The sequence below is a fragment of the Euprymna scolopes genome, chromosome 18 (assembly GCF_053919585.1).
Source record: "Euprymna scolopes isolate OS-2025 chromosome 18, ASM5391958v1, whole genome shotgun sequence".
Taxonomy (NCBI): Eukaryota; Metazoa; Mollusca; class Cephalopoda; order Sepiida; family Sepiolidae; genus Euprymna; species Euprymna scolopes.
The window spans coordinates 100,074,844-100,146,932 of NC_136499.1; the positions used below are offsets into that span (position 1 = coordinate 100,074,844).

General features: G+C 32.9%; 7 non-coding genes across 7 annotated transcripts; 1 reads left to right on the forward strand and 6 right to left on the reverse strand.

Moving 5' to 3' along the window:
• Positions 1–16,135: 16,135 nt before the first annotated feature.
• Positions 16,136–16,208, reverse strand: Trnaf-gaa (transfer RNA phenylalanine (anticodon GAA)). Its single transcript has one exon. It is a non-coding gene; the product is annotated as a tRNA-Phe (tRNA).
• An 8,330-nt stretch (positions 16,209–24,538) lies between these two features.
• On the reverse strand, positions 24,539–24,611 carry Trnaf-gaa (transfer RNA phenylalanine (anticodon GAA)). The gene has a single exon. It is a non-coding gene; the product is annotated as a tRNA-Phe (tRNA).
• Positions 24,612–28,651: 4,040 nt separating this feature from the next.
• Trnaf-gaa (transfer RNA phenylalanine (anticodon GAA)) lies at positions 28,652–28,724 on the reverse strand. Its single transcript has one exon. It is a non-coding gene; the product is annotated as a tRNA-Phe (tRNA).
• Positions 28,725–33,082: 4,358 nt separating this feature from the next.
• Positions 33,083–33,155, reverse strand: Trnaf-gaa (transfer RNA phenylalanine (anticodon GAA)). Its single transcript has one exon. It is a non-coding gene; the product is annotated as a tRNA-Phe (tRNA).
• Positions 33,156–52,313: 19,158 nt separating this feature from the next.
• Positions 52,314–52,386, reverse strand: Trnaf-gaa (transfer RNA phenylalanine (anticodon GAA)). The gene has a single exon. It is a non-coding gene; the product is annotated as a tRNA-Phe (tRNA).
• An 8,753-nt stretch (positions 52,387–61,139) lies between these two features.
• On the reverse strand, positions 61,140–61,212 carry Trnaf-gaa (transfer RNA phenylalanine (anticodon GAA)). Its single transcript has one exon. It is a non-coding gene; the product is annotated as a tRNA-Phe (tRNA).
• A 7,877-nt stretch (positions 61,213–69,089) lies between these two features.
• Trnaf-gaa (transfer RNA phenylalanine (anticodon GAA)) lies at positions 69,090–69,162 on the forward strand. Its single transcript has one exon. It is a non-coding gene; the product is annotated as a tRNA-Phe (tRNA).
• Positions 69,163–72,089: the final 2,927 nt, after the last annotated feature.

The following is a 72,089-nucleotide window of genomic DNA, read 5'->3' on the forward strand; positions in this document are numbered from 1 at the left end:
GAGATGCAGACGTTAAAGGTTTCAATTGGTTAAAAAAAATTTAGTTAATAATTGTACTACTTTAATCAATTTAAGGTTGCAGTTTTTTTGTTGTTTTTGTTTTTTTTGAGTTGCAATATATAATTGATGAGTTTGGTATGTCAAACTGTACTCAACTTTCTTAATAGCAAACGAATTTATTTATTTATTTTTTTTGAGTTGCAATATATAATTGATGAGTTTGGTATGTCAAACTGTGCTCAACTTTCTTAATAGCAAACGAATCTATTTTTTATTTTTTGAGTTGCAATATATAATTGATGAGTTTGGTATGTCAAACTGTGCTCAACTTTCTTAATAGCAAACGAATCTATTTTTTATTTTTTGAGTTGCAATATATAATTGATGAGTTTGGTATGTCAAACTGTGCTCAACTTAATAGCAAACGAATCTATTTTTTATTTTTATTTTTTGAGTTGCAATATATAATTGATGAGTTAGGTATATCAACTTTATATATAATTGATGAGTTTGGTATGTCAACTTTCTTAATAGCAAACGAATCTATTTTTTATTTTTTGAGTTGCAATATATAATTGATGAGTTTGGTATGTCAAACTGTGCTCAACTTAATAGCAAACGAATCTATTTTTTATTTTTGTTTTTTGAGTTGCAATATATAATTGATGAGTTTGGTATATCAACTTTATATATAATTGATGAGTTTGGTATGTCAACTTTCTTAATAGCAAACGAATCTATTTTTTATTTTTTGAGTTGCAATATATAATTGATGAGTTAGGTATGTAAAACTGTACTCAACTTTCTTAATAGCAAACGAATCTATTTTTTATTTTTATTTTTTGAGTTGCAATATATAATTGATGAGTTTGGTATGTCAAACTGTGCTCAACTTAATAGCAAACGAATCTATTTTTTATTTTTGTTTTTTGAGTTGCAATATATAATTGATGAGTTTGGTATATCAACTTTATATATAATTGATGAGTTTGGTATGTCAACTTTCTTAATAGCAAACGAATCTATTTTTTATTTTTTGAGTTGCAATATATAATTGATGAGTTTGGTATGTCAAACTGTGCTCAACTTAATAGCAAACGAATCTATTTTTTATTTTTGTTTTTTGAGTTGCAATATATAATTGATGAGTTTGGTATATCAACTTTATATATAATTGATGAGTTTGGTATGTCAACTTTCTTAATAGCAAACGAATCTATTTTTTATTTTTTGAGTTGCAATATATAATTGATGAGTTTGGTATGTCAAACTGTACTCAACTTAATAGCAAACGAATCTATTTTTTATTTTTGTTTTTTGAGTTGCAATATATAATTGATGAGTTTGGTATGTCAAACTGTACTCAGCTTTCTTAATAGCAAACGAATTTATTTATTTTTTTTTTTGAGTTGCAATATATAATTGATGAGTTTGGTATGTCAAACTGTGCTCAACTTTCTTAATAGCAAACGAATCTATTTTTTATTTTTTGAGTTGCAATATATAATTGATGAGTTTGGTATGTCAAACTGTGCTCAACTTTCTTAATAGCAAACGAATCTATTTTTTATTTTTTGAGTTGCAATATATAATTGATGAGTTTGGTATGTCAAACTGTGCTCAACTTAATAGCAAACGAATCTATTTTTTATTTTTATTTTTTGAGTTGCAATATATAATTGATGAGTTAGGTATGTCAAACTGTACTCAACTTTCTTAATAGCAAACGAATCTATTTTTTATTTTTTGAGTTGCAATATATAATTGATGAGTTTGGTATGTCAAACTGTGCTCAACTTAATAGAAAACGAATCTATTTTTTATTTTTGTTTTTTGAGTTGCAATATATAATTGATGAGTTTGGTATATCAACTTTATATATAATTGATGAGTTTGGTATGTCAACTTTCTTAATAGCAAACGAATCTATTTTTTATTTTTTGAGTTGCAATATATAATTGATGAGTTTGGTATGTCAAACTGTGCTCAACTTAATAGCAAACGAATCTATTTTTTATTTTTATTTTTTGAGTTGCAATATATAATTGATGAGTTAGGTATGTAAAACTGTACTCAACTTTCTTAATAGCAAACGAATCTATTTTTTATTTTTATTTTTTGAGTTGCAATATATAATTGATGAGTTTGGTATGTCAAACTGTGCTCAACTTAATAGCAAACGAATCTATTTTTTATTTTTGTTTTTTGAGTTGCAATATATAATTGATGAGTTTGGTATATCAACTTTATATATAATTGATGAGTTTGGTATGTCAACTTTCTTAATAGCAAACGAATCTATTTTTTATTTTTTGAGTTGCAATATATAATTGATGAGTTTGGTATGTCAAACTGTGCTCAACTTAATAGCAAACGAATCTATTTTTCATTTTTGTTTTTTGAGTTGCAATATATAATTGATGAGTTTGGTATATCAACTTTATATATAATTGATGAGTTTGGTATGTCAACTTTCTTAATAGCAAACGAATCTATTTTTTATTTATTGAGTTGCAATATATAATTGATGAGTTTGGTATGTCAAACTGTGCTCAACTTAATAGCAAACGAATCTATTTTTTATTTTTGTTTTTTGAGTTGCAATATATAATTGATGAGTTTGGTATGTCAAACTGTACTCAGCTTTCTTAATAGCAAACGAATTTATTATTTTTTTTTTTTGAGTTGCAATATATAATTGATGAGTTTGGTATGTCAAACTGTGCTCAACTTTCTTAATAGCAAACGAATCTATTTTTTATTTTTTGAGTTGCAATATATAATTGATGAGTTTGGTATGTCAAACTGTGCTCAACTTAATAGCAAACGAATCTATTTTTTATTTTTATTTTTTGAGTTGCAATATATAATTGATGAGTTAGGTATGTCAAACTGTACTCAACTTTCTTAATAGCAAACGAATCTATTTTTTATTTTTTGAGTTGCAATATATAATTGATGAGTTTGGTATGTCAAACTGTGCTCAACTTAATAGCAAACGAATCTATTTTTTATTTTTGTTTTTTGAGTTGCAATATATAATTGATGAGTTTGGTATATCAACTTTATATATAATTGATGAGTTTGGTATGTCAACTTTCTTAATAGCAAACGAATCTATTTTTTATTTTTTGAGTTGCAATATATAATTGATGAGTTTGGTATGTAAAACTGTGCTCAACTTAATAGCAAACGAATCTATTTTTTATTTTTGTTTTTTGAGTTGCAATATATAATTGATGAGTTTGGTATATCAACTTTATATATAATTGATGAGTTTGGTATGTCAACTTTCTTAATAGCAAACGAATCTATTTTTTATTTTTTGAGTTGCAATATATAATTGATGAGTTTGGTATGTAAAACTGTACTCAACTTAATAGCAAACGAATCTATTTTTTATTTTTGTTTTTTGAGTTGCAATATATAATTGATGAGTTTGGTATGTCAAACTGTACTCAGCTTTCTTAATAGCAAACGAATTTATTTATTTTTTTTTTTTGAGTTGCAATATATAATTGATGAGTTTGGTATGTCAAACTGTGCTCAACTTTCTTAATAGCAAACGAATCTATTTTTTATTTTTTGAGTTGCAATATATAATTGATGAGTTTGGTATGTCAAACTGTGCTCAACTTTCTTAATAGCAAACGAATCTATTTTTTATTTTTTGAGTTGCAATATATAATTGATGAGTTTGGTATGTCAAACTGTGCTCAACTTAATAGCAAACGAATCTATTTTTTATTTTTATTTTTTGAGTTGCAATATATAATTGATGAGTTAGGTATGTCAAACTGTACTCAACTTTCTTAATAGCAAACGAATCTATTTTTTATTTTTTGAGTTGCAATATATAATTGATGAGTTTGGTATGTCAAACTGTGCTCAACTTAATAGCAAACGAATCTATTTTTTATTTTTGTTTTTTGAGTTGCAATATATAATTGATGAGTTTGGTATATCAACTTTATATATAATTGATGAGTTTGGTATGTCAACTTTCTTAATAGCAAACGAATCTATTTTTTATTTTTTGAGTTGCAATATATAATTGATGAGTTTGGTATGTCAAACTGTGCTCAACTTAATAGCAAACGAATCTATTTTTTATTTTTATTTTTTGAGTTGCAATATATAATTGATGAGTTAGGTATGTAAAACTGTACTCAACTTTCTTAATAGCAAACGAATCTATTTTTTATTTTTATTTTTTGAGTTGCAATATATAATTGATGAGTTTGGTATGTCAAACTGTGCTCAACTTAATAGCAAACGAATCTATTTTTTATTTTTGTTTTTTGAGTATCAATATATAATTGATGAGTTTGGTATATCAACTTTATATATAATTGATGAGTTTGGTATGTCAACTTTCTTAATAGCAAACGAATCTATTTTTTATTTTTTGAGTTGCAATATATAATTGATGAGTTTGGTATGTCAAACTGTGCTCAACTTAATAGCAAACGAATCTATTTTTCATTTTTGTTTTTTGAGTTGCAATATATAATTGATGAGTTTGGTATATCAACTTTATATATAATTGATGAGTTTGGTATGTCAACTTTCTTAATAGCAAACGAATCTATTTTTTATTTTTTGAGTTGCAATATATAATTGATGAGTTTGGTATGTCAAACTGTACTCAACTTAATAGCAAACGAATCTATTTTTTATTTTTGTTTTTTGAGTTGCAATATATAATTGATGAGTTTGGTATGTCAAACTGTACTCAGCTTTCTTAATAGCAAACGAATTTATTTTTTTTTTTTTTTTGAGTTGCAATATATAATTGATGAGTTTGGTATGTCAAACTGTGCTCAACTTTCTTAATAGCAAACGAATCTATTTTTTATTTTTTGAGTTGCAATATATAATTGATGAGTTTGGTATGTCAAACTGTGCTCAACTTTCTTAATAGCAAACGAATCTATTTTTTATTTTTTGAGTTGCAATATATAATTGATGAGTTTGGTATGTCAAACTGTGCTCAACTTAATAGCAAACGAATCTATTTTTTATTTTTGTTTTTTGAGTTGCAATATATAATTGATGAGTTTGGTATATCAACTTTATATATAATTGATGAGTTTGGTATGTCAACTTTCTTAATAGCAAACGAATCTATTTTTTATTTTTTGAGTTGCAATATATAATTGATGAGTTTGGTATGTCAAACTGTGCTCAACTTAATAGCAAACGAATCTATTTTTTATTTTTGTTTTTTGAGTTGCAATATATAATTGATGAGTTTGGTATATCAACTTTATATATAATTGATGAGTTTGGTATGTCAACTTTCTTAATAGCAAACGAATCTATTTTTTATTTTTTGAGTTGCAATATATAATTGATGAGTTTGGTATGTCAAACTGTGCTCAACTTAATAGCAAACGAATCTATTTTTTATTTTTATTTTTTGAGTTGCAATATATAATTGATGAGTTAGGTATGTCAAACTGTACTCAACTTTCTTAATAGCAAACGAATCTATTTTTTATTTTTTGTAGTTGCAATATATAATTGATGAGTTTGGTATGTCAAACTGTGCTCAACTTAATAGCAAACGAATCTATTTTTTATTTTTGTTTTTTGAGTTGCAATATATAATTGATGAGTTTGGTATATCAACTTTATATATAATTGATGAGTTTGGTATGTCAACTTTCTTAATAGCAAACGAATCTATTTTTTATTTTTGTTTTTTGAGTTGCAATATATAATTGATGAGTTTGGTATATCAACTTTATATATAATTGATGAGTTTGGTATGTCAACTTTCTTAATAGCAAACGAATCTATTTTTTATTTTTTGAGTTGCAATATATAATTGATGAGTTTGGTATGTCAAACTGTGCTCAACTTAATAGCAAACGAATCTATTTTTCATTTTTGTTTTTTGAGTTGCAATATATAATTGATGAGTTTGGTATATCAACTTTATATATAATTGATGAGTTTGGTATGTCAACTTTCTTAATAGCAAACGAATCTATTTTTTATTTTTTGAGTTGCAATATATAATTGATGAGTTTGGTATGTCAAACCGTACTCAACTTAATAGCAAACGAATCTATTTTTTATTTTTGTTTTTTGAGTTGCAATATATAATTGATGAGTTTGGTATGTCAAACTGTACTCAGCTTTCTTAATAGCAAACGAATTTATTTTTTTTTTTTTTTTGAGTTGCAATATATAATTGATGAGTTTGGTATGTCAAACTGTGCTCAACTTTCTTAATAGCAAACGAATCTATTTTTTATTTTTTGAGTTGCAATATATAATTGATGAGTTTGGTATGTCAAACTGTGCTCAACTTTCTTAATAGCAAACGAATCTATTTTTTATTTTTTGAGTTGCAATATATAATTGATGAGTTTGGTATGTCAAACTGTGCTCAACTTAATAGCAAACGAATCTATTTTTTATTTTTGTTTTTTGAGTTGCAATATATAATTGATGAGTTTGGTATATCAACTTTATATATAATTGATGAGTTTGGTATGTCAACTTTCTTAATAGCAAACGAATCTATTTTTTATTTTTTGAGTTGCAATATATAATTGATGAGTTTGGTATGTCAAACTGTGCTCAACTTAATAGCAAACGAATCTATTTTTTATTTTTGTTTTTTGAGTTGCAATATATAATTGATGAGTTTGGTATATCAACTTTATATATAATTGATGAGTTTGGTATGTCAACTTTCTTAATAGCAAACGAATCTATTTTTTATTTTTTGAGTTGCAATATATAATTGATGAGTTTGGTATGTCAAACTGTGCTCAACTTAATAGCAAACGAATCTATTTTTTATTTTTATTTTTTGAGTTGCAATATATAATTGATGAGTTAGGTATGTCAAACTGTACTCAACTTTCTTAATAGCAAACGAATCTATTTTTTATTTTTTGTAGTTGCAATATATAATTGATGAGTTTGGTATGTCAAACTGTGCTCAACTTAATAGCAAACGAATCTATTTTTTATTTTTGTTTTTTGAGTTGCAATATATAATTGATGAGTTTGGTATATCAACTTTATATATAATTGATGAGTTTGGTATGTCAACTTTCTTAATAGCAAACGAATCTATTTTTTATTTTTGTTTTTTGAGTTGCAATATATAATTGATGAGTTTGGTATATCAACTTTATATATAATTGATGAGTTTGGTATGTCAACTTTCTTAATAGCAAACGAATCTATTTTTTATTTTTTGAGTTGCAATATATAATTGATGAGTTTGGTATGTCAAACTGTGCTCAACTTAATAGCAAACGAATCTATTTTTTATTTTTGTTTTTTGAGTTGCAATATATAATTGATGAGTTTGGTATATCAACTTTATATATAATTGATGAGTTTGGTATGTCAACTTTCTTAATAGCAAACGAATCTATTTTTTATTTTTTGAGTTGCAATATATAATTGATGAGTTTGGTATGTCAAACTGTACTCAACTTAATAGCAAACGAATCTATTTTTTATTTTTGTTTTTTGAGTTGCAATATATAATTGATGAGTTTGGTATGTCAAACTGTACTCAGCTTTCTTAATAGCAAACGAATTTATTTATTTTTTTTTTTGAGTTGCAATATATAATTGATGAGTTTGGTATGTCAAACTGTGCTCAACTTTCTTAATAGCAAACGAATCTATTTTTTATTTTTTGAGTTGCAATATATAATTGATGAGTTTGGTATGTCAAACTGTGCTCAACTTTCTTAATAGCAAACGAATCTATTTTTTATTTTTTGAGTTGCAATATATAATTGATGAGTTTGGTATGTCAAACTGTGCTCAACTTAATAGCAAACGAATCTATTTTTTATTTTTATTTTTTGAGTTGCAATATATAATTGATGAGTTAGGTATGTCAAACTGTACTCAACTTTCTTAATAGCAAACGAATCTATTTTTTATTTTTTGAGTTGCAATATATAATTGATGAGTTTGGTATGTCAAACTGTGCTCAACTTAATAGCAAACGAATCTATTTTTTATTTTTGTTTTTTGAGTTGCAATATATAATTGATGAGTTTGGTATATCAACTTTATATATAATTGATGAGTTTGGTATGTCAACTTTCTTAATAGCAAACGAATCTATTTTTTATTTTTTGAGTTGCAATATATAATTGATGAGTTTGGTATGTCAAACTGTGCTCAACTTAATAGCAAACGAATCTATTTTTTATTTTTGTTTTTTGAGTTGCAATATATAATTGATGAGTTTGGTATATCAACTTTATATATAATTGATGAGTTTGGTATGTCAACTTTCTTAATAGCAAACGAATCTATTTTTTATTTTTTGAGTTGCAATATATAATTGATGAGTTTGGTATGTCAAACTGTGCTCAACTTAATAGCAAACGAATCTATTTTTTATTTTTATTTTTTGAGTTGCAATATATAATTGATGAGTTAGGTATGTCAAACTGTACTCAACTTTCTTAATAGCAAACGAATCTATTTTTTATTTTTTGTAGTTGCAATATATAATTGATGAGTTTGGTATGTCAAACTGTGCTCAACTTAATAGCAAACGAATCTATTTTTTATTTTTGTTTTTTGAGTTGCAATATATAATTGATGAGTTTGGTATATCAACTTTATATATAATTGATGAGTTTGGTATGTCAACTTTCTTAATAGCAAACGAATCTATTTTTTATTTTTGTTTTTTGAGTTGCAATATATAATTGATGAGTTTGGTATATCAACTTTATATATAATTGATGAGTTTGGTATGTCAACTTTCTTAATAGCAAACGAATCTATTTTTTATTTATTGAGTTGCAATATGTAATTGATGAGTTTGGTATGTCAAACTGTGCTCAACTTAATAGCAAACGAATCTATTTTTTATTTTTGTTTTTTGAGTTGCAATATATAATTGATGAGTTTGGTATGTCAAACTGTACTCAGCTTTCTTAATAGCAAACGAATTTATTATTTTTTTTTTTTTGAGTTGCAATATATAATTGATGAGTTTGGTATGTCAAACTGTGCTCAACTTTCTTAATAGCAAACGAATCTATTTTTTATTTTTTGAGTTGCAATATATAATTGATGAGTTTGGTATGTCAAACTGTGCTCAACTTAATAGCAAACGAATCTATTTTTTATTTTTATTTTTTGAGTTGCAATATATAATTGATGAGTTAGGTATGTCAAACTGTACTCAACTTTCTTAATAGCAAACGAATCTATTTTTTATTTTTTGAGTTGCAATATATAATTGATGAGTTTGGTATGTCAAACTGTGCTCAACTTAATAGCAAACGAATCTATTTTTTATTTTTGTTTTTTGAGTTGCAATATATAATTGATGAGTTTGGTATATCAACTTTATATATAATTGATGAGTTTGGTATGTCAACTTTCTTAATAGCAAACGAATCTATTTTTTATTTTTTGAGTTGCAATATATAATTGATGAGTTTGGTATGTCAAACTGTGCTCAACTTAATAGCAAACGAATCTATTTTTTATTTTTGTTTTTTGAGTTGCAATATATAATTGATGAGTTTGGTATATCAACTTTATATATAATTGATGAGTTTGGTATGTCAACTTTCTTAATAGCAAACGAATCTATTTTTTATTTTTTGAGTTGCAATATATAATTGATGAGTTTGGTATGTCAAACTGTGCTCAACTTAATAGCAAACGAATCTATTTTTTATTTTTATTTTTTGAGTTGCAATATATAATTGATGAGTTAGGTATGTCAAACTGTACTCAACTTTCTTAATAGCAAACGAATCTATTTTTTATTTTTTGTAGTTGCAATATATAATTGATGAGTTTGGTATGTCAAACTGTGCTCAACTTAATAGCAAACGAATCTATTTTTTATTTTTGTTTTTTGAGTTGCAATATATAATTGATGAGTTTGGTATATCAACTTTATATATAATTGATGAGTTTGGTATGTCAACTTTCTTAATAGCAAACGAATCTATTTTTTATTTTTATTTTTTGAGTTGCAATATATAATTGATGAGTTTGGTATATCAACTTTATATATAATTGATGAGTTTGGTATGTCAACTTTCTTAATAGCAAACGAATCTATTTTTTATTTTTTGAGTTGCAATATATAATTGATGAGTTTGGTATGTCAAACTGTGCTTAACTTAATAGCAAACGAATCTATTTTTTATTTTTGTTTTTTGAGTTGCAATATATAATTGATGAGTTTGGTATGTCAAACTGTACTCAGCTTTCTTAATAGCAAACGAATTTTTTTTTTTTTTTTTTGAGTTGCAATATATAATTGATGAGTTTGGTATGTCAAACTGTGCTCAACTTTCTTAATAGCAAACGAATCTATTTTTTATTTTTTGAGTTGCAATATATAATTGATGAGTTTGGTATGTCAAACTGTGCTCAACTTTCTTAATAGCAAACGAATCTATTTTTTATTTTTTGAGTTGCAATATATAATTGATGAGTTTGGTATGTCAAACTGTGCTCAACTTAATAGCAAACGAATCTATTTTTTATTTTTATTTTTTGAGTTGCAATATATAATTGATGAGTTAGGTATGTCAAACTGTACTCAACTTTCTTAATAGCAAACGAATCTATTTTTTATTTTTTGAGTTGCAATATATAATTGATGAGTTTGGTATGTCAAACTGTGCTCAACTTAATAGCAAACGAATCTATTTTTTATTTTTGTTTTTTGAGTTGCAATATATAATTGATGAGTTTGGTATATCAACTTTATATATAATTGATGAGTTTGGTATGTCAACTTTCTTAATAGCAAACGAATCTATTTTTTATTTTTTGAGTTGCAATATATAATTGATGAGTTTGGTATGTCAAACTGTGCTCAACTTAATAGCAAACGAATCTATTTTTTATTTTTGTTTTTTTGAGTTGCAATATATAATTGATGAGTTTGGTATATCAACTTTATATATAATTGATGAGTTTGGTATGTCAACTTTCTTAATAGCAAACGAATCTATTTTTTATTTTTTGAGTTGCAATATATAATTGATGAGTTTGGTATGTCAAACTGTGCTCAACTTAATAGCAAACGAATCTATTTTTTATTTTTATTTTTTGAGTTGCAATATATAATTGATGAGTTAGGTATGTCAAACTGTACTCAACTTTCTTAATAGCAAACGAATCTATTTTTTATTTTTTGAGTTGCAATATATAATTGATGAGTTTGGTATGTCAAACTGTGCTCAACTTAATAGCAAACGAATCTATTTTTTATTTTTGTTTTTTGAGTTTCAATATATAATTGATGAGTTTGGTATATCAACTTTATATATAATTGATGAGTTTGGTATGTCAACTTTCTTAATAGCAAACGAATCTATTTTTTATTTTTTGAGTTGCAATATATAATTGATGAGTTTGGTATGTCAAACTGTACTCAACTTAATAGCAAACGAATCTATTTTTTATTTTTGTTTTTTGAGTTGCAATATATAATTGATGAGTTTGGTATGTCAAACTGTACTCAGCTTTCTTAATAGCAAACGAATTTATTTATTTATTTTTTTTGAGTTGCAATATATAATTGATGAGTTTGGTATGTCAAACTGTGCTCAACTTTCTTAATAGCAAACGAATCTATTTTTTATTTTTTGAGTTGCAATATATAAATGATGAGTTTGGTATGTCAAACTGTGCTCAACTTTCTTAATAGCAAACGAATCTATTTTTTATTTTTTGAGTTGCAATATATAATTGATGAGTTTGGTATGTCAAACTGTGCTCAACTTAATAGCAAACGAATCTATTTTTTATTTTTATTTTTTGAGTTGCAATATATAATTGATGAGTTAGGTATGTCAAACTGTACTCAACTTTCTTAATAGCAAACGAATCTATTTTTTATTTTTTGAGTTGCAATATATAATTGATGAGTTTGGTATGTCAAACTGTGCTCAACTTAATAGCAAACGAATCTATTTTTTATTTTTGTTTTTTGAGTTGCAATATATAATTGATGAGTTTGGTATATCAACTTTATATATAATTGATGAGTTTGGTATGTCAACTTTCTTAATAGCAAACGAATCTATTTTTTATTTTTTGAGTTGCAATATATAATTGATGAGTTTGGTATGTCAAACTGTGCTCAACTTAATAGCAAACGAATCTATTTTTTATTTTTGTTTTTTGAGTTGCAATATATAATTGATGAGTTTGGTATATCAACTTTATATATAATTGATGAGTTTGGTATGTCAACTTTCTTAATAGCAAACGAATCTATTTTTTATTTTTTGAGTTGCAATATATAATTGATGAGTTTGGTATGTCAAACTGTGCTCAACTTAATAGCAAACGAATCTATTTTTTATTTTTGTTTTTTGAGTTGCAATATATAATTGATGAGTTTGGTATATCAACTTTATATATAATTGATGAGTTTGGTATGTCAACTTTCTTAATAGCAAACGAATCTATTTTTTATTTTTTGAGTTGCAATATATAATTGATGAGTTTGGTATGTCAAACTGTACTCAACTTAATAGCAAACGAATCTATTTTTTATTTTTGTTTTTTGAGTTGCAATATATAATTGATGAGTTTGGTATGTCAAACTGTACTCAGCTTTCTTAATAGCAAACGAATTTATTTATTTTTTTTTTTTGAGTTGCAATATATAATTGATGAGTTTGGTATGTCAAACTGTGCTCAACTTTCTTAATAGCAAACGAATCTATTTTTTATTTTTTGAGTTGCAATATATAATTGATGAGTTTGGTATGTCAAACTGTGCTCAACTTTCTTAATAGCAAACGAATCTATTTTTTATTTTTTGAGTTGCAATATATAATTGATGAGTTTGGTATGTCAAACTGTGCTCAACTTAATAGCAAACGAATCTATTTTTTATTTTTATTTTTTGAGTTGCAATATATAATTGATGAGTTAGGTATGTCAAACTGTACTCAACTTTCTTAATAGCAAACGAATCTATTTTTTATTTTTTGAGTTGCAATATATAATTGATGAGTTTGGTATGTCAAACTGTGCTCAACTTAATAGCAAACGAATCTATTTTTTATTTTTGTTTTTTGAGTTGCAATATATAATTGATGAGTTTGGTATATCAACTTTATATATAATTGATGAGTTTGGTATGTCAACTTTCTTAATAGCAAACGAATCTATTTTTTATTTTTTGAGTTGCAATATATAATTGATGAGTTTGGTATGTCAAACTGTGCTCAACTTAATAGCAAACGAATCTATTTTTTATTTTTGTTTTTTGAGTTGCAATATATAATTGATGAGTTTGGTATATCAACTTTATATATAATTGATGAGTTTGGTATGTCAACTTTCTTAATAGCAAACGAATCTATTTTTTATTTTTTGAGTTGCAATATATAATTGATGAGTTTGGTATGTCAAACTGTACTCAACTTAATAGCAAACGAATCTATTTTTTATTTTTGTTTTTTGAGTTGCAATATATAATTGATGAGTTTGGTATGTCAAACTGTACTCAACTTAATAGCAAACGAATCTATTTTTTATTTTTGTTTTTTGAGTTGCAATATATAATTGATGAGTTTGGTATATCAACTTTATATATAATTGATGAGTTTGGTATGTCAACTTTCTTAATAGCAAACGAATCTATTTTTTATTTTTTGAGTTGCAATATATAATTGATGTGTTTGGTATGTCAAACTGTACTCAACTTTCTTAATAGCAAACGGATCTTTCTTTTTCTTAATCGGTTCAATTCGCTCAGTCTGAATTACAACAATCTTTATATTGTTCAAAATACGAAGCAAACGTTATTTCGTTTTAAGGATCGTAAGTAAAATTATCGATAGCGTTCCAAATAAGATTTTGTGAAACTGTACTCTCATTTTCAACATTTTAACCCCTATTAAATAATTCATAAAATAAATATTTCAGTGGTCAATTAAATATTTCAGTGGTCAATTAGGGAAATGAAAATTAATATTAATAGTTTACATGTTTGAGGAGAAGAAAAAAATAAAGCTTTCTGGACTCTAAGTGAATCTCATAAAGAAATTAAGAGTTAACTCCCTTGATTTCTCTATGCGATAACTGAACTAAAGTGAAATGGGTCTTGTTGGTTTGATGACACGTCGCGGCAGTTCGTTAAAATTAATCTTGTTCACCGTCTTAATGCTTGAGAAGCAAATAAAGAAATCTAGTCGCAGAAAGAGGCGCATTGATTTCTGAGAGTTAACTGGACTAAAATGAAATGTGTCTTGTTGATTTGATGACACGTCGCAATAGTTCGTTAAAATTAATATTGTTCACTGTCTCAATGCTTAAAGAGTAGATGTCTTGGATATCTATGTATTTCGTGAAGAGATCAAGTGTTAACTCTAGTGTAACATAGTTTGTATGAATGTGTTCATATATTTACGAGTATATATGAATGTGTTCATATATTTACGAGTATATATGAATGTGTTCATATATTTACGAGTATATATGAATGTGTTCATATATTTACGAGTATATATGAATGTGTTCATATATTTACGAGTATATATGAATGTGTCTGTCATTTTCTGTTCGACGTTTGATATATTTGATTGCCACTAATATGCTGCGTGTATTTATATTTGAAGTGTCTATGTGATCATCTAGTGCGAGTGTATAAACAGGGCATACAACGTTTATGATAGACGGACTTTACAATAATAGGGGATACAATTCTCTTTGGCGGGAGGGGGGGAGGTAACATCGGCCAATAGAGAAACCTACCCTATCCGTCTGGGTTGATATTGATTTGACGAATCCTTGAAAAAGCTGCAAATGAAGATTCATACGACCCGACGTCTTGCTGGTATTTACAGCAGCTTTATTTGCCGATACTTCCTCATTGTAAAGCTGCATGATGGTCTTAGATTTTTACTACCGACATTTTTCGACAGTCTTCTCTGCTCGGGGCCATTTCGATCAATGAACCGTCTCTCTCTCTCTCTCTCTCTCTCTCTCTCTCTCTCTCTCTCTCTCTCTCTCTCTCTCTGTGTTAATGCCTTTCCTTTTTTTCTTGGTATCCATCAGCACTGCTTAAATCTTGACAACCTAAACATGTTTAATTCGATGTAGCATGCTTACATCTATCCAATCGTAAATGGCATCCAAGTCCTGCAAGAGATCTGCAAACAAGCCCACAATGGAGGCAAGGATGAAGCTTGCGCAAATGATTGGCTGAGATACTTGCAGATGTTTTGGTTCTTTCACATTTTACCTGCAGTTGGTAAATTTCAGTTTCAGAGAACTGTCTGATGCCCCTCTGACAGGCAGATCTCCATTCATTTCGTTGAGAAGTAATTCATTCAAAATCACGAAAAGAAATACTTGTCCTTAAAGTAAAGCAGAGGTATACCCACATTCTGCTGTTCACTGTTGAGTTCGCTGTACATCACTTGCTTTGGTATCCGGTCGTCTTCCATACGCAAGACATATCCTGCCGAACATAGCTGTTATTGCATCAAAAAGCTTTTGATTACCCCAACTGTCGACTGTCTACTCTCAACTCTGGCTGTTAACTCTTGACTAATTTCTATGTGTCTCTCAAACAATCTCATTACGTCTTTAAGTCCACGTTACCACAGACACAAGTCAGATGATCCACCTTCGTCACGTATACTTGTTTATCTAACGTCTGTTTGTGTTAATTATGCAAAGCAAACATTCCTTTTCATTTCTAACAAAGATATTTTTATCATAAAAGATACCTTTCGCCTTGATAACATTCTTTCTGTTTTTATTTTAAAGAAATATCAGCAATAGCGTTATAATAATAATAATAATAATAATAATAATAATAATAATAATAATAATAATAATAATAATAATAATAATAATAATAATCGTTCAGCCCCGAACAACTACGTAACACTAGGACGTTAATCTGTCTCTTAATTTCTGAGAGATGACAGGGCAAAAGTTAAAAATAAAAAATAAAAATGAATCCTAATTAGAAACTCATAAAAATATGGCTAAGATGGGTGTCATAAGAGGAGATTTTCGTTAAAAAAAAAAAAAAAAAAAAAAAAAAAACTGCGATAGCAAAGCAATACGCCTTAGACGGAAGAAAAAAGGTTAAAATGTTAAAAATATGACAACCGCCGGATGCCGAAAGCCGGGATTGAACCAGGGACCTTTAGATCTTCAGTCTAACGCTCTCCCAACTGAGCTATTTCGGCTGTCTGAATTCTCTCTTATTGTTGGACAATTTAAGAAGCTTCTATTACATTTGTAAGCGTCTGTTTCGAGCATGATGCAATCTACTTTAGTTGACAACATTGAACTTTAACTTAACCAGCAGACAGGATTGGTATCAATCAGCACATATTAACTTAACGCAACCCACCAACTGAAGTAGTTCACGACCTCCGTAAAGTAGGCCTGTCCAAGAAGTCTCCCTTATCTGCTGACGTCAGAACCGTTAGTAATAAGTCACGCGTAAACTGATAAACAAGGCGCTTCGAAAGCAACGGTGATACACACATTTAGACACATGACTGCGATAATTTCTCTCTTAAATCATTTCATCTTTGGTCTAGTAATTGTTTGGTATTTACAAATAATACTCATTGTGTTGGTTTTTTTCATGTCGTTTATAAGATGTGCGTCTGATGTTTCAGAAAGACTCGGTATGATGTGGCACAAGCACGGAAGTGGGGGGAAAAGAAACCAGCACTCTTAAAGCAGGGGTAATCTGGCCTCTTAAAAGTTGCTTGCGCAACTCGACAGTATTGTTGAGCGGGGCGTCTCATGCAATTAGCGATAAAGTACCCCCTTTTGAAAGATAGAAAGAAAGGCATGGAAAGGCTCTTAAGACTATTCAGGGTTAATACCACAGCCTGACAGATATTAGGCCTATGTTACAGAAAGACTCCTGCACTTCGTTTTAGACTCTTCCATAAACGGAATTTTGGGGTCGTCACCAAAATCCGTTTTTTAAGGTACCAAATTAAAGGAAAAAAAAGGGGGGGGGGATTAAACAAGAAAAATGAGCAAAAGAAATACAGACCCAAAATGAATTTCAAATGATCCGAATTTATTTAAAGAAAATAGTTATGGTTGCTTATATTTTCCTAAGCTCAGGTTTTAAAAACCTGTAAGTAACATGAAATAAAAAATGAAAAACAAAACATGAAATAAAAAAAAAATACAAATACAAAAAACAATTCTCATTTGAAAGAAAAGCTGAAATAAAAGCACATAAAAAATAGAAAATATTCTTTTTTCAAGTCTCCAAATTCAGTCCTTCAACAAAAAGTTCTTTTCTCTCTTTCTTTCTGAAAAGAAAAACATGCAGGTTGCAAAGTTCTTTCAACGTTCTTTTCTTTTTCTCTGTCTCTTTTTTGTCTTTTTTTTTTTTTTTTTGTTTTTTTTTTTGTTTGGAACACCAATTTCAACCTCTTAAGGACGGTTGATAATTTTACGTCACTCGCTGGGCCCGCCAGAATTCCAAAAAACAGGACTTACTTCACTGTCCGAAGTCTTCTTTGGAAGTAATTTGAAAATGGCGGAAGAAAGTTGATTGGGATTGTCCAGCCAATCAGTTTTAAGCAATGCTGATGGATACCAAGAAAAAAGGAAAGGCATTAACAGAGAGAGAGAGAGAGAGAGAGAGAGAGAGAGAGAGAGAGAGAGAGAGAGAGAGAAAGAGAGAAGACTTAAATGAAAATGACAAAAAATGCTGACACCCCCACCACTTCCGTTTGCACTGTGGTTGGCGACGTTGATAAAAAAAATAAAATTTCGACATCATACATAATGTATGGAAGAGTCCATATAGTCACAAAATAGGGTAGATGACCATCACACTATAATAGGCACTGCAAAACTGGAGGCAGTGGATGCTTTCCAATTAACAATGACAGAAAAGGCTCTTATAATCTACTTTTTATCACATTTTATTTGGGGGATTAATTTTTTTTTCGCTTTCGGGATGAATCTAATCGTCTTAATATCCATCAATAAGAGGTGTACATATTCCTGCTAATAAAATTCATCAAACTCTGAAACTCTGAGGATTTCCTAAGTAGTCAAGTTCATAGAGAAAATGCGGTATTTTGGTGAAAGTGGTTTGCATATATATATATATATATATATATATATATATATATATATATATATATATATATATATATATATAAGCACAATTATTCACTGACACGTGTTTCGTCGTTTACGACCCATCAAAGTAGCTAAATCTAACGAGATTCGAAATCGGGACCCATTATTTGTTTTGTTTTTTGGGTTTTTTTTTGGCGATACTTTTTTTTTTTTTTTAATGAATTATACGAAAGTGCATTTTTACCTAAATGCGAGTTGGGAATAATTTTCCCTTTGACCAATTTAGTACTCCATCGCTAGATTCAGCCACTCTGATGAGTCGTAGACGACGAAATACGTGTCACTGGATAATTATATTAAAAAAAAAAAATAATACATATGCTGTTCCCCATTTGGTGGTACCAAATTGGTGAAAGGAAAAATTATTCCCAACTCGCATTTAAGTAAAAATGCACTTTCGTATGATTCATTCAAAAAAAAGTATCGCAAACACACACACACACACACACACACACACACACACACACACACACACACACACACACACACACAGAGTACATTAAATAGCTGAAAAAATAAACAAACAAACAAAGCAACAAAAAAAAACGATGCACACGCACATATATATGCATATATATTTGTGAAAATGTGTCAGCCAGTAGAAGCATCTTGAAATAAATGAAAAATATAGAATAATCAGAAAAATATAGAATAATCAGACAAACTGTTTTAAAACATGTTTTTAGATGCAAATAAAAGGGAATATTATTTTCTTTATTTATTTTGTACTTTTTTAAAGAAGGAATATAGTTTATATTTTTATTTGCATCTCTAAAAGTGTGTTTTAAAACAGTTTCTTTATTCAATATTTTTCATATATATATATATATATATATATATATATATATATATATATATATATATATATATATATATATACATAAGCATGATCAATTTTTTACAAGTATTTTAGCAAACATTGCAATCTGGCGTTGCCCGGAACTATAAAGACAAAATAGAAGAGCTTAAAAGGTGTACAACATCTTCATATTAAAACTTCTGTCTTTATTTTTTCTCTTTGCTCTTACCCAATTTTTTCACATGTATCTTCCTCGCCGTTCTTCACCTTCACACAGCCTTCCTCTCTCTTATCTTAATTTATTGAAAATAAGTATGTGCATCGGTCATCATCGGAAATAGCTAAAAAACCGACACCACCTGATAAATATTGTCCCAGTTTATCCCATAAAGAATGATGTTCCTTTTATAATTATTTTATTATTATTTATGTGGGCAAAAGCCGAACAGAATATCCCATATTGTGACTCTTTGTTGTGTATTTTTTTTTTGTTTTTTTTTACTTTTAGTGGATCATACATACACATGCACAGACAAACCTCCTTTTTATAACAGACCAACAAGGATATTTGGCGTTGCCCAAAAGTTTAATATATTTCTACTAAAGTGTAAGATATTTTTATTCAAACTTCTATCTCTCTACCTCTCTACTCCTCTCTTTATCTATTCCCTCTCCAGTTTCCCCCTCTTTCTCCCCAACCACCTCTATCTCATCCTCCAAGACCAGTCGGCATTTTCTTTCCAAATGAGTATATTAAATATCTATAAAAAAAAAACAACTAAAAGCAAAAAACAAAAACAAAACGATTGCCTGACGGAACCTGACCCAGTTGACACCCAGAGATGATGATGATGATGATTATTATTATTATTATTATTATTATTATTATTATTATTATTATTATTATTATTATTATTATTATTATTATTTAATTTAATTTAATTTAATTTATATATTCATTTTGTTATACCAACTTTGCGGGTGTTTGCTTTTGTAGTTTTTTTTATCATAAAGAAGATTCAATCTTCAGGGGTCACTCAGACATTTTTAAAGGCTTCCCTATCTAAGTAACCCCTAAAGATTGAACTTTCTTTATGATCTACGAACCCACCCCCAAACCCATGTTTCGAATTTCTTGTAATGCAGAGCCAACCCTCTTTTTCTTAGTAGACAAAAAAGTATGTTTTCAACACCCGAAGAAGGTCGCAGGTTTCAGCGACCGAAACGTTGTACTAATAACACCCAAGATGAAAATAATAGTCCGATTAATCAAAATAATACAAGCATTCACATCTCACCTCAAAAATTCAGAATTGCAACGAAAAGGTTTATTTCGCATTAAGGACTGTGTCCGAGACGAAAAAAAAAAAAAAAAAAAGGAAGAGAAAGTTCTCGAGTGTTCTACCGTCTGGAGGCAGAAAACTTGAAGTGTTCCCAGGTTGTCCAGAGGAAGTCTTTAGAGGGGTAGTCGCAGCCTGGAGAGGATTCAGTGGACAAAGGAGAAAGGTCCGTATTCTTTGGTGGTTGGGGATCCTCTGCTAGCTGCTGGATCGTTCCAGACGGGAGTAAATAGTCTATTATAGGGCACATAGGGTTAATGCGCCCTGGTAGCTGACTGGTCAGTGTGTGGTCGAATGTCAGCAAGGGAGCATTAATATACGAGAAAATAGTCTGTTATGGTAACTGCTACAGATCTATATCATTCCAGTAATTATAGGAGCAACTGGACTCATGAAAAACAAATGCTTAAATCTATCTGGTAAATATAACCGGTGAACCAAATGCAAGAAGCAGTCAAACAATCGCACTTAAATAGACTTTTAGAATCTTAAAGAGTTCTATCGGTTAAAATGTATGTAATAGTGGGTGGATGTCTGTCATCCGGTAGGATGCCCCGTTCCTAACTTGAACAAAATGATCAGAAAATTGCTTTAAAAAGCAGAGCAACCTGGCTCATGAAAAATAAATTTAAAAACGATCTGGTGGTTATACCCGGTGAACTAAGGGCAAGCGAAAAGCAAACAATTGTGCTTAAAGCTACGGTTATAATCTAAAAGAACCTCTGTGTTGGAATATCTGAAATAGTGAGTGAATGTCTGGCATGTTTATCCTAAAAAACAACAAAAAAAAAAAGAAGAAAAAAAACCGATAAAATTGAAAAGAAAAACCAAAATGTTTGCCTACTATACAACTTGCCCGAGTGTCTTCGGGTTCGCTGTATAATAGTCCGCGATGCCAATGTTGATAATCCACCTTACAAGTAAACACCGACCAAATATGCAAACTAACATCTGAAGCACAATGAGATCTCCTCTGCACATTGACCGATACCGCCGAGTGATGTTACGTCAAGCAGCAACACAAAATTAGATACTCTAGACGTGATGAGCAAGACATCGTATGAATGATGTAAATAAAATTAGTGCTTGATTTGAAAGGGAGGATAAAAAGGCAAAGCGAAAAGATCAGGCTTTGAACAATATAAAGAGAAATGCGCGCACGCTCGTTGCATACATATGACTGAGAATGGATGAAAACAAAATGGACCAAAGAGTAGCAGGCTGTCTGCTTCTGTTTAAATTGCACTGGAGAAACATATAGGTAGGTAGGTAGATAGATAGATAGATAGATAGATAGATAGATAGATAGATAGGTAGATAGATAGAGAACGAGAGAGCGAGAGAGGGGGGGTGAAAGAAAGAGAGAGAGAGAGAGAGAGAGAGAAAAAAAAAGAAAGAAAGAAAGAGAATGATAGTTGCTATATTTCTTTTCTTCTTCACCCACCCAGATTAATACTTAATTTAAGTTAACTTAAAGTCGAGTGTATAATTCTACGAGGAGAAAAGAGACAGGAGGAGGAGGAGGAGGAGGAGGAGGAGGAGGAGGAGGAGGAGGAGGAGGAGGAGGAGGAGGAGGAGGAATGATGATGATGATGATGATGATGATTATGATGATGATGATGATGATGATGATGATGATGCTGCTGATGATGATGGTGATGATGATGATGATGATGATGATGATGATGATGATGATGATGATGATGATGATGATGATGATGATGATGGTGATGGTGGTGATGATGATGATGATGATGATGATGATGATGATGATGATGATGATGATGATGATGATGATGATGATGATGATGATGAATAAAAAATAAATAAATAAATAAATAAATAAAAGAAATCGGAACCATAGTGGTCGACTTTATTTTGGTTTGAGCGGGAAATTTAAGGCAGTCGAGTTTGGAGATTGCGATGAGTGAAAAAAAAAATGATTTGGGCATTAGAATCGCGAGGATATAAAATGGACCTCGGAAGAAAATGAAATCTTAATGAAAAAAAAAAAAGAAAAAGAAAGGAAAAAAGTTACGAAAAAACAAAAACAAAACCCCCCAACCAACCAAACAAATTAATAAACACCGTGACATAATCTGAACAAAAGAAGAGAAATAAGGGAACTTTAAAATTACTGCATTTGTTTTACGTTTTGCGGACGATGTCCGATTTCACTTGGATAAAACATTTCGTATTTTGCTTGATTCATATGCTTGTTTTATTGATATTGCATTTGCTTGCTCATTTTTCATACTTTTGTCAATCATCACATCACGTGTGTCCTACAGCTAAATATCATCACAGAATTAAAGAAATTTCTCTAAGACCCAAATTCCGGCAAAATATAAATGATTGGTGTGCATTGTCCTAGTGTTAATACAGCGCGTGACATAAATGAGGTACTCATGCCAGGTGTTTTTAACATATTTGGAGTACTTGTCTGACGATATTGATTCAGGTCGTCACACAGATCAGATAAATTCTTGTCCTGAAATCCGGCAAGACCAAAAAAGATCACAAGAAAAATAAACTGAATACATAGTTCAGTGATAAATTAGAAGAGGAAAATAAATATTCTTTAATGCTTGACTAGTAGAGAAGTTCTCGGATACCTATCGCATAATGAAATCAACTATTAACCCCAAGAAGGAGTACCTTGATTTCTGAGAACTAGCTGAGCTAAAATGAAATTAGTATTGTTGATTCGATGACACGTAACAATAATTTGTTGGGATTAAATTTTTCACTGTCTCATTATATGCGGCATAATCACGCTGACACATCGGTTCCTGTCAGAGCATCGAAGTTAAGCAACGTTGAGACTGTTCAGTACTATAATGGGTGAGAATTGTAGAATTCCAGGTGATATATGTTCTCTCCGCTTATCTCGCATTGCTTCCAGTCAGTCTTGGGCACCTCCTTACCACTGGACCCAAGCGGTGCCGATTCAGTAGAGGCGTGGTTGTAGATTGCGCAACTCTTACCTCATAATTACACGCGAGCTACCCTTACAGGGGTGTCCATTGTCTTTTGAGTCTGAACAGAGGTATGTCTCAATGTTTGAGGAATAGAAGAGGAACTGCCAGATATCTATGTATTTCATAAAGAGATTAAGTGTTAGGCACAGGAAGGGTACCTTCATTTCTGAGGGCTAATTGAGCTAAGATCAAATGGGCCTCGTTGGTTTGATGACACGTCGCAGCAGTTCGTTAAAATTAATATTCCCCACTGTCTAAATGTTTGAAAAGCAGAGGGGAAGCTCTCGGATATCTACCTATCGCATAAAGAGATCAAGTGTCAGCCCCGGAAGAGAGCACCTTGATTTCTGAAAACTAACAGAGAGAGAAAAAAAAAAAAAAACCCAATCCTTAAATCCTTATCAAGAACACATATGGCTATAGTCGGTGTTATTAAGCAACCTTTGTTAATAAATCGTGAAGAAAAAAATACGCCTTGACAGAAAGAATTTCTACAATTATATAAAAGTCACTTTGTGTGTGTGTGTGTGTGTGTGTGTGTGTGTGTGTGTTCCTTCCTCATAGGTTCCGAAACGGCTGAGCCAATCTTTTGTAAATTTCACACAAAGCCAATTCAAATACCTGGCAGTGTTCTTAGATACGTTTTGTACAGAGACAAAGGGAGATAATTCTCTGCAAAACTAGAGATTCAATTCTTAGCAAATCATTTCTGCTTCTTTAAAAACAAAACAAAAAAAAAACAACTGTTGTCGGCAGGATATATAGCTCAGTAATAGAGTATTCGACTACAGATCGAATGGTCCCGTGTTCAACCCCGAATGTACCTCATGATTTTAATTATTTTCTTATGAATGAGTTCAATTTACGATAAAAGAAGAAGTATCATTTAACATCTCCGCAAATCATTTATTTGTTTGCATATTTTAAAACTAAACATTTACCAAAAGTTCTCCAGAGCATTCATCGTCAAGCCCAAATATCAGCTGACGTGCTACTGTAAATAAACAAAGACGGTATTTGGTGAACGATATCATAATTTTTTTATTTATTTTATTTATTTATTTATTTATTGGCGAATTAGCCATCTGGCAAATTATTCATCGTAATATATGATATTCAATAGCGGATTAATTCTATAATAATACATACGCAATTTGCATAAATTTGCATATCATGTTTAAGCGTTTGTACAATCGGGCAACGCCGAGAGTCTAGCTAGTAAAATAAATAAATCGGATAAATCTGCCAAAATGGTGACAACCGCCGGATGCCGAAACCCGGGATTGAATCAGGGACCTTTAGATCTTCAGTCTAACGCTCTCCCAACTGAGCTATTTCGGCCGTAGTGACTTTTTTTTCAATATTCGAGATTTAAACAAACTTCTATTACGATTGCAAGAGTCAACATCCAAGCCGACATTATCGAATCTATCTTATTTTCAGCATTAGCCTTTATTTTAACCTGCCGAGAAGATTGGTCTTAATCAACATAAATTCGGTACGAACTTCTTATCAAATCATCAACTGAGATAGTTCCAAACATGTTGAGTGAGGCGGGGTTGGGATTGGGAGTGGGGGGGGGGTATCGTTAATGAGTCACCGAAAGAAAGTGTTTCAGCAACGCACTGGAGGCTTCTTTGATTTTTGCGTCTTAACAAAAACTCCTCAGTAACTGCGGCAAATATTCAGGTTTGTATTGCTATACACATAGATTCTAAAAAGTTATAAAAAAAAAACAAATATATAAAAATTAAATGTTATCAAAGGCAAGATAAGTTACATTTCTAACTGGATACTTTTTTAGTGTTTTTATTTAATATAGCATGTTTATTCAGCTCGAAAAACATACACTGTTTACCGATATATTGGAAAATTCAAAATGGCGCCCAACTCTCTGTTGAACACGGTAAGTTTGGGAAAATGAGTTAAAAATTAAAAAAAAAAGACTACACAAAATACTGTTAGAAACTCGCTCAATATGTTACCGTGACATAGGCTGACACATATTCGGTGAGTTTCTAACAGTATTTTGTATATATATAACTCCTTTTCACAAACTTACCGTGTTCAACAGGTGTTGTATATTGGTTTATATTGGAGGAGATGATATATTAAAACATGTCATGTGTTATCTAGTGGATGTAAGATATTGTTCTTTTAACAGATAGATAATAAACATATAAATCGTATGTATGTTGTTTAGCCAGGGGACATGATATTGACGTGTAAACTGAGTCATGTTGTATCAGACTTATCACACGGGATATTTTTACAGTTCATATGTAAGAAGAATAATATATGCTTCATACCTTTTTCTTGAAGAGTTCTTTTAACTTCATGCTGCTCTGTGACGAACCATGAAGCGATCAGCACCAACCAATTGAGACATCTGTTCTTATTTATGAAACCATTAAAACAACTCTTTATATTTTTATAATATAAATTTATTACAGTTGTCTCAAATGGTTTTCACAGGATCTGCAGTTGGTCTACATTTTCTGTTCATACAGCTCGCTCCCTAGCTGTCTGTCCACCCCTGTCTAGACGTCTGTCAGCTCTGGTGGTCAATCCTCCTCTCTCTGAATCTTTCCAAAACTAACTACATCACGTGTTCTCTTACGTCACCTAATTACGTGTCTCAGACCAACCTAATCCACAACTAGTTATTTGTTTATTCAAAATCCCAAAATAATGTTTACATATATTTTCTATTTTCACATTCCTTTATTCCCCAGTTTAATTGTTTATTCTTCTAATCATAATAACTGATTCAGCGACCATCCGTCGCTCAAATCAATTAATAAGATTACAATAACAATAATAATAATAATGACCATTGACCCCACTTGCCACAGTTAACAGATACTACGCTATGATCACAGCCTAAAGGGTCACAACATTACACAGGGAGTCGAACGCCATTTTGAATTTTCCAATACACCGGTAAGCACTGTATGTTTTTCGAGCGGAATAAACATGTTACATTAAATAAAAACACTAAAAAAGTATCCAGTTAGGTAGAAAAATAACTTATCTTGCCTTTGATAACATTTATTTGTTATATATTTTATTTTTGACAACTTTTTCGAATCTATGTGTACAGTAATACAACCCCGAATATTCTGATTTTGTACGTAAACGAGTATTTCATGTTTTATTGAACACAGGGAAATAGATTCTTATAGAAGACAGCGAGACCATCTGTAAAGAATTAAACATCAAATGTAGCAGCAAATCCTGAGAACATCAACCTGAAATAACAGTTGGAAATGACTTATATACCATACATTACCACCATGTAATCCCTACAGCCACCTACCTTGAAAATGCTGCTGTCAAACCTGACATAGTTATATGGAATAAGTTAGAGAGAGTTGCTGCAACCCTGGTTGAAGTGAGTTACCCTAATGATGGAGGTCTGAACAGAGCTGAAAGGGAGAAACAGACCAAATATCAAGGTCTCATGTATGATATGAAAAGAAACTGAAATCTTAGGAAGATCATCAATCATACCAGTTATTATAATTGCCACAGGGCTTATGAAGAAGAACTTGAAGTTCTACCTAACTAATATTCCTGGTGAACCAAGTGCAAAAGAGATCCAGACAATTGCACTTAAGGGAACAACGAGGATACTAAAAAGAGCTCTCGGTTGGTTTCAATAAAAAGCAGGGCAATGTTGGCAGCTGGTTTGGCTGACCCATACCCAGCGTTAGAATCTTCAAAGGAAGAAAAAAAAAACGTAAATAGATAGAGATCCCAAGTAATTCGCTATTGTACTTTTCGGTCGCCCACACTGAGAATTGACCCTCCAGCCTACAGAACCATAGCGCAGTGATTAGAGTACTGAGAAAAATCAATTGTAAAAATGACATTTTCCTAAAAGTTGAAGGTTCAATTCTCAGCGTGGGCAACCGAAAAATACAAGAGCAAATTACTAAGGACCTCTATCCAGTCATGGCTGATGGAACAAGTGCATGCTACCTCGTGAAGTAAGTAAAGACTTCCGTTCGAAATTCCGTCCAAATTCCCAAGTTCGACAGAAACATTCCCGAGTTCGACAATATATACCTGAAGAAGGTCGGAGGTTACATCAGCCAAAACGTTGTGAAAATGACATTTAAGATGAGAACAATAGTCCGAAAAATCCAAATAATTCGATTTAAAAAAGTAAATAGTAAGAAGCCGATTATACACCTGTTATTAAATAGGTAGAACAGAATAAATTATCGATCTATTGATCTAGGTATCTTTCTATCTCTATCTATCTATCTATCTATCTATCTATCTATCTATCTATCTATCTAACTGGAGAGATAGACAAGATATAGATATGTTTTCATAAAACCTGTCAAAATATGAAAAGCTAGATCATAGACAAGTTTACGGGAAGGTCTGGTCAGCTGATCGGATCTACGTGTGAGTCACGTGATCAGGTAAGCTGGAGATCATCGAAGAGTTGGAACTTGGAATTGAAGCACAGCGGTTGGACTTTACGGTTGTCTCTCCTCTCCTCTTGGAAGGGAGTGACGTGTCTCTCGATGTAGACTGTTAAAACACAAGCATTTTCATCTGCGCGAAATCCTGGAAAGTGAAATAAAAACTAAATATGAAAACCAATCATCGTCTTTGGAGTCAATGTGTTTCGTCCAAAAGGTTCCATCCCTCTCCAAGAACAAGATGAAGTCAGGATGGACCAGGTTCAGTGAGCAGAGAAGATAAAGGTATGTCGAAAATACACATATGCCACACACACACACGCACACATATGAACATTAGACGATCACGAAACATAAATGGGTTCAGAATATGAAGAATCACTAATAGATATTAGTGACACATTTAGTGCACGTCACAAACAAACACGAAACGTATACACCCGTTTACACACCTTCCTCGAGTGTCTGCGTTCTTTAGGTCAGGACAAGATGACACGAGGATATTAACACTGACCAAATATTCCAAATAACATGCAATCTAAAGCCCAATAATACACTTTCGACATTGATACAGAAGAATGGTGCAATTTTTCCTAGTGCTATTACCTTAAGTAAAAGTACTCAGCTAGACTCTCCACTAAACCATATAAATTCTTGCCCTGGAATCCAGTAAAGCCAAATGACCACAATAAAGATATAACATAGTTAAGTGGTCAATTCCATTGCCTAAATGTTTGAAAAGTAGAGGAAACCCTCTCGGGTATCGATGTATTTCATAAACAAATCTAGTGTTAGCCCCAGGAAAGGGTAACCTTGATTGCTGAGAGTTAACTGAACTAAAATGAATAACAATAATAATCTTCATTAGGAACTCAATATGACTAAGGTTGGTGTCAAAGAAAAAAAATCAAATAAATGTTAAAAAAGGTGACAACCGCCGGATGCCGAAACCCGGGATTGAACCAGGGACCTTTAGATCTTCAGTCTAACGCTCTCCCACCTGAGCTATTTCGGCTGCCGGATACGCTTTTCTGTGTTTACCATTTTAACAAGTGTCTCAAATCGTCGATTACGATTGTCAGTGTTCGTTTACAGCACTTTATGGTCGTCTGGCTTGTTGAGTTAGGAATTTATAAAGATTTTAACCTAATTTAACCTAACCTAAACTACTACTACTACTACTACTACTACTACTACTACTACTAGATCACTGCTACTACGATTGTAAGTGTCTGTTTCAAGTAGATATGTATCAGTGAATATGATGTAATCTACTTTAGTGGACAGAATTGAACTTTAACTTTAACCAGCAGAGGAGATTCGTATCAAAATTTGGTACGCACTTCTTATCAACCCACTAACAACCAAGATAGTCCCAAACATGTTGAGTGAGGCGGGGTTAATGGGCGGGGGCGTTAATGAATTACTGAAAGAAAATGTTTCAACAGCGCACTGGAGGCCTCCTTAGTTTGTGCATCTTGACATTAAATTCTTCGGTAACTAGAAGCTCACAGTATAAATGCTGGAGTCCCTCAGGGGTCCATCCTGGGCCCAACTCTTTTCCTAATTTACATTAACGATCTTCCAAATCACATCCTTACATCATTCGTAGACATTTTTGCTGATGACACTACCATCTATGGTAGCACATCTAAGAAAGTAAACGACCAAGTTCTCTCCGATTCTCTCTCCTCTGATCTTGATCACGTTGTACAATGGGGAAAGGAGTGGCTGGTTACTTTTAATACATCTAAAACCAAGCTTCTATCTTTACATCATCAACGTTCTGATCCCTATTTGGCATCAATTAAAATGAATGGCTCTCATCTTGGGGAGGCCTCAAGTTTTGACAGGCTTCTGGGCTTGATCTTTACTCCTGATCTTAAATGGAATACGTACATCAAATCTGTTGCCAAGGCCGCTGGAAAAATGGTGGGATCCTTCTATCGATCCAGTAGATATCTCACTGCTGATGCTATTCTCTATCTATATAAGAGCCAGATACGTCCAAGGATGGAATACTGTTGCCACATATGGGCAGGAGCTGCTAGAAAAGACTTGTTCTGCCTTGATAGGATTCAAAATAGACTTCGTGGCCTGGTGGGAGATGTCCTTTTCTCTTCGCTTCAACCTCTATCTCACAGAAGAGATGTTGCGAGTTTGTCTCTGCTTTATCGTTATTTTCATGGAAAGTGTTCGACTGAGCTTCAATCTATGGTCCCCCCTCGCCAAACTTTCACAAGAAACACTAGACTAGCTGAAAACATTATCAATAATTTTCCCCACTCTTTATCTGTGCCTAAACCTAAACATAGATTCCATGATCAAAGCTTCTTTCTAAGAACTGCACGCCTGTGGAATTGTCTTCCGTTTTCCTGCTTTCCAGCTGTTTATAATATGGTTGTCTTCAAGTCCAACGTGAACAAGTTTCTGATGAGCCGTTCCACTTAAGTTAACAAATTTACCGAACTTCCATTACTATCGATTACTATATTGTCCTTTTGACTACTGTACACTCGTTAACCCTTATCCTTGACTGGCCTATAGGCCTTGATAAGTGGTGACGCATATGTAAAAAAAAAAAAAAAAAAATACATCATTTACCACGCTTATTTTATATTGTATACAATTCTTATTGCGTACATGAACGAATTATTTATAGTTTTACAGATAACAGAAAAATAGTTCTTTTTTAATTATTATTTAGGCTGTTAAATTTTTTGTAACTTTTGTACTGAACAAGTCAGACGACCATAACGTGTTATAAACGGGCACTTAGAATCGTAATTGAACCTTTCAGACACTTATTGAATTGCGAATACAGGTATACGATTCTGATAGCCAAAATAGATCAGTGTGGAGAGCGTTTGAACGAAAATCTAAAGATCCCTGGTTTCGGCATCCGGCGGTTGTCAGTTTCTTTTTAGGTAAAAGGTTTTTCTGACAAAACAAAACAAAAAAAAAAAAACACTCATCCATTTTTTTAAGGCATACTGTACTAGCGACGTGTTAGACAGGGTCCAGAAAAGCGTCTCCTATGTAATAGGTCCCAAGCTGCCAACCAAGCTCCAACCTCTGTCCCATCTCCGCAATGTTGCACCCCTGTGTCTCTTTTATAAGTACACAAATGAAATGTGTTCGGACGTACTTGTAGCAGTGGTGCTCTAGGTATGTCAGAATTTTGGGGGGATTTTTGACACCCCTAACACGAAACTGCGAATAAAATATAAAAAAAAACTCGTAATTTCTCTTTTTAAAGTGGGTTGCTTATTTTCTGTATGGAATATACTTCCAAAATAAACTATTAAAGTTGTTTAAAAAATAATAGAAATATTATTTTTTATTAAAAAAAAAAAGTGTTTACAAAGTATCTGTGTGCCTTCATTCAGCCATTTTGTTTACGTAATGAAATCAATTGAATTTTACGAGTTAATTTTTTTCAATTTTTTCACTTTAAAAATCTATCAAAATTTTTCTATTGGTTCAATTTTTACGATATTTTCAGGTTCAATGTGAAATTTATGCTCTTTCCAATAAACCGAATATAATATTCTAGAAAAGATTTTTTTTTTAAATTCACTCCCATTTTAAAATAAATGTCTATTAAAATGAAAATAATTAATTTTCTCACCTCAAATTTATATATCACAAATTGAAGATAAAAGATCAATAAATAAAATAAGCTAATTTAAAACAACAAAAAATCCAGTTACTTGCTAATTTACCTGTAAAATCCAAAATTTAAAACCTTTTTTTATTTAAACCACGTTGAATTTTTTTAAGTGAAACCATATAATCTTCTTATACTGCACAGAAAGTTTCGTTTAATTACGACAATTATTTCTATTTCATTCAATGTTTTTTATTTTAGATATTAAAAAAAATCACTCCATAAAAAAGAAATAAAATATATTAAATCAAAACTCATGTATTTCTTTGAGAAAAGAAAAAAAAAAGAAAAAAAATCCTCGACTGTTTTTTTTTTTTTTAAGGCAAAAGCTTATAAGTAAAATTGACTAGTTTTCACCTATAGTGATACATATTTCTTCACACACGCGAACGTGTGGTGTTTACGTCATTCTGTTCTTCTATATTTCAAAACAAGAACAAACACCGCTTCGGCATTTCGCTAACACCGTAAAAAATGCTTACGTAATGACGGCTTTTTCAAATAGTTGTTAAAAAAATTGTTTTATTCAAAAAATACATGGAATACAAAAATATAAATATGGATAAATTCTTTACAATGAAGAATGGAAGTACCCATTGAATAGTATTTTTTTTATAGGTAAGTGACTTGTTGGAATTTATATATACATATATTTATCGAAGCAAGTTAAAATTCGTTGATTTTCTTTAAATCTTTTTTAAAGAAAACCAATTTAAAAACACAAATATTGCGTAATTTGTTATTAAACCTGCTATTTTTTTTTTAATTTGGTATTTGCTCCTCTAATTGAAAAAAAAATTAGGGGTCGAATTACATTTCTCAAGAAGTTATAAGCTTGGAAAGATAGGAGGTCGAATCATTCAATTTTTTCACGCATTTTTAATGTCGGTTTCTGATACTGCTAGTGACGCTCTCTCAACGTAAATATCCTAGACTAAACCGATAAGCAGGAAAATACCAAAACTTCATTGTAGAAGTCCCACGATTCCGAAAAGCTTTTTACTTTGAAAACTTTCTTCCCTCGAACTGCTAGACTTTGGAATTCTTTCCCTGTATCATGCTTCCTCGATTGTACAAACATGCAGAAGTTTAAATGTAATGTGAACAAACATCTCGCTACTCAACTCCCTAATTAGAGTGTTCCTATAAGCATGGTCTTTAATTCGCAGTAACCCCTTACTTCTTAGTGGCAATGTGCCTTATTTGTGGTGAATATGAATTAAAAAATAATAATGTAATAGACGCAACGTTTACTGTAAAATAACTCTTATGCAATTTCTAAATGACTAACAAAACCTGTGTGATATCCAACATAGAAAAAATATACCAAAAAAATTCCTACGCCCAAACTATATTTTTAAATTTTCGTATAAATGTGTATGTGTGTGTGTTTTAATTATTTCTTTTCTTTTCTTTTTTTTTTACGGTTCCGTTATGGTAAGATATGAAATTTTCTTCGTTGTTTCTCCGACAGTCGGCGATGTAATTTATATCAAGTGAATAACATCAAATAAATGTTAAAAAAGGTGACAACCGCCGGATGCCGAAACCTCAGATTGAACCACAGACCTTTAGATCTCATATTGCTATGGTCGGTATTATTAAGCAACCTTTGGAATCGTGGAAACAAAACAATATGCTTTGATAGAAAGAATAAAATGAATAAATCGAATAAATATGCCAAAAAGATGACAACCGCCGGATGCCGAAACCCGGGATTGAACCAGGGACCTTTAGATCTTCAGTCTAACGCTCTCCCAACTGAGCTATTTCGGCTGCCACAATCGAATTATATTATTGGATAATTAAACAAACTTCTATTACAACCGTTTCAAGTAGATGTGTGTTTTATTCTGACCAAAAGATTCTATAGTTACCACACATAGCAGCCGATCAGCCAGTAAACGACGTTGTTAACTAGCCTTAAGCTGTTCGTCTCAGACTTGTAAACACCGACTTTAATTACAATTTCATCGTATCAGAATTATTAAAGATACAAAGACTAACAAAATGAGAATTAATGTTGGAGCATCTAAAAAGTTCAATACGTATCTTACTATGTTAAGCCTTTCATCTGATACTGCTATATTAATAGTCGGATAATAATGGTTGGAGAAGGATATCCGGTGCCAATAGTGTCGGCGCTCAGATTCGAGTTATGTCAACAACTGTGCTTTCTATGACATGACAACGAGCTCAAACGAGATACACTCCAATAGCAGGAAGTGAAAGATCAGTGCAGGATTAATGTGGATCGCCGTGCGGTGTGATACTTCTAAGAAACAGTTGGCTGGTCACACCTTCTATTGTGATGCTGGGTTAAACAGAGAGAAAAGATGAAAAAATACCAAGGTTTTATGTACGACATGAAAAGAAATTGGAATCTTAGGAAGATCTATATTATCCCAGTAATTATCAGAGCAACCGGACTCATGAAAACAAAATTTCAAAAACTACCTGGTAAATATTCCTTGTGAAACAAGTGCAAAAGAAGATACAAATAATATGAACTTATAGGGACGGTTAGAATCTTTCAAAAGATCTCTTGGTTGGGATGTATGAGACAGTGGATGAACATCTGGCATCCGGTAGGGCAGGTAGAACAAAATGATAAGAAAATTGAAAAAAGAAAGAAGTCGTGATGGGCCCAGGGAGATGAAAGGACTGAGGAGGAAAAGCACTAACCAGACCTCCACTGAATGAGTGCAAAAAGTTCTAATACCTTGGAGACGTTTATTGCCAGCCCAATTCGAGTAAAGAACAGTGGTCGTTGCCAGCGAGAAATCAATGGTAAGCAACTGTTGCAATGATACAAAATCATTGGCAAAGGTTATCGAAGAGTATTGGAAATCTGGAGAGACTTCTTTTCACGTGGACTCTAGAAAACATCACCGGTTATTATCAGTGAGTAATCTCTGATGATGATTTGTGTGAGAACTCCTTGTGAATAATAATAATCATAATAATGAACAAACCTGGCCTGATGATAACCCCTACTTATCGATGATACACACAATTTTTCACGGTCAAGGTCATAGCATATATATATATATATATATATATATATATAGTCCTATGAATTCGCTTTTCTTTTGTGTGTATTGACATTCATATTAAAACCCCTCTTTTCTGTTTATTTAAAAAGAAAATACAGTTTTGTTATATATGGGTATTGGAATCGCATTCACTAGCAAAAGATCTAGCTAATTTGCATATTCTTTTAAACATTCATTTTAATTAATTCCCTATTAGTTGTTTCGGTTTTCTAATGGGATAATCATCTTTAGTTAACTATTATGTGTAATTATATTCATGCAGATATTCTACATGATCTATAATTGCATAATATTTGCGTAAAAAGTTAATAGTATACACAAAATCGTTTCCATATATATTTATGTATACGTATATATAGGTTATTTGGACATGGATCTAACTTAATAACGTTATTTGAGTCCAAAACAATAAATTTTGAGGGGTAATAATAGGGGTCAAAGTTTAAAAAAATTCACCGCTTTTCTTTTGTTTTTTTGCTCAACATAATCTTCAAATACGCCGGCCACCCATGCTAGTATATCTATAAAAGTGAAAGTGTCTGTCTGTCTGTCTGTCTGTCTGTCTGTCTGTTTGTGTATTTGTGTATCTGTGTGTCTGTGTGTCTACATTTCCTATGCAATAATTCTGTCAATTTTCAGTCTACAGACTCGAAATTTTATATACAGGGTACTGAGAGTTGGGGAAATCTATGTGATCGGGTTTCGGCCAGAAATTTGGTTGTTTAGGGATCAAAGTTCAATGATTTGACCTTTGAGAACTCTACCAAACTCCTCCGACAATTGTGGGTCTAAACGCTTGAAATTTTAGATATAGGTTCCTTGGACATGCATCTAACTTAATAACTTGATTTGACCCCAAAACAATAAATGTTAAGAGGTCATAATAGGAGTCAAATTAAAAAAAATTTATTCAGACGATTTCTGGTCGAACATTTGAAATTTGACATAAATAGTATTCAGAGATAGGGCAAGCTTTTTAATCAGTTTGGGTCGAAATTTTTAGTTACCAATATATAAATGTATGTATGTATGTATGTATGTATGTATGTTTGCATGTCTGCCTTAAACTTTCAATAGAGGCAACTGATTTTACCAAGATCAGTACCGTTTTAAGGTTCGACCTTTCATACGACAAATATCGAAAAATTAGCTAAAACATTAATATCTTCCCCTTAAACTAGGCACTTTTCTTCGGGGGAGAGGTCACTTTTTTCGCCGATATTTTTGAAATTTACCCTCTCCTTTAGATTGTCTAGCCTTAATTTAAAAAAAAATGTCGCTTCCAGTTTGGCAGTGGTCGTAACAGCATAAACGTTAGGTTTTACCCCGTTCTTTTCCTCCTTTGCGGTACGGGTTTGAGTCTGCCTTCCTACTACCACTTTTTTTTTCCTCACCATACACATCCAAACACCTGGGCAACGCCGGGCTGAAATGCTAGTATATCTATAAAAGTGAACGTGTCTGTGTGTCTGTGTACATTTCCCTACGCAATAACTCCGTCAATTTTCAGTCTATATACTCGAAATTTGATATACATAGTACTGAGATTTAGGAAAATCGAAGTAATTGGTTTTCTGACAGAAATTTGGCAGTTAACAGGTCAAAGTTCAACGATTTGACCTTTGAGAACTCTACCAAACTCCTCCGACAATTTTGGGTCTAAAAACTTGAAATTTTAGACATAGGTTCCTTGTACATGGATCTAACTTAATAACTTGATTGGAGCCCCAAACAATAAATGTTAAGGGGTCATAATAGGGGTCAAAGTTAAAAAAAATTAACCTTTTTTTTGTTTTTGCTCAACATAACCTCCAAACACCCGGACAACGCCGGGCTGAAATGCTAGTATATCTATAAAAGTGAACGTGTCTGTGTGCCTGTCCGTATGTCTTTGTGTTTGTGTATCTGTCTGTCTGTGTACATTTCCCTACGCAATAATTCTGTCAATTTTCAGTCTACAGACTCGAAATTTGATATAGAGGGTACTGAGATTTGGGGTTCAAATTAAAAAAAATGACCTTTTCTTTGCTCAACATTAACCTCTTAACACCCGGGCGACGCCAGGCTGAAATGCTAGTATACGCCAGGCTGAAATGCTAGTATATATATATATATATATATATATATATATATATATATATATATATATATATATATATATATATATATATATATATATATATATACACAGTCCACACTACTGGACCTATCTTGACCAAACCTGACATAATGATAGTCTTCGATCTACGGATAATGCACATCATTTTTCAAAGTCAAGGTCAAACGTTCAGTTCATATTTGATGCAGTTCTCCATAAGCTCCCCTCTCTACCTACCTACCTACCTAAATGATGCACACCATCTTTCAAGTTCAAGGTCAAATGTTAAGATAATATTTGATGCGGCTCTTCATCAGCTCCCCTATCTAGCTACCAACATAAATGAGGTAAACCATTTTTCAAGGTCAAGGTCAAACGGTAAGATAATATTCGATGCGGCTCTTCATAAGCTCCCCTACCGACCTACATAAATGATGCACACCATTTTTCAAAGTCAAGGTCAAATGTTAAGATCATATTTGATGCGATTCTTCATAAGCTCCCCTACCTACCTACCTACCTACCTAAATAATGCACACTACTTTTCAAGGTCAAGGTCACACGTTAAGATCCTATTTGATGCGGCTCTTCATAACCCCACTATCTAGCTACCTACATAAATGAGGCACACCGTTTTTTAAGGTCAAAGTCAAACGTTAAGATCATATTCGATGCGACTCCTCATAAGCTCCCCTAGCTACCTAAATGATGAACACTATTTTTCAAGGTCAAGGTCAAACGTTAAGATCATATTTGATGCGACTCCTCATAAGCTACCCTACCTACCTAAATGATGAACACTTTTTTTCAAGGTCAAGGTCAAACGTTAAGATCATATTTGATGCGACTCTTCATAAGCTCCCCTACCTACCTAAATGATGAACACTATTTTTCAAGGTCAAGGTCAAACGTTAAGATCATATTTGATGCGACTCTTCATAAGCTACCCTAGCTACCTACCTAAATAATGCAAACTATTTTTCAATGTCAAGGTCACACGTAAAGATCATATTTGATGCGGCTCTTCATAAGCTCCCCTACCAAACTACATCAATCATGCACACCATTTTTCAAGGTCAAGGTCAAACGTTAAGTTCATATTTGATGCGGCTCTTCATAAGCTCCCCTAGCTACCTAAGTAAATGTTGCAAACCATTTTTCAAAGTCAAGGTCAAATGTTAAGATAATATTTGATGCGACTCTTCATAAGCTCCCCTACCTAACTACCTAAATAATGCACACCATTTTTCAAGGTCAAGTTCAACGTTAACATCATATTCGATGCGGCTCTTCATAAGCTCCTCTACCTTACTACCTAAATGATGCACACCATTTTTCAAGGTCAAGGTCAAACGTTTATATCATATTTGATGCGGCTCTTCATAAGCTCCTCTACCTACCTAAATAATGCACATCATTTTTCAAGGTCAATATTTGATGCGACTCTTCATAAGCTCCCGTAGCTACCTACCTAAATGATGCAAACCATTTTTCTAGGTCAAGGTCAAACGTTAAGATCATATTTGATGCAGCTGTTCATACCTCCCCTATCTACCTGCCTTGATAATACACACCAGTTTTAAAGGTAAAAGTTTAGGCCATATTTGGATTTGCTCTTCATAAACTTCCCCACCTAAGGATGGTGTACACCAAGCGCGTGTGGTCTTTGCTATATCTTTGATATAAATGTGTTTGTGATACTAAATACACGTTAACCATTGTGATTCTTTGTAATTGTTTCAATTTTTATATGACCTATTTGCATTAAAGTTCATAGGTGTGATTTCAGTCATTTCAGGAGGTAGTTAAAAAATTGTAAACACCTTAAGTAATAGTTCCACATACAACATCCACTTGCTGCAAATGTGTCTACGAAGCGGGATCCGAGTGTATAGCAAAATCCAATGTAGCGCGCGAGTATCTTTGCTAGTCCTTAATATTCGTTGGCTACTACTCGAGGAACAGAAAGAATTCCGAAAAGAGAAAAGAAGGGCGCATGGTGTATTATGCATAAATCAAAATATGCTGAAATTGGTAAACAGTAGAAAAAAAAACATAGCCATGGCATGGATCGACTACAAGAAAACGTACAACACAACATAGTCTTGAACTGACAGCTGATGGGCAATATATAAGTAAGATCAAAATACGAAGAAATATCTTCTAATGGGATTCCGTATCACCACTACTGTTCATCATGATCATCAATGATCCTTCTTAACAATATGTTAAGAAACTGCCAAGCCGGATACAAGTTCGCTAATACATATGAAAGAATAGAACCACCTCGTGTACATGGACGGTGTGAAACTTTTTGCAGGAACCAAAAAGAAAATAGCGACGCAAATAAACACAGCTAGAATCTTCAGCTTCAATATCCGAATTGAATTTGTTATGGAAAAGTGCGCACTGCTAGTTATAAGAAGAGGAAAGCTGGAGGCAACAAAGCAGAAATGAGGGCGCTAGGTGAATTCGACACCTACGCATATTTGAGAGTTCTAGAAGCAGGTACCACCAAAGCAACAGAAATGAAATAGAAACTTGGGAAGGAGAACAAGAAAACTCATAGAAATTAAACTATATTGTAGAAACCTGATGAAAGGTATAAACATCTGTGTAGTGTTACTAATAAGATACTCAGGACTGTTTATAGGTAAGATCAAAGAAGAACTGCGGCATCTTAAGCAGAAGGCTGGGATACTTATGAACATACCCAATGCACTGCACTCATGAATTGTCAAACAGGAAGCATACAACAGAATCCTTTACGCGTGGATAACTGAATGCTTAAGAATGTACAAGATATCCGCGAAAATCATTGATCTAATTAAGAAAACAATGGGAACATGGAAACTGAAACAGACAGAAATGAGAATGCAGATGGACATCTTTCAAGGAGACTCTCTATCACCACTACTGTTTATTATAGCAACGATGCAACTCATACTTAGGAAATGTGATAATGGATACAATTTTACAGACACAAACAAAGAATAAACCATCTCATGTATATGGACGACCTGAGTTTATTTGTAAAAAATAAAAAAAGGACTAAAAAAAGAACAACAAGAAAAAAATGAGATTAACATGACTTAAATCTTTAGTCAGGAAATTCAAATGCAATTCTGAATAGAAGTGTTTACTAAAATGAAAAGGATAAAATTATCATAGTGTAATCTAATTAATTGCCAATTCAACACATGTCCCAAAGCGTCAATTAACTATTGTGAGTGTCTGTTGAAAGCGGACACACGTAAGCGAACATGATTTAATCTACTTTAAATCATTGAACTTTAACTCAACCAGCAAAGACAATCCGTTTTAATCACACAGGCGTACGGAAAAAAATCGGTGTGACCTTCATATCAACCCAAATTGGGCTCAAGCACCTTGAGGAGGAGCACAGGAGGAAATTATGGTATCCGTTGGATGTACAATTAAGGCATGATAATAGGGATTAATAGGTATTAGTCACCATAATACCACATTTACTTTTATTTTCTTGGAAACTCCTGGGTCGATTTGGCTGAAATTTTTCATAGACCTTTGTTATGATAAGGTGTGGCGAAGTAAGTATTATGGTATCCATTTGATACACACTTAAGGATTAATAGGATTTGTATTTAATACAAAAATGAACACAAATTTAACCTTATTCAATCATCAATTTGGCATAAAATGGTAATTCTAAGACTATAAACGACAAAAATGTCAGGTTATCTCCATCAATGACTACAGACAAAATTAACTAAGTGTAGCACCAGAACAGATAACGTCATTGTTAATAAATTGTGAAAATAAGCCAACGCCCCTTAACAGGGAGGAACAATGAATTCAGCAGATAAATATAGTAAAAAAGATGAAAAGCGCCAAATATCGACACCCGGGATTGAACCAGGGATCTTTTGCCTCGTGAGTTGCACTACAGATGTTTAAAAAGTATTTCCAACTGAAAGCTTGGACTTAAACAGTAAAATTTTTAGGATAAATTTATCTTCCATGTAATGTAATTTCTATGCTTTTAAATTAACAAGGAATTTCTCGTTTGTTCTTTATTAAAAAAAAGAGAGAATTAAAGTTTTTTCCTATTTTTTTACCTATCGACTAATTTGAAGTTGGGTATTTAAATTATTCCAAAACTTACCATGTGAGGTATTTAATCCTCTTAATCTACTTAGCTGCAATATTTAAATTTTAGTTTTCTTTTATTCTTGTTTTATCCAAGACGATGGCAGAATCACGTTGACACACCGGTTCTCGTCAGATCACCAAAGTTAAGCAATGTTGAGCCTGTCTAGTACCAGATGGGTGACCATTCAGGAATTCTAGGCGCTGTATGTGCTTTACGCTTATTGTTTCCAGTCGTCCTGAACCTCCACTTGCCACTGGTATTCAACAATGTCGACTCATGAGAGGTGTGGTTGGAGATTGCGCAACTCTTGCCACAAAAATTTCACGCGCAAGCACCCTTACCGTGGGTATCCATAGTCTGTCAAAACTAAAGGAAACCTTTTTTTTATCCCAAGACAATGGACGAAAAAAATGTTCTGTTCTGACTCAGTGGAGGGAAATCCTTTTTGATGCAATTCGTTTAGTGCAAATCTAAATCGATCCTTTTGAAGAGCTGCATATTTGCTAACATTGAAACCCAAATTTGTGTCAAATGCTGTCTCCGTTGGAAGATAATAGAGATTTTTTTTAAATTCTGAATTGTTTCTCTTGTACTGTCTCCGGGATGCGAATGCTCCATGGAAACACGTACAAACCTCGATAGTTAGTTTATATATAGTAATTTTATATGTTATCGACAGTGAAAAATTCTGAGGCACAATCACCGAAGTTCAGCAACGTTGAGCCTAGCCAGCAGCAGATCGGTGATCATTTGGGGCGCTGTATGTACCTTCTGGGAAGGTTGGGCGTGGGGCCAGCACCCTCACCCTGTAAAAAGAACTCCTCGCTACAGAAACATCTACAAAAAGTTGTAGATGGCCTATGCCCCTCCAGGGGCTCAAGGGCTATGGATGGAAAAATTCTGAAGCATAGTATATTTTTAGACGCAGACTTATTGAACATCGAATAAAATAAAACCGAAAATAAATAATGGAAACAGTTTCCGAAACACGTAAATAAAAAATGAAGATAATGCAGACACTAGGAGTTTATTAAATTCTAAAAAGAATCATAAGATTAATAAACTTACAGAATAGAAAATATTGTTGGTATTATTTGGATGTTTCTGACTGCTGTTCTCTTAAGTGTTATTTTCACAACGTTTCGGTCGCTATAACCTACGGCTTTCTTGAGGCGTATTTTGAGAATTACTTTGGACATCTATCCAGTCATAGCTGATGGAACGAAAGCAAGCTACCCATGTGGATTAAATAAAGCGTTCCGTTCTGGAATTCCGTAAAGATTCCCGAGTTTGACAGAAAGAGTCCAGAGTTCGACAAGATACACCAGAAAGAGATCGAGGGTTATATCGACCGAAACGTTGTGGAAATAACACCCAAGATGAAAACAGTAGTCCAAGGTTTAGTGAACGTCGAATACGGTAAAACTGGAAAACGAAAAAGAAAAATACAAAAGAAGGAAAACAGTTTCAAAAACTTGTAAATACAAAATGAAGACAAAGCAGGGACAATGAGTTTATGCAAATCTGAATTTGTTAAAATGGCGGCAATTGCCGGATGACGAACCCCGAGATTGAACTCCACGTTGCCCGAAAATACCCATACCAAGGCCAAGGATGTTAACACGCGTTCTGTACGTTTATACAAATAACGTTTTGTTAGCGTTTTATCATTAGGAACTATATTCATTTTTAAACGATTTGTCTTATAAGGAGAAATCTCGTTTTTACCTTTTTTGAAATCAAATTGATTCATTTCATTGATCTATTTGTTTTTATTTTTATCTTTGGTAAACGAAGTTAATCGGGTTTTGGGAAGTAAAAGCTACGAAGGTCGTTCCAAAAGTCAGGTCACCTATTTTTTAAACTCAAAAACTAAAACGTTATAGCACTACGAAAACGGGAGTGATACCATAAAAATGAGCGCCCGTTTGTGCTCCCGAATTTATTTTTCTACATAGTCACTATCATTCTCAATACACTTTTGCCAACAATGAACAATGGCTGTGCATGGGTGTCCAGAACACGTTTTGTCATGCAAGGGTAGTTCCAAAAGTAAAGCCTTCTATTTTTTAACTCAAAAAGATAAAGAGCTATGAAGATGGGAGTGATACCATTAAAACGAGCAACCTTTTGTGCTCCAGAATTTATTTTTCTACATAGTCACCAGTATTCTCAACGAATATTTGCCAGCTTCTTTTGATGCCACGAACCCTGGAGCTTTGTCACTCACATTTCTGTCGCCACTCTGAAATCGACGAACCCATCTCCTAACTGCACTGAAGTTAACTGCATCGGCCTTGTAAGCGTCCAACAGGCACCGACAAATTTTGTGTAGAGGAATTTAATGACGCATCTCTGCGTCGGACGCACGTCCATGGCAGGGATTGCTTTCTTGGAGTCTCACACCGTCAATATATACAACAGAGAGATGAAACTTTCGCATCATGAATGCATGAGTTCAGTCATCATAACAATGCACTTTGCAATCCCCCTCGGGTGGAATAAAAATAGGAGGCATTATTTTTGAAACACCCTTCATAGTATCTTTAAATATTAATGTAACCTGTGTTACGTTTCATTATTTCGGTTCTGAATTTTTGAGATGAGGATTGATTATTCGTATTATATAGATTCTTGGAACTGTTGTTCTCACTTTGGTGTTATTTGCACAACAATTGGGTCGATGTAACCTATGAACTTGTACATGTGTATCTTGTCCAACTCGGGAATCTTTCTGTTGAACTCGGGAATCTGCACGGAATTTCTAACGGAACCCTTTATTTAATCTATGTTAGCAGCATGCTCTCGCCCCGTCAACTATGACTGGACAGAAGTCTTAAATAATTCTCAATTTTATTTTTAGTGTAACCCGCACTGAGGATTGAAACTTCAATCTCCAGAAGAGTGTAACTTTTACAACTGAATCTTATCAAGTACTTTATCCACTGCCATGGGTCCTTGCAGATAATTTTAGTCCGATTTTTAGGATATATATATATATATATATATATATATATATATATATATATATATAAACTAGCAGGCCGCTCAGTGTTGCCCGGTCATAAAATACACATAAGTATTATATTTTAATTAATGCAGAATTCTTATTTATTATAAACAGAAATGCCGTAGGTATTAAGCGTAACGTTAAATTCATTTTAAAAAAATGAAGTAAAAAAAATAACGGAAAGAAACTGAGACATGTGCGAAACCTAAAGACAGGGAGTCAAGTACGATAACAATTAGACCAGCTTGATGAGATATTTAAAAAGTGTTTTCAAACCTACTTATTTTTAACGTAAGTAATCTGTCATGTGACCGATTCATGGATGCGCATTCGTGAAACAGTTGACAAACAGAAAAAAATCGGTGACCTCTCCTCTCACGTACCAAATTTTCAATTTTGACCCCCCTTAGTAGCCCTTAATACCGGTGAAAACGTAATAAAAAGTTGTCCATATGTCTGAATATCTATATACCAAATTTCAAGTCTGTAGATCACAAATTTGTTGAGTATATAGGTTGAGAAGTTTTCTCACAAACACATTCTCACTTTTATAGATATATAGATAGATTTATAATTGGTATAATATAATATTAGTAATATATGGTTCACATATGGTGTTGAATTCAATACTAGGCCAGCTTAGTAGTTATATGTCGCATAGCATATGCACTGCTTCTTTGAGTCGTCTTACTCACTTCGCTGAAATAATCATCAATCCCCAAATTTATTCCAACTAGATGGTGAGTCTGTTTCCGCAAGTAACCACTGATGAGAGTGTAAGTGTGGTACGGAATAAATTGACTTCAGGTACGTCCAATGATGGAGTACCGTTGCCACATCTGGGCAGGATAAGCTTCTAGAAGCAGCTTATCCTGCCTTGACAAAGTTCAAACTAGACTTCGTAACCTAGTGGGGGATGCCCTTTTCTCTTCCCTGCAACCTCTTTCCCATAGAAGTGACGTTGCGAGCCTGTCTCTGATTTATCGTTATTTTCATGGCAAGTGCTCGTCTAAGCTTCAATCTATGGCCCCCCCTCGCCAAACTTTCACGAAAAACACTCGTCTAGCCAAAACCACTATCAATAATTCCCCCCCCCCCACTCTTTATCTTTGCCTAAACTTAAACGTAGATTCCATGAACAAAGCTTCTTTTTTAGAACTGCACGCCTGTGGAACTCTCTTCCGATTGTCTGCTTTCCAGCTGACTACAATTTGATTGTCTTCAAGTCCAACGTAAACAAGTTCTTGATGAACCGTCCCCCTAAGTAAACCAATTTACAAAATTTCAACTACTCACGATTACTACGCTATAATCCCATTGACTAATGTATACCCATTAACCCTTATCCTCCAGTGGCCCTTGGTCTTGATAAGTGGTGACTCTTATGTAAAAAAAAAAAAAGATACTTTACTGCATGAACGCATTTACAGCCCAAGTGACAATATAATCAAAATGTTACATACTTCGTGATGGAATCTAATGTATATTGTCAGGAAAAAGATCTGGCAATAAGATCACCATCGTCTCCAGTATTGGTTAATGTATTCATTAAATACTTCGAAGAAAGTGCGTTAAGATCAACACCAATAAAGCCAACACTGTGGGTGCGATACGTGGACGACACATTCATACTCTGGCTTCACCATGAAGATGTTAAAATATTACCGAAGCATGAGTATTCTATCCGTTCATCTATGCAGTTCACTATGGAAAAGGAATCTAAAAAAAAAAAAAAAGAAATCATCGTTCCTAGATGTGTTCATAACTGGTCAGAGCTTTATGTTATCTGTATATCGAAAGTCAACTTTTATTGGTCAGAATCTAAACTTTAACACCCACCGTCCATATAATCAAAATAAAATAATCGTCCATTGCCTGCAGCACCGAGCAAAAGTAGTATGCAGTAACAGCCTTCATGAACGGTTTAACAGAAATCCCCCACCGAAACAACTATCCAGAGAGCATGACATCAGTTTCAAGAAATCTGAGCCAGACGCTAAAGGAAACCTCCTGACAACTCTCCACAGTTTGTATACATGAAGGGTTTGTCGAAAAAAAAGCAAAGGATATATAATCAATATAACAACAGGGAAGTACTCATAAGCGACTCAACTCTCCAGAAACATCTTGTATGAGTCAAGTTCCCTACGGAAAGAATCATGACAAAAAATGGTGTGTATGAGATCTCATGCAAATGTGGAAAATTATACAAAGGTGAGACATGTCGTTAGAATAATAATAATAATAATAATAATAATAATAATAATAATAATAATAATAATAATAATAATAATAATAACAACAACTAGCAGGACCCGTGGAAATTCCACGGTAGTTAAAATATTTTAAAACACATCAGTAAGAAATTCCTTATTGTTATATTAAAAAAAATGAACGTATGGAAGCAAGTAGAACAAAGAACTTTGGTTAGAAGAACATCGAAAAGTCGTAATACTTAAGTAATTGAAGTATAGATATGAACACGTGGAAGAAAAAGGAAAACCGTTTACCTTTAGAGGACGAAATAAAGAGTAAGACGACTCAGAGAAGCAGAGTTACAATCAACCACTAAGCAATCATTAATTATAAATTGTGTGTGTATGTGTGTGTGTGTGTGTGAAGTAATAATATGTAGTAATAAATAATAATATTTACATATAGAAACAAAGTAAGTTTTAAGAATCGTAAAATTCGTACTAGAATTGTCCGCAATGACTCGTGGAAATGAATAGAGTATTTGGTAAAATTCAGTTGTAAAAATTACATTCGTCTGTAGTTTGAAGGTTTGGGCGACCCAAAATACAATTGCGAATCATTTGGAACTGCCATCCAGTCATTGGTTACAGAACGATTCCCGAATTCGACAAGATTCGCCTGAAGAAGTCGGTAGCTTACATCGACAAAACGTTGTGCAAATAACACTTAAGACGAGTTCAGTAATCCAAAGAATTCATCTAATACGGATTTCATTATTTCCTATATTCTTTTTACTTTTTCGTTTTCACGTACTGTATATTTTTGTTGCTAAGAAAAAAAAGAAAGAAAAAAAGAAAGAAAAAAAAAGAAAGAGAAAAAAGAAAGAAAGAAAAAAAGAAAGACAAAAAAGAAAGAAAAAAAAAGAAAGAAAAAAAAGGAAGAAAAAAAAAAAACGAATTTAATGGCGATCCCTAACATTACACGCATAAGGCAAAGCTCTCTGACGGGAAGGAACAATTAATAAAGCAAATAAATTTGGAAAAACAGACGGCAATTGCCGGATGACAAAACCCGAGATTGAACCAGGGACCTCTAGTCTTACGCTCTCAAACCGAGCTATTTTGACTTAAAATTATTAAATTATTTATTTCGCTGTTTATGTTAATATTCCATTGATATATTTTTCAATCTACAGTGACACGCTTCTGTCATTTCTCACTTTCTTTCTTCCTCTCTCTCTCTCTCTCTCTCTCTCTCTCTCTCTCTCTCTCACTGTATATATTTACTAGCAGGGAGATCCGACGTTGCCCGGGAATGAATGATGATCAACGAATGTTTCACACTCCCATATTTTTATTGTCATCGAAATCGGTTAAATCGCCCATTTTTCAATCACATCGATTGATTGCCTGTTCTAGTTGGGGACCCATTGCGGTACACCGGGAGGAAGCTTCACTTGACTCCCCGTAGTAGCTTAGTCTATAATACATTGTAGGCTACAGTACACTGCAGAGAACCTACTGTTGATTGTATAAAATTATTTTTATATATAATGGTTTGAATTAAAGTTTAAAATGCAAAAGTAAAGTATCATGGTTTAATTGTGCTCTAAACAGAAACATTCATTTCGAACGCGCCCCTGTCATATCAAAGAACCTACTGTTGATTTTATATATCTGGCCTTTCTGTCTATGCGGTGATAATGGCTTGAATTAAAGTTTAAAATGAAAAAGTAAAGTATCATGGTTCAATTGTGCTTTAAACAGAAGCATTCAATTCAAATGCGCCCCTGTCATATCAAAGGATCTACTGTTGATTTTATATGCTGGGCCTTTCGGCTTGTGTGGTAATAAAACTTCTCAAATGCACTTGTGATGTTAGGCTGTATAAGGTGTTAACTTTGGTAAAAAAAAAAAAACACCTGTTCCTTCTTTCATCGGATATTTTTCGATTATCGATTATCAATACTTATTGAAGACACTCCGATACAAAACCTAAGAACCCTGCCAGATACATAAAGTACATTAGAATGAAATTTATTAAAAATCGGCCAAGCCGTTGCGTAGTCTATAGGAAACACACACACACAGTCAAAGTTCCTTTTATATAGGGTGCGGTAGAAATATCTCCCACATTTTGATGCGATATTCCTAGTCGCGTTCTTGCAGTTTCCGAGCAATCATTAATTTGGATGGAGCTGCATACCAGTGTGTTGAATTCTTGCATCTGTTCACGAGCAACATAAAGTTGAAAGTTTAAAATGCGGGAGGAATTTCTGCTTTACCCTGTATATTAGCAGAAATAAGAATATATTTAAAAGAGGAAACAAAAAATAAAGCATATAATGTTAAAATGATGATAAGCACCGGATGCCGGAATTTAACTAGTGACCTTTACATATTCAGTCTAACGTTTTCCCAACTGAGCTATTTAGGCTGTCGAACCGTTATTTTCATTAATGTCCGAAAGCATCAATTACTATTGTAAATGTCCGTTTTAAGCAAAAGCGTGTAAAGAACAATTATATAACCTAGTTGAGCTTTGAAAATCGGACTTTAACTCAACCAACAGAAAGGATTGGTCTCAATCGACTGGATCATATATCCGTGTTGTTTATATTTGCACGCATCGAACGAGGTGCCCGAAACATGTTAAGAGAAGGGGGGGTGATATCATAGGGAATGCTTTCAACGGCGTATTGGAAGCATTTTTAGTTTGTACATCTTGGCATAAAAATCCAGCAAATGCAATATTTATTGTGTACATAAACGAATATTTCAAACTTTAGTAAAAAGAAAAAAACAAAAACAAAAAAAAACAATAAATAAATAAAAATAAAACAAAAAACAACGGATAAAATTATTTTTTTAAAATATGTAGGAGGTTCAACTCCTTGTAACTTTTAAACTGAACGAGTCGGACGACCCATTTAAAGAACAAAATACTGAAAACGGATGCTTAGCAATAGAAGCTTTTGAGCACTTGATAAATAGGCGAATAATTAGGTTTTGATTGACGGCCGAAATAACTCGCTTGAGAGAGCGTTAGACTAAAGATGTAAAGGCCCCTGGTTCCGGCATCCGACTGCAGTAAAATATTTTGCATAAAATAAATTTGCGAGTAAAGAAAATCAAACTTACTCAGTGATCCATTTTTCTACAAAACGGGTAGTGCTACCCGTGAACACCAAAAGGAAGGGGAGTATCGTGTGATATAGTATTAAGAGCTTTAAGCAATAGGTAGCATTTTTAAACCATGAATAATAAATTAGATTAAACTCATCTTATATTGGGCGTTGCTCGGGAAAAATGTGAGGAACTCGAGAAAACTCTGTGCTTATTCGTGAAATCTCATGTGACTATTCTTGAGTGTGAAGCCATCTATAATATAAATCTCACCTGTCTGTTTAGATGTATGTATGCATGTATGTATGTATGTATGTATGTATGTATGTATGTATGCCTAAAACTTTCGACAAAGGCAATGGATTTTCGCGAGATCGGTAGAGGAAGGGGTCGCTTTTTCGTCGATATTTAGGAAAACCATCCTCCCTTTTCGATTGACTAGCTTTAATTTAAACTTCCACCACTTCAAGTTTGGAGATGGGCGCAAAAGCATAGACGTCACTTTCTTTTTTTTTTTTTAATATTCTTTTCCGCCTTCGCGGCACGGGTTCAAGCCAGCTTGCCTGCCTATTACCACTTTTTTTTTTTTTTTTTGCTCAACACACACCTCCAAAACACCCGGAAAACGCCGGGAACGTATCCTAGTTAATAATAAGTGATAGAACGAATTATTTTCGCGCGAATCTACTCTTCAATAAGTATTATTTTATTTTACAAGATAGGTATGTTTTCAAATAGGATTTGGAAAGATCAATTTAACATTTTTAACCAAAACAATCTGGTTTATTAGAAATATTTTAAAACTAGCAGATGTACCCGGCATTGCCCGGTATAGAATGTAACGTTAAATTCCTTTGAAAAAATGAAGTAAAAAAAAAAGAAACGGAAAGAGACTGAGACATGTGCATGCGAGTATTATGTTTTTTTCTAAACAGTTCATTTCTTGTAAGTAAAAATACATATATTTGAGCTGAGATCGAAACCCAAACCTAAAGACAGCGAGTCAAGTACGATAACCATTAGGCCAGCTTGACGTGCTTGAAAAATGTTTTCAAATCTACTTATTCTTAACATAAGGATGCTGTTAAGTGAACGATTCGCGCATGCGCAGTCGCGAAACAGTTGGCAAACAGATAAAAATTCGATGACTCCACCTCCAGGTACTAATTTTTCAATGTTCACCCCCTTAACAGCCCTTTCATTCCGGATGAAACTAATTAAAAAGTTTTCCACATGTCTGACTACCCTATATAGCAAATTTCAAGTCTTTAGATCAAAAATTCGTTGAGTATATAGGTTGAGAGTTGTCCACACACGCGCGCGCGCACACACACACACACACACACACACACACACACACACACACAGTCTTTCTTTTATAGATATATAAATTAAATCGGCAGCTGACTCATGTGAATTGAGTGAAGGCATTATTTTCTGATTTCATCAAGGTTGCGTGGTTGGCTGTTTTTTTGTTTTACGGCATATCAACCCTTTTCAAATCCAAAGATTTTGAAGAAAGATTTTTTAATAGAATATATTTGTTGTTTTCAAGTCAGTTTCTATTCAACCCATAGTTGGGGCCCTAACAGGTACTACCACTCCGGGTCAGAGTGGACCTGGGAACAATGGCAATTAAAGGGTGGCTCCACACTCCCCAAAGCCCGCAAACTGGCACCTCACCACTGGATATAGTTTAAGGTCATATCCAGGACCCGATTTCATCAAGAGGATATTCGATAATTGTTGGATCGTGTGCACTCCACTCGTCAATCTATATCAGTTCACCATTAAAAATTAATCACGATAACATTCCTGTCTTTTCTAGATGTGTTGATAATTCGCACTAATGAGAGGTTCAGATCATTATTTTCTATTGAAACTTAGAACGTTGGTCTTATTCAATTTGTTAACCGGTGTATAGGGTGACAATAAGAGGAGTTTTAAATATGACTAAAAAAATAAAATAGCAGTCAGGATTAAATATTAAAATGTTAAAATCGATTTGAAATATATCTATTTTTATTTTATAACAACACAATCCAGAGTGCCCTCTTTTGGGGTATATTAAACATTAAACGAGTGAGTCTAGGTCTGCCTCCATGGGAAGGCAATTAAATAGCAACATTAATTTTTAATAGTTTATTATTATTATTATTATTATTATTATTATTATTATTATTATTATTATTATTATTATTGTTGTTGTTGTTGTTGTTGTTGTCGTCTCCGGGGTGTGTATGCTTCGTGAAAACGTGCGCATAACTCGACAATCAAGAAAAACTCATCAGAAAATTTTTTAAAATCTAAGAGATTGTATATTTTAGAAATAAGTTTATTAAATGTCGAATAGAAAAAGAAGAATGAAAATAGTTTCAGAAACACGTAAATACAAAATGAAGACAAAGCGAAGAGTTTACTAAAATATAAATAGAATCGTAAGCTTAATACAATTACAGAATAGAACATATTTTCCAAATTATTTGGATTCTTCCGACTCTTATTCTCATATTGAGTGTTATTTTCGCAACGTTTCCGTTTATGTGACCCCCGACCTTCTTCAGGGTTCATGGCTGACAGGCTACCCCCGTGAATTAAATAAAGAAAGCGTTCGAAATTCCGTGCAGATTCCCGAGATTGACAGAAAGATTTCCGACTTCGACAAGATACAGCTGGGGAAAGTCAGAGGTTACATCGACCGAAACGTTGTGAAAATAACACTCAATATGAAAATAGTAGTCCGAAGAATCTAAATAATGCGAAGAATAAAACCTCATCTAAAGAAACGTTCAGAAAATATTTTAAGCATAAAAGTAATGCTATAACAAGACACAGAACTCTGATATAGGTGAGTGAAAGAAGGAGGTTAGCTCTTTTGTAACTCGTCTCAAGAAAGAGTCCAGGTCAATTCAAATAGCCTTGGTACTTTTAATGTACAAAATGTGTGCACTTCAGTGCTAGTCCGTGCTTATAGTTTTTTTCTTTTTAAGAGTTGTTTATTATCCCCACCCCCCACCACACACACTTTTTTTTTTACATTTCGTGCTTGTTTTTTTTTTTTTTTTTTTTTTATTATTGTAATTGTTATTGAAGTTAACCGTGCTTTGGGAAGCAAAGGCAAAAAAAGCTAGCATTTTAAAATATTGATAAAAACCTGTATTCAATTATATTCCCGAGTTTATTTCATTTTTTACTATTTTTGTCGTTATTATTTCCACCTATTTTTATATTTTGGTTGCAAAAGAAAAAAAAAAGCAAGCATCCTTAACTGGGAAAAAACAATTAATTCTAAAATTAAAAAGATGACAACCGCCGGATGCCGAAACCCGGGATTGAACCAGGGACCTTTAGATCTTCAGTCTAACGCTCTCCCAACTGAGCTATTTCGGCTGTCTGAAGGTTCATATATTATTAGACAATTCAACAAGCTTTTTAAGTATTATCAAAGTACGTTCTCTCTTTGTTTACATCAATAATTCATTGATATCTTTTATCAATCTTTTGTGACATGATCCTGTTCATGAACAATCTTTCTCTTTCTCTCTCTCTCTCTCTCTCTCTCTCTCTCTCTCTCTCTGTATATATATATATATATATACACTGTCTCTCTCTCTTTCTCTCTCTCTCTCTCTCTCTCTCTCTCTCTCTCTCTCTCTCTCAATATGATTACATATAAAAGAGAAAGTGGAAAAAGTGGAAAAATGAATAAGAGAAGGCGTTTAGCTCTTCGCAATTCTTTCCAGAAAAAAAATCAGGTTAAATTGAATAACTTTCGTACTTTTAAAGTACAAAATTTATGCAGTCCATTTTGTGCTCGTATGCACATTAGAAAAGAGAGAGAAAGAGTGAGTGAGTGAGTGAGTGAGTGAGTGAGTGAGTGAGTGAGTGAGTGAGTGATAGGAAGAGAGTAGAAGAGAGAAGGAGAAAGTGGAAGAGAGGGAGAGAGAAAGAAGTCTGGCAAGACTTTAGTAGACTCAAGCTCGACTGAGCCATCCTGATTCCAATTGCGTTTCGCCAATTAGTGGAATCTGGGGTATTTGTTTACTACATGGTGTGTAGTTCAGATCAACAGAAACTTTACAAGAATGCAGATTATGTTCGACAGAAGCATCCTGTGCGTCTGGGCTGGTATTAAACTGAAACTGTTTCTTTCTGTATTACCATTCCTGCATTGAAGTCGATATCGCTTTGCATGCGTTATAGATTTTTTTTGAAGACTTGCCCCAACACAGCTTTCTGCAATGTTGCAAAAGGATTCTCCCCTGGAACAAAATTCCAATTTAAAATTTCATTTTTAAATATGGGTTTTGTAACTCTGAGATAAGGTTTCCGACGCTGGAAGCTCGGATCTCTCTTTGAAGGGTATTTTCGATGGATTTTCAGGATCACACATCTCTTTTATTTATTTTTTTATTATTATTTTATTTTATTTTTTCAATGTTTCTTTGTCTAGCTTGGTTTGAGCAACTTGGCCAACCTTTGAAACTGATTTCCTCAATGCCTTTCTGTTGAAAATGTTTCTCAATTTCTTTTTGATTCTTTGCCTTTTGTAGCTTCTCTAAGGAACGGTATATTAATATTCGCGCCTCTCCTAACGCCGATGTGGATTTTACAGGCCTGTTATGGAATCGGGAAATAATTCTGATATTCTAACTCAGTCTCATATTTTAGAACCCGCAATTAGATTCATGATAGCAATTACCTTCTAAAATGATAATAGCCTCCGTTCTGTTTCAGAAGACAATGGATGCCCCTTGTAAGAATGCCTGCGCATGTAATCGTAAAGCAAGGGTTGTGCAATCCTAAACCAAGCCTCTCCTGGATCGGCATGGTCTGATTTCAGTGGAAAGAGAAGTTCAGGACGATTTAAAGCAATTCCGAGATAAACGGAGAGCACGTATAGCATATGTTATTACTAAATCGTCACCCATTTTATTACTGACAAGGCTCAACAATACTTAACTCTGGTGATCTAACGGGAACCGGTATGTCAGGGTTATTATGCCGTATATACCTTCTATAAAACGATAGGTATATTTTAAATCAGATATCCCTCATTCCCTGTTGAAACTGGTGCCAGTAGAAATTTGGTAATATTTCGCCTCCCCGTCCCCTATTTTTGACCAAATTATTTTTTTCTTCTCTTTTATTTTTAGGAGTTTTTCTTTTTCTTTTTTTTTTTTTTTTTTGTCGTTTTCGAAACGTTTAGAATATTAATTTTCTTCGCTGTAGAGCAGTGTCGTTTCCTCCTACGATGTATCAGTTTGCCTGTTCTTTCCCATCATCATCATCATCATCATCATCATCATCATCATCATCATCATCATCATCATCATCATCATCATCATCATCATCATCATCATCATCATCATCATCATCATCATCATCATCATCATCATCATCATCATCATCATCATCATCATCATCATCATCATCATCATCATCATCATCATCATCATCAACAACAGCAGCAGCAGCAGCAGCATCTGTAACAGCAGTAGCTGCATTTATATTTCCTCTTTCGACATATGGCCGACGGTGGGTCAGGTTATTAGTTGACGGTGACCACAGCGCCACAGCGGTCTGACAAAATGAAGAGAGCTGAGCCCAGGTTGGCGGAAATTGGATAGTATTCTGCCCTGTTTTCGACAGTTCCGGCCACTTCAAACATGTCTAGCGAGCTTCGTAGCTGATCGACGTTTAAAAATTCGTCAGAGATAGTTTCATAGAAGGAATTTATAAAAAAATTTAAAAATAAATAGGGTTTGTATTACTGTACACATAGATTCGAAAAAGTTGTCAAAAAACAAATATATAACAAATAAATGTTATCAAAGGCAAGATAAGTTACTTTTCTACCAAACTGGATACATTTTTCGTGTTTTTATTCAATGTAACATATTTATTCAGCTCGAAAAACATACAGTGTTTACCGATGTATTGGAAAATTCAAGATGGCGTCTGATTCTCTCTTTAACACGGTAAGTTTGGGAAAAGGTGTTATAAATAAAAAACTATACAAAATACTATTAAAAACCCGCCGAATATATGTCAACCTATGTCACGGTAACATATATTGAGCGAGTTTTTAACAGTATTTTATCTAGATGTCATATTCCAAAAAATCACGTAAATCGATCAAGTACTTTTTTTTTTATTTAAGAAAATCAAATTTAAAAGGATTTTTTCTAGAGGGTGAAAATTCGGTCTGTTTATAAAGAGAAGAAAAGTCGAAAGAAAAGGAACTTTTTGAAGACTTATTATTATTATTATTATTATTATTATTACAACAAAAACAAACGTAGCAGCAACAACAACAACAACAACAACAACAACAACAACAACAACAAAAACAACAACAACAGTAGTAGTAGTAGTAGTAGTAGTAGTAGTAGTAGTAGTAGCACTAGGAACAATCCCGAAAAACTTTGATTGAAAAAAGAATGGAAGAAATTGGAATAAAAGGAATGACTGGAAAATACAACGAACAATAATCCTGAAAACAGCTGAAATATTAAGAAAAACCCTTGAATGTGGAGACTAACACACATAAGCAACAAGGGCAGGCTAGACAAACTGCTGCAAAGACAAAACATGAAACACTACATGGGACCAAGAACACTGAAACCGCATATCTATAAGTTCTCTAACCCAACCCCACCCCTATTGCCCCCCCCAAAGAGCAAGACCAAATAACTAAATAGTCAAAGGGGGAAAGAAAGACACATGAACTGATCAGACCTCACAGAAGACTGGGACTTTGGGGAGAATTTGTGCCAATCAAATCACAGCAAAGACCAATAGCTGCTGCCAACGAGAAATCAATGGCAAGCAGCTGTTGCGATAATGCAAATTTATTTGCTAATGTTATCGAAAGAGGTGGAGAGTACTGAAAACCTGGGGAGACTTGTTGTCACTCAGCTTTAAGGGAACACCACAGGCTGTTTTCAGGAAAAGATCTCTGAAGACCTGTGTGAAAGCTCCTTGTGAGCCAATAATAATAATAATAATAATAATAATAATAATAATAATAATAATAATAATAATAATCTATATATCTAAAAAAGTGAAATTGTCTGTGTTTCTGTGTGTGTACATTTCCCTACCAAACTACTCTGTCAATTTTTGGTCTATAGAATCGAAATTGGACAAAAACGGCATTGAGATTTAGGAAAATCTTTCTAATCGGTTATAATACCAATAACAGGAGCACAAGGAACAATTCCGAAAAACTTTGAAAAAATAATGGGAGAGATTGGAATTATTATTATTATTATTATTATTATTATTATTATTATTATTATTATGATGATGATGATGATGATGATGATGATGATGATGATGACGACGAACGACAACAACAACCATAACAACAACAACAACAACAACAACAACAACAATAATAATAATAATAATAATAATAACAACAACAACAACAACAACAACAACAATAACAATAATTCTGATTTCGTTTATGAACATCTCTCTGGAAAGGGATCGGATTCATTTCCCTTAATCCCGGCTTCAAACCAGGAGCTTCAAAGATCAAGGGTTTTCCTAAGGATGTTGGTGGTACCTATAATTGCAGATGTTTGAAGGCCGACTAAAACATTAGGAATTTGTAGTTTTTTCAATTGTCCTTCCAGACGACTTGATACTACTCCTAGTGTACCAACTACGACTGGAATTATTTGTGTTTTAACACCGTGTATACGCCTTATCTCCAAGGTCAACGAAGCATAATTGCTCCAGTTCTCATTCTCCTTCTCTCTCACATTCCTGACTCAGGGTCCTGACAAGTCTACAATCTGCCAGTTTTTTGAGACCTTGTCAATGACGACCAAATCCGGACGATTATGTTCCAATTGCTTGGTCGTTATGACACTTTTGTCTCACCATACCTCTACCTTGCCATTCTCACTTGTTCTCACTTCATCAGGCACCTCCTCAAACCATTTTCGAGCACACTTCACCCCAACCCTCTTACACACCTCCCAATATATCCGGAGTCCCATGCGATCGTGTCTTTTGCGGTACTCTCTCTGAGCCAGTCCACTACAACCTGCTGCAAAGTGCGCAATTGACTCTGAGGTCTTACCACAAATCCATCATTCTGCAGCAACTTCCTCTCTTAGAACCACTTTTTTGAACAATCGTGTTCCTAATGCCTGCTCTTGTGCTGCGCAAACAAAAGCTTCAGTACTCTTATCCAGATACCAATAATAATAATAATAATAATAATAATAATAATAATAATAATAATAATAATGATAATAATAATAACGATAATAATAACAACAATAATAATGACAATAATAACAATAATAATAATAATAATAATAATAATAATAATAAAATAATAATAATAACAATAATAATAACAACAATAATAATAACAATAATAATAATAACAATAACAATAATAATAATAATAATAATAATAATAATAATAATAATAATAATGAACAATTATTATAGTTTATTACATGTTTGTTTCATCTTTTTTCCAAGTACGACTATCTTATATATATATATATATATATATATATATATATATATATATATATATATATATATATATATATATACAAGACACAAGTATATATATATACTAGACTACCCATGACCCGTGGGGTCAGTATCTATTAACTATGGAATTAATGTATGAGCGTGACACTTTTGACGTAAAGAAAATAGTTTTTTGTGACGTAACAGAAACATTTCTATGAAAGTATATTAAAATGAAAAAAAAGAATATAGGTAGATTTCTATGAGTCGTTCTGTTTATAATTGTTTATTCTTGAAAAAAAAATTACAGCCAATGAATTATAAGTGGTTTGCCATACTTATAGGTAAATGTGCACTGAACAGATACCATAATACTTAAAGTTAAATTCAAATTTTGGAATATCTTTTAATTTAAACATGAAAAAAAATAAAAAATAAATAAATTGGGTCGCTGAAAACGTACACAGTAAGACAATACATTGTAAAATAGTAGATTAATTTGTAAGAAAATTGCGTTAAAATAACTTAAACGTAATACGGAAATGAACGATGTAAAAAAAATGCAGAAAGTATTAACAATTGTTTATTTGGATATTTTAAAACGCAAAAAAAAATTAGGCCACTGAAAATGTACACAGTAAAAATAAAATACGTTGTCAACAGGTCAAAGTTGATTTATTTGTGAGAAAATTGTGACAGTATAGTTGTAATACAGAATAGTTGCAAAACATCCCCTAAGGGGTCAGTATGTTATATTAGCTATGGAATTAATGTATGAGCATGACACTTGTGATGTAAAGAAAATAGATTTTTTGTGATATAACAGAAACATTTCTATGAAAGTATATTAAAATGAAAAAAGAATATAGGTAGATTTCTATGAGTCGTTCTGTTTATAATTGTTTATTCTTGAAAAAAAAACTTACAGCTATTGAATTATAAGTGGTTTGCCATACTTATAGGTTAATGTGCACTGAACAGATACCATAATACTTAAAGTTAAATTCAAATTTTGAAATATCTTTTAATTTAAACGTAAAAATAAAATAAAATAAAATAAATTGGGTCGCTGAAAACGTACACAGTAAAACAATACATTGTAAAATAGTAGATTTATTTGTAAGAAAATTGCGTTAAAATAACTTAAACGTAATACGGAAATGAACGATGTAAAAAAAAATGCAGTAGTAGAGTAGTAGTAGGGAAAATACATGTCAACCAGTAGTAGTAATAGTAGGATAAGGAAGAGAAGGCGTAGTAGTAGTAGTAGTAGTAAGAGGAGGAAGAGGAGGCGTAGTAGTAGTAGTAGTAGTTGTAAAGAGGAGAAGTAATAGTAGTTGCAAGAAGAGGAGGCATAGTAGTAGTAGTAGGAGGAGGAGGAGGATAGTGCGCAAGCAAACAACCAAGAACGACAGAGTTTTAGTATTACACACACACACACACACACACACACACACACACACACACACATATATATATATATATATATATATATATATATATATATATATATATATATATATATATATATATACACACAACCAACGGGTACATAGCATGTGCATCGATTTGGTTGGCGAACCCGAATTACGTTGAGACACATTTATTTTTATACGGATCTTCTTTTTTTTTTCTTTTTTTTTTTTACACAGTGATCACCACTTATCAAGGCCCGGAAGCCACTCAGGGATAAGGGTTATTGCAAGTACATTACGTTAGTGTGGAGATTTGATGAAGTGTTTACTTAAGGGGGCGGGTCATTAGGAATTTGTTAACGTTGGACTTGAAGACATCCAAGTTGTAGTCCGGTGGGAAGCAGGCAGACGGAACATCATTTTTTTATATCTTTTTTTTATTCAAATTTGTTTATTTTCCTGATATTTTTTTTAATTTGGTTATGAAGTTAATTATGCACTAGGAAGCAAAGACGAAAGAAATATTTTTTTTTAAATACTAATAAACCTCTATTTAATGACATTCCTCAATCTATTTTAAGATGTTTTTGTCTTTGTTTAAATTTATCTATATAACATTATGCTTGCTCCTTTTGTAGATAGTTCGTACATTACGCTTCGAAAGGAACCAAATACAATCTTTGAAGGATATACTGCCTTTAAAGGGGCCAAAAATTCGCGAAATTTGGCTTTGTAAAGGCCAATCTGGCAACCCTGGAGAATAATATGGGAGTTACCTACCTTTTTATGTAGTCTCGTTTTCGAATATCGTTATAATAACATATGATCTATGTTGTAATAGCGTGAAGAAGTAACTTTGACGTGCAGTGGTTCTTCACAGAAGAAAAAAGTCAGCGAAACGTTACATAGAAAGAAAACATTCGAAAGAAACAGGGCAAAAAAGAAGACGAACATTGTGACTGTCTAGAGGTGCTGGAATCAAGAAGTAAATTACAGATTGTCTCTTACAATGTGATTTTATTATTTGTATTGAACTATGTAGCACAATATTACTTTCTTAGTATTTCTTAGTATTTATTAATTTATTTTATTTGGGTCAGTTTTATATTTAAAATACAATGGATATTATTTTATAGAAATATTAATAAACTCACATTTGCTGAGTGTTATTAGGTTTTCTTTCCAAAAACCTAATTTTTGCGCCATCCAGAAGAACATCAGCGTTATCAAAATATATTTGCTGATTAAATATATTTCTTGCTACGTGGAATGTCCGCGGGTCCTGCTAGTTTTTATAAATGCTTTTAACTAAAAAAAAAAAACGAGTTTTGATAAGAACAAAAAAAAAAAAAAAATCACGTCATCTATATAAATAAAATAGTAGATGTGTGTGTGTGTGTGTGTGTGTGTGTGTGTCTGCCTGTGTGTAAATATTAAACCGATAACCTCTTAAACTACTGGTCACATAACACTGAAATTAACGGAAAAGAGTAATTATACACCAAGGATGCTTTATAGCGAGTAAAATTTCTGTTTCGATGGATGAATACAAGTCGGCAAGTTGAAATGCAATATTTCCATTTCAACTTGCCAATATATTTGTACTGGTTTTGCGCATGCGCAAAACTAATCAATGCTAAAAGTGATTTAATTTTAAAACTTTCTTATCTATCTAACGGGTTAGCTCAAACGGTAAGGAAGTCTGCTGAGTGCTGCTGCTGCGCACTAAATGTTTTGGTATTGATTCTAGTTGATGACACCCAAGTCATTATTTTTTTAACTTTTAAAATCAGTACTATATATTAGGTACAATAATTTAATAAATAATTGGCTCTGTAATAATAAATACGAAAACTGAATAATTTTTTTTTTTTAATTTAAGCGCAACTAGGTGTTAATAAAATGGGAATGAATAATGAATAAAATAGAAATGTGAAAAGCACGAGAACTGCTCGATGCCGGAACCGGGGTTGAACCAGGGACATTCAAATCGTCAGTCGAATGACTTTCTTTGTTTTACAAATTTATTATTGCTTTTAAGTCTCTACTGTAACATGTGTTTGCCTATCTCTCTTTCTTTCTTTCTCTTTCTCTCTCTCTCTCTCTCTCTCTCTCTCTCTCTCTCTCTCTCGGTAAGGTTATATATAAATTAAAAAAAAAAAAAAGATGAATAATACAGATAATATTTATTAAAAAAAAAAAAATGTGGCAACCGCCAGATGCCGAAACCCGGGATTGAACCAGGGACCTTTAGATCTTCAGTCTAACGCTCTCCCAACTGAGCTATTTCGGCTGCCAGGAGTTTTCCTTTACAACGGCCACGCTTTAACTCATCCAACAGTATTGATCGCAATCGATGGAACCGTATGAAGTCAGAATCATCTATATTTGAACCCATCGATCGAGATGGCCTAAACATGTTCAAGGAGAGTGTTTGAAGGAAATGGTTTCAACAGCGCACTATGTGTCTCCTTAATTCGTACATCTTGACATCAAAATCCTGAATACTACAACAAATACGGGTTTTATTTTATACACAATATTTCAAGTTTTTGTGAAAACAAATAGATTTATTATTATTATTATCATTATTATTATTATTATTATTATTATTATTATTATTATTATTACTATTACTATTATTACTACTACTACTACTACTACTACTACTAATACTAATACTATTATTATTATTATTATTATTATTATTATTATTATTATTGACTCAATAGGAGTAGTCATACAGGCCATTATCAAAGATTTCTCTTTGTAAACAACTTGTGGTGTTATCTGGAGTCTGAGTGACAACAAGTCTCCCCAGATTTCCAGTACTCTCCACCTCTTTCGATATACTTTGCAAATCGTAAAAGCCGCTTATTGATTTCTTGTTGGCGGCGGTCATTGGTCTTTGCACTCATCCAGCGGAGGTCTGGCTAGTGCTTTCTCTCCTCTGTCTTTCCATCCTCCTTGGCCCTCCTCACTTATTTGGTTTGGCGTCTTTTTTTTTATTAACGCACACAAAAAATGAAATGGGGGGGGGGTTAACTTACAAATATGCAGTTTTAGTTTTATGATTCCATGTGATACGCCTTTGTGTTTTATATTTATAGCATTTTCTGCAGGTCCAGTTTGTGCCTGTAAGTCATGTGTATTGGTCTCCGCATTCAAGGGGTTTCCTTTCAGCAGTTTCTACGACTGCTATCCGTTGTATCTGACAAGGCATCCCTCTGATTCCAATCTTACCCATTTTCTTTTCATGTATATATATATATATATATATATATATATATATATATATATATATATATATACTAGCAGAAGTACTCGTTGTGTACTGGGTTCAAAAACAGCCTACAGAAAATGGACTGTGATTGATGAAAGTGTGATAGGTTATGAAAAGGAGGGGGTTGTAAACAGATAGGTTTTGATACTCAAAAATTTTACCCTAAGCAAAATATGATGAAAGTAAAGATAATTTTCGCGAAAATATATTTTTTTATATCAACTTTGTTTCTGTTCTTAGCCAAGAGTGACCAACAAAATGATGTTTCTTTACAAAGAGAAAATGTTATATATATAATAATATAAATATACAAGAAATAAATGTTACCATAGTCAATGAAAGTTACTTTTATGGTAGAAAAGTTCATTGGTTTGTATTTTTAAGTAGTCTGTAAAAAAAAATTTTTTTAATTTACGAACCGGTTTAAAAACAAATCAAAATGGCAGCGACTTTGAAATGGAGAGCCCCGTTTTCAATTTGAAGGAGTGGCACCTGAGCATTCTGTGTTAACAATTTAAGAGAGTTCCGTCAACGTAAGAAATATTTATAAACATATTTTAATGTTTTCCGTTATTTTGTGCTTGAGGAATATTCGATTATGGCATGTATAGTTTATATAAAAATTCATTTAAGTAGTTATTGCCTCAAATTTCGTTTTAATTTCGGTTCCCTGAAATTATCTCAAGTAAAGAGCATTAAAAACTATTGCAAAACAAAAAAATCATGAACTGAACTTTTATTGACTATGGTAACATTTATTTCTAGTATATTTATTTTTTCGGGTAGTCGTTTGTTGGCTTTTCTGCTAAACACTCTTGCTAAATAATACCGACGAAATATCGAAAAACAAAGAAACAAAAACAGTTTTGAAAAATAATGAAGCTTTACTTACTTTAGTAAAATAATCCGAAACAGCAAAATGGGATATCAAAAAAGTAAACACGTAATTACTTTAGTTTTTTAAAGCAAATAATCGATATAAATATGAATAAGAAGAAAATGACGCCCTTTTCAAGCAGAACAGCTTCGTTTCAGTTTTACAGTATTGAACGGTGTAGTATTGCGCCGTCGGATTCAGGGTTGTACTATTGTAATGTAAAGAACACGCAGAAAGGGGTGTAATCAACTGAATTCCTTCTAGTGCACTGACAAAAAAGCTTAAAGAGATATATAAATAAAAATAAAAAGGTTATATAAATGTTTTTAAAAAGACACGTAATCACGTGAGCAGGATTTTTTCCTTCTTTTGACACGATAACAAGTAACGTTCTTATTTTTTATTATTTATCTATTTTCGAAAGAGTGTCACGTGCTAGTGGAGAAGGAAAAAAACAGATTTATGCAAAATTTGTGTCGAGAATTTTCTAAAGTTCCGACTTTTATTTTGGGTTTCACTTTAATAAGAACGTGAATTTATGAGGTGAATTTATTCGACACAATATGATTCCACTCAAAAAAATAAATAAAAGCTAACGTGAATTAAGATTAAAGTTAAGGTGTTATTGTGGACCCTCACCCCTTTTTAAAAAAAACTTATAAAACTTTGTGGCATATTTACATTCTATGGAGATCAGGCGCGAACGAAGACCCAATAATTTTATCATTCCATATTTCTTCAAACTGAAACATAATTATCAAAGTATACTTACGCAAATAGATATGAAAAGTCTTTGTTAAAGTTTGTGCCATATTTCCACGGAGTACAGGCGCGAACGCAGACCCCACAATTTTATTATACCATCCCTATTTAAGTTGAAACATACTTATCAAAGTATCATTATGTATATCTATATCAAAAACCCTTGTTAACGTTTTTTTTTTCATTTTTTATTTCCAAACTATTTCCGAACGCAGACCTCACAATTTTTATGAACCACCGTTCTGCCAGATCAAACATACCCATTCCTGATCCTCGATTCGATACATCTTCTATCATTATATGTAATCAGTTTTTTTTAAAATAGTCAACCATACAGGAGCCTATTCACGACCAAACCCCCCCCCACACACACATACACACACACACAGAGACGTTCAGCTTAACAATATATATATATATATATATATATATATATATATATATATATATATATATATATATATATATATATATATATATATTAGTGATGGGACGATTCCAAAATTTTTCATGATTCAGATACAATTTACCGATTATTTTCTAAGTTCCCGATTCCGATCCAAGTACAGATTTCGATTCCGATTCTTTTAAAGTTTCTTAACATTTAATTAAAGATTCAATATTTTTAAAAATGTTTAAATGACTGTATCTCTCCCCCCCCCCTCCGTGTAATTCTCGCATATGTTTTGCAAAGCGTAAAAATTCATTTCGGAGGGGGTGGGGGCGTATATTACAAGAGTAGATCTTTCTAAATATTTTTCTCTAATGTTTCATTGTAATTGGTTGAAAATTGTGAAGCCAAGTTTTGTTTTCGTTTCAAAACAAATCTCATTTGCATTTGGTCATCATCAATGCCATTTGAAAATTTTGATAAACGATTAAAAAGAATCAATGATTGCTATGTATAATAAGAGAACAGTTTGGGAACAGAATAGTTAACAAAGCTCATCCCATGTCGCAAATGAGTTTCTACATAATAATCTTACTATTTAGAAACCCATTCTTAACATTGTAATGGGTTTCTGTTAACTATTCTCTCCCTTCTATGAAAAACTGTTCATTTTTTTTTCTTACAATTATAAAGACTTCGTCGGTTAGTATATTGATTTGTGTTACTGTAAAAAAAACAAGCAAACTTGACACGCTTGAACTTGATATGATGCTCTGAACTGAAATAAAAGAGAAGACGAAAGAACTGTGTATGAAGAGACTCAAACTGCTCTTGAAATTTCGACTGAACAATAGCAACTTGTTCACAGCCATCAATTCATGGGCGGTTGTTGTAATTCGATACAGTGCAGCTTTTGTAGGATGGACGCAGGAAAGAATGAAACAGTTTGATGGAGACACACGGAAATTGGTAGTCAAGTATGAAGCACTTCACCCAAATTTTAATGCTCTCTAGCTGTACATCACAAGGAAGAAAGAATGAAAGCTGATTGGGATTGAAGAATGTGTCGGGGGAGAGCTTAAAAGTGTGCACAACGACTTGAAGAATCGAAGCAGAAAAGTTGATTGAGTTGGTAAAAATGGTCAGTTTGAGCGAGATCCTAAGGCACTAAAATGTCGGAACACGTTGAATTTTCTGTGTAAAAGTGACTTGAAAACAGAGACAGTGTTAAGTGTTGAGCCATTATGTTGAACAGAGTGTAATACGATCCTGAGTGCAATTGCCAGTAACAAAGATGGCAGCGTAGAAGCAGTGTAGTTCAAATCAGATCCTGAGTGCAATTGCCAGTAACAAAGATGGCAGCGTAGAAGCAGTGTAGTTCAAATCAGATCCTGAGTGTAATTGCCAGTAACAAAGATGGCGGCGAATTGATTGAATCCAAAATTCGACAATTTTTATAGTAAGTTTAGAAGCTTTTCATTGGTTGCCCACCATGGCTTGTGGTTATAAAAACAATCGTCGAAATCATAGGTCTCATACTCCCCATCAGGAGTCAAAAACATTTCACAGACAGAAAATCCTTTGTTTGCTGGCCAGGAAGAAGCACTAAATACAAATGCAATCAATAGAAACATTTTTTTAGAAGGACCGTTCTGATAAATGCAGGCTACGTGGTGTAACTCTTGAGACAGTGTCACACATTGTTATTGCGTTTTCTACACTTGCTCAATAAAAGTATAAACATCGTTATGACAATGTATGTTCAAATCTGCATTGGAGTTTGTGCCAAAAGTTTGAAATCCAAGTGACGGACAAATGGTTCCAACATCACCCAGACGCGGTAGTGGAAGATGAGGGCGTTAAGATTCTCTGGGATTTCATGACTCGGTATGACGGGGAGATAACTCACAAGGAACCGGATATTGTAGTAGTGAACAAAAATAAAAAAATAAAAGAAAAAATGAATGCCAAATTATTGATGTGGTTTGTCCAAGCAACATCAACTTAACAGGCAAAAATAATGAATAAACTATGGAATTATCAGAAAGAGAGGGTGGAGATTGCTAAGTTGCTGAACAAGAAAACTTTCACCGTGCCAATCATCATAAGTGCGATTGGCTCAATTCAAGATGATCTTGAGAAACAGTTGAACACGTTGGGAATCAAGTACAACATCACCGTACTCCAGAAGTCAGTTCTGCTTGACACAGCAAATATTCTACGCCAGGTGCTTTCCATCTAATTGACTCTTTGACTATACTCACTAGCTTTAGTGTAAGCCCGCCCTTGAGTAAAAAAAAAAAAAAAAAAAAAACGTGTAAAACATTACAACATTGTGAAGTTAACGAACATAAAGACAAACAGATGAACACCTTTAAGTAAATCACTCCCTCAAAACGAGATTCTGCTTTTTTGGATGGTTATGTGGCAGTAAGATTTTTTTTTTGGTTTTTTTTTTTTTTAGAATTTCGAACAGGAAAACAGTTTCGCACGTAAAATTAACGTAAAATGATAATGATTTCTGGTCCGTTCCAACTTTTTTTTTTTATCTTGTCTAATCGCTCAAAAATCGAAACAAAATACTGTTTGGGCTAACATTTTCGCTCGATTGTTGACATTTATTGGACGTGTTTCTACCAGCATTTGTTTAATTTTCGGTTTTGAGCGGTATCTAAGAATCCTTGTAAAGAGCTTATGGACAGCCATACACCTCGTACATCAGTTCGTGCAGTTTTGGCTTGTAAAGACATACAATAACACAGCTGTTACACACTGATAAATTTGTGGAGGTATGATTTCTATAGCGCAATCTGGTTAAACTGTAACAGAAACAAATGGAACTTTTTTCTTCCTCGAATCAATGCCTCCCCCCTGTGCTATTTGGCCACATACTGACCAATCAGGGGTACGGCGCATTGATCCTTCCTATCCCCTAAGGAATTCGGCCAGCATTCGGTTTGAGGAATAAGAGCTCGTCCTTACTGAGAGAGACACCAAACAGAACGGACCTCCCTTTTCTTCTCTCTCTCTCTCTCTCTCTCTCTCTCTCTCTCTCTCTCTCTCTCTCTCTCTCTCTCTCTCCACCTGGTGTTATCTCTACCGGTATCGACGATTCCACTGGGAATAACTACCACGATAGCACCAGGTAGCCGGAATTCAGCTTCTGACCAAGAACATATCACATTCTCCTTAATAAACCTTTCCTGTGTTACCTTTTATGAAGTTGTTGTGTTCGTCATTTCAGAAGCTTGTATCGAATTGTTTATTTTATTAGGTTGTGCCCTAAAAGCATTCAAACCCCTAAAAAACTATTAATTTAAGAAATAGATATTCCCAACCTTCATTCTTAACAAGATATAAAATTACCGCCAAATTGTTGATGAATAATTAATTGACAATTATTGATTTTTTTTAAATATTGTCATTTGATCTGTTTACCGTTATATCCAACGGTGTTTTCTGCCAAATTACATTGTCACCGTCTTTAAAATTCAGCGTATTACACATTATGCAAACTTACACACTATGCAAAATTACACACTATGCAAAATACATACTATGCAAAATAAACACTATGCGAAATACACACTATGCAAAATACACACTATGCAAAATTACACATTATGCAAAATTACACACTATGCAAAATTACACACTATGCACAATACACACTATGCAAAATTACACACTATGCAAAATTACACATTATGCAAAATTACACACTATGCAAAATACACACTATGCAAAATTACACACTATGCAAAGTTACACACTATGCACAATACACACTATGCAAAATACACACTATGCAAAATACACACTGCAAAATTACACACTATACAAAATTACACACTATGCAAAATTACACACTATACAAGATACACACTATGCAAAATTACACACTATACAAAATACACACTATGCAAAATTACACACTATGCAAAATACACACTATGCACAATACACACTATGCAAAATTACACACTATGCACAATACACACTATGCACAATACTTCCAGCAATGCCGAGCTTCAACATATGCCCCCCTCTCTCCCCTGTAAAACATCCATAACAAATCTCTTCTGGCTACCACAACTGACAACAATTTTACATTTTCTCCCTATTTAGGCCTAAAACTAAACAAAAATTATACGAGCAAAGTTTATTTTTTAGAACCAACTGCTTGCGGGACAAAATACTGCAGGTCTGCTTACCAGCTGACCATAACATTGTCGTTTTCAAGTCCAATGTGAACAAATCTTTGTTGAGCTGCTCTTTTAAATAATTGTATTGTGTCAAATTTACATCAACATTGCCAATCTCACCGCTAACCTAATTTATTAACCTTTATCTTTAAGTGGTCTATGAACCTGGATATAGAACTACCCCTCCCCCCTGCGGGGCTGGACACCAAAGTTCAAGCAAAGACCATTGCCCTTGTGGCAATCAGTTATTGGTCAGTGTAGGGGGAACCCTTCATACCAATTGTCACTATCCAGCTCTCCTACTCCCCGGGGAATTTGTCCCCATTTCTCCTTCACTCTCCACATTAAAAAACGGCCTTGTGTCTAATTTGCTCAGTGGGGAAGCAAATAAATCCAGTCTATGAACCTGGATACAAGGTAATTAAAAAACAAAATGCAAAACTAGTTCGTGAAATGTTATTTTTGTACACAATAAGCATTGTGCGTAAATATGAAATAAAAATCCTATATCTGCTGGTTGAGTTGAAATCTAAATGTTATAAACAAAAATATCATGTTTCCTTACACGAGACTGCGTGAACGGACATTTAAATAGTAATTGACGCTTTTGGGCATTTGTTAAAGTAGTTAATAATAGAATTAGCTACTGGCAGCCGAAATAGCTCAGTTGGGAGAGCGTTAGACTGAAGATCTAAAGGTCCCTGGTTCAATCCCGGGTTTCGGCATCCGGCGGTTGTCACTACTTTTTAAAACATTTATTTGCTTCATACCTAATTCTATATTTTTTATATGTTTATCTTAACTGAGAGAGAGAGAGAGAGAGAGAAAGAAAGAAAGAAAGAAAGAAAGAAGAAGAAAGAAAGAAAGAAAGAGAAAGAGGAGGAGGTTATGCATGTCAAGAAGTTTTACAGTAGATTGATAGGAGATATATTAATGTAAACTAAGAATTGTGTACTTCAAATACGGCTTAAGACGTGTGTAGTTTCGACAGGCCGGTAATTGAACGTTCCTGGTTCAATCCCAGTGCGGCCGTAACATGCTCCGCTGCAAATGTTTGATAGAATAGTTTAAATTCACTAGACACGAATTGCGTCCTGTTCTCTAATCTATATCGCTTGAAAGCTAAGTTTTTTGCTCGCTCTGACATTGATATTAAAAGCCTGCCTTTTCTATTTAAAAATTATTAAAACGAATTTCTTAATATACTCATTCATGAATATGGAAGTGACTTCATGAAGGTTACTTTGCATATTCTTTAAAAACGCACTTTAATAATTTAATTATTTCTTTTTTTTTTTTTTTTTTTTATTAGATGGTTGGTTTCATATAATTATTACGCCCAATTCTTATTCATGCATATTTTCTACATCATGCATAATTACATAGCGTTTAAAATAAAAAAGATTCTAGCAAACGCACTTGTTCTTATAAATATATGTGTGTATATATAAAAATGACCTATGACCTTGCCTGCACGCGTAGAAAAGGTCTCTATCAGAATCTCCCTTACATTTCTGGTAACCAGACTTAAAACTTAATATATAGGGTATTTGGACCTGTGGAACACTTTCGATTTGGATTTTAGCCGGTAAAATAGTTGTTCAGAGGTCAAAACTGAAAAAAATATCATTGACCTTGGCCTGCCGTTAGTCGACTATACCTTTATTTCTGCGCATGGGCTAATTAAAAGTTATAGGCTAAAAAACGTTATGTTTTGCTGTTTTTGTATAAGTATGGATTTAGGTTATACGCAAACAGATGAGGGTGGAGAACTATGTTTTGGTTTCGATTCTAGCTGATGGCACCTAAGTCAATACACACACATTATATATATATATATATATATATATATATATATATATATATATATATATTTGCTTTTGAAATCACTACTATATATTAGGTACAATATAATGATCGATAGAGCATTGGCTCTATGATAATAACTACGAAATCTGTATATGTTTTAGCGTATTTTAAGACCGAGCAATGCCTGTCGGTTTGCTAGTATAACCACGGCAACCGAGAGTAAGAAGAACGCCTGTTAACTGAAAAATGCTTGCAGACAATGTAGGTAAGATTTGTCAGACTGTCAGTACTATATAAGGACCATTTGAAAAAGAACAATACAACATTTTTAAAAAGAAAAAGGAACACAGTTCGATTAATACTTAAACTGAACTTTATTTAATATAAAATATAAATATTATCTATGTAAAATTAAGTAATTTTAAAGCAATATACAATTTAATACTGATAAAACTGAATTATGAGTTTAGGGAAAAAATAATAAATAAACATTAAACGTAAATATTTTTTGGTCTTCAGAACAAGATCACAGTGTAGTATCTGTTTTCATGCTACACTTTACCTTTTCTGTTCTCGGGCGGTGGAAGAGAAATCTTTCATGACTGGGATTATTTTTGTTCCTATCCAGAGTGCCCCTTATTGGGAAGCTGGATTTTGCCCACAAGATTATATGGCGAAATATTTAAATGACCATTACTTTAAATGCAGAAACTATATCTAAAGTTTTGGTTTTCTGTTCTTCTATGCCCATTTTTCCCCCATATTTTTCATCAAAATGTGTAGCGTATTAGTTGTCTCACAGGCCATCATCAATAATCGCTCACTGGCAGTAACTTGTGGTGTTCCCTGGAGACCAAATGACAAGTCTCCCCAGATTCCTCTTGACCACTTGTGCAAATGATTGAACGTTATCGCAACAGCCGTTGTCACTGATTTCTCGTTGGCATCAGCCATTGGTGTTTCCTGGGGTTCGGGTGACAAAATGCCTCCTCAAGGTACCAGATTTGAACTGCGCACTTCCAATGGAGATTTGGTTAGTACTCTCCCACCTCGGTCTTTCCATCCTCCCTGACCCTTCACAACTAGTTGGTGTGGTATGGCGCTAGTCGATGTCATCTACACCAGTGTTTTTTATTATTATTATTACTATTATTATTATTATTATTATTATTATTATCATAATAATAATAATAATAATAATAATAATAATAATAATAATAATAATAATAATAAGGGTGCTTGTGCAGTGTACGCACGTGTATTTTAAATATTATTTTCAAGTTAAATTAAATTTTCGGTTTGTATTACTGTACACATAGATTCTAAAAAGTTGTCAAAAAACAAATATATCCTAAATAAATGTTATCAAATGCAAGATAAGTTACTCTTCTACCTATCTGGAAAGATTTTTAGTGGTTTTGCTCACTTTAAAACGTGTAATCGCTTCGAAAATCATACAATGTTTATCGATATATTTTAAAAAGAAAAATGTCTGTATGTTTGGTAGAAAAGTAACTTATCTTGCCTTTGATAACATTTATTTATTATATATTTGTTTTTTGACAACATTTTCGAATCTATGTGTATAGTAAAACAAACCCGTCATGTAAATTATTTACAGTTAAAATGGTATAAAAACAAAAACTTTAAGTTTTAAATATATTTCAAATAAATAAATTACGCTCGGTGCTAAAATATTGAAAATTCACCGATCGTAAAAAATAAAAAAATAAATAAATAAATAAAACTGCTGTGAAAAATGCTAACTTTAAAATATTTGAAAATACTCAGAGAAAAGTTTTATTTATTATTAAAAGAACAGACTGAAAAATATTATATAAAA